Here is a 72,089-nt window from a genome sequence, read left to right as displayed (position 1 = left end):
CAGTCTCCTCCATATTTTGTTGAGATTCCTCAGTTATTCTTTGAAGTCTACCTGAAAGAACTCTTTCCCAACCAAGAATAAAATAAAAGAAATATATATATGTAAAGAAAAAATAAAATTAAAAAAACTAAAACAAAACAATGCACTATATCCTAGTTATGACGGTTGCCATGCCTTGGCAACGACACCAATTTCTTGACCGAACTTCTCTATTGCACAAAAATACTTAGCCTTTTTACGTAGCTACTCTGTGATTACTACTCAAAAAGTGCTATTTGATAGCTTGTAATTAACTCTTTTAAACACTTTTGAGTAGTAGTTATTGCCTTTTAACCCAATTAACATGTTAAGGACCCTTGCAATCAATTCTAATCAAATTGTGTTAAGTTTTGGTGTTTTGATAGCTTTTTTTATCACCAAAGCAATATGAGAATGAGGAGAGTTATTTGGAATCCATGGCAAAGCAATGGAAAGCTCAGAAACATGAAGAACCAAAGCTTTGAAGTCCTTTGCCATAAGCAAATCCGGAATGCAAGGAGGGGAAGCAAAGAGAAATCTGCTATGAAGCATTCTTGATGACAGTCATTTCAGCCACTTTTGGAGCACTTCCTGAAGTCCAATTTATGCATGCTATATGTCATTTCAAAGCTCAGGAAGTCAAAAATCCAATGCTTCAAACGGTGCATGATTCGAAGTTGAAATGAAGGAGTTACAGCCATTGGAAGCCAATCACTCCAAGCTGAAGGAAGAATTTTGCACGACTGCGAAATCACCCTTTTACTGCGAAATGATTTCGCAGCCATTTTGCACAGTGCTATGGAATTTCTCCTGAAGTTTCCCGATATTTGCGACCGACACTTTTGGATATTTTGCTTCAGATTTTTTATGTCTAAATCCCCATTTTCTCCTTGTAACCCACCAATTATAGGATTCCTTAGTTATTAAGTTTGGAAAATGGGTGAATAACCTCAGATATTTTGTTTTGTAATTTTCTTTATATATATCTCTCGGGGAGCCTGTTCTGGACGACAACCTTTTGTAATAGTAAGGAATATATTTTACAAAGCACTTGCTCTGCTTTTCATTTATATATTTTTGTTTTTTCATTATTTTTCTTTCTAGCTAATCAAACTCTGAGGATTTTTCCTCAGAGGATGAGAGGCTAGGCTCTTCGTCTCTTGGAGTGAAGAAAGCCGGGTAAGTTCCCTCATGCATAAATTGGAAGTTTTGTTGTTTCAATTATTAATGAAGAGAAAGTGTGACCCGTTAATGGTTTTTATCTTTTTAGTTAACTTAAAACGCCTTTAAATCACCTGGGTCAACACTTGGTAAGGCAAGTGATCTCCCTCCATGGAGATTCACTAGTTTACCCTTTGTGAGCCTCTGGGAGGTGACTTGAAGGTAGGATTTTCTAGAATTGCCAACACTTGGTAAGCTTTTGGACTCCAAGGAGACATCCATTAGTTATCTCTTGCAAGCTTTTGACGGGTAATCCAAGGTTAAAGATCACCTTGAATGGAAAGTGCTAGGTGAGAGGTATGAGCCATTGCAAGATGCATCAGTGAGAGGGATTTAGTGTTTGAACCCATTAAAGGGAAGCATTTGTACCACACCGGTTAGAGAATTAACTATATGTTAATTCTTTAATGCGAGGAAAAGAAACAAGTGATCGGAACTCTCCTTTTTGTATGATGAACCTGAGCCTAGTGATCTAAACTCCAAGAAACACTTTTCTTTGTAAGTAAAATCAGTTACTATTTTTGGTTAGTTTAAAACCAAACCTTTTTTTTATTCAAACATCTTTATGTTTTCTTTCAAAGCTAACCTTGAAATGAAAAGACACCAATTCAGCTTTGAATTAATATCATTTGCAAAGTGAAAACCCATCCCAGTGAACGATCCTAGAGCCACTATGCTATAGTAGCTTTGTCTTTGCTACCCTAGTTCATGGTGTAATAGGTTATAAATTTTGTTGATTACTCCCTCAATCAAGGAGCACCAGCTGGACACGAATCAACTGAGACACCAATTGGGCACGAATCAAATGGCGTCGTTGCCGGGGATGGTGCCACTTTACAGTGATATCACCTTTCTAGAGTACTTGTGATCTTCATCACAAGTTTGGTGACTTTTCTTTTCTCTTTACTAATTATTTTTATTTGTTTATTTTTCTTTGTTCATATTTTAGTATACCTTTTATTTAGTTTTTAGTTTACCTTATTTTTTTTTTCTTTGAATTGTTTTTCTTTTGTTTTCTTTTGTTTTCTCTGTTTTTAATTCACAAATTGCTAGTTGTGCATGCCATATTGAATACGAGATAGCAGAGGAAGCCATAAACTTCATGAGTTATGTGGCTGAAGTTTCAAGAGGTTCATTTGCCCACATGTAAGCTAGAGCATAAGATAGAGAGTGAAACAGAGAAAGAAAATAGGGAGGAAATCAAAGGAAAGAAAAAAGGGAAAAGCATAGAGAAAGATGACTATATAAATGAAGAACCACAGAGGATAGTCATCAAGGAAGAATTGATGAAGAAACACATGCCTCCACCTTTCCCCCAAGGGAAAATCATACAAAGAAAGCCCCAAGTGAGGGATGCAAACTTCATATGGGATCCGGGCAAGCTAAATCAGGATCAAATTTTTTGATGGACTTAGTCTTTTTAAAGACTAGCTAGTCCATATCTTTTTGTTTTGTTTTTTTTTTACTTGTTTTAATTTTGATTTCAATGTTTTAAATTTTGATTTAAATGCTTTAATTTTGATTTCAATGCTTTAAATCTAATTTGTTTTGATGTAATATAGGTTTTTGGATGATCAAAATTAGGAGGAATTGCAAAGAAATTGAAGGAAAGTTGTTTGGAGCAAGAAAAATGTAAAAACAGAGGAAAAACAGGGGTCTACGAGATTTCGCAGCCTAAAAGAAGCCTCTGCGAAATCGGCACTTTGCTGCAAAACCATTTCGCAGCCTCAGGCCCCTCTCTGCGAAAATTTTTGCAGCTGCAAAGCACTCTTTTGGCACACGAGTGCCATTTCGCAGCACAGTTCCCCTCGTTTCACAGCTGCGAAATGGTTGCGAAACCTCCACGCCTTGAAATCCTCCATTTCGCAGTCGAGACGCCATTTGGAAGGGTGTTTCGCAGCTACGAAACCACTTTTTGGCACACGAGTGCCATTTTGCAGCCCCGTACACTCATTTCGCAACTGCAAAATGAGCTGCGAAATCACCTTTGAGCTGCGAAATGGGCTGCAAAAATGGCATTTGGCTGCGAAATCACCTTTAGGCTGCGAAATGGTCTGCGAAAATGCCACTTTGCTGCGAAATGATCTCCAAGCTTCGAAATGGCTGCGAAATCACCTCTAAGCGTCGAAATGGCCTGCAAATTGCGAAATTGACTTGAAAAATGGAGGGAGGTTTGCAAAAACACCTTGCAAAGCCAATGGAAGTTGCTAAAATGCCAACAGAGCCCCACGACCATGCATATGAAGAGGAGAGCCCCGCGCACCCTGAGATCACACACATGAAGCCTTTCACTCCATTTCTGACCTCCTTAAACCATCAAATCCCATAGCTACTAACTGAGAGCTCTAGCCGAGGAGACTATGCTACCTAAGGAGACTACCAGAACAGAGGTCAAAGTCCTGATCCAACCCACTCAAGAGGCCACCACAGATGCATCAGCTCCACAGGACTCTACCATTACTTGATCATCTCTTTATTTTTTGTATTTACTTATTATATTAGTATACATAATTCCATGTTTTGATGTCTTATATTCTGGGATTGGATATATTACTGATGATACATCATATATAGACATCAATTCTTGTTTAAACTTGACATTTTTCTTTTTCCTCTACTCACTAACTCTTATGTTTTCTTTGAAACATGTGGTTTCTCCTATACGACTCAGACTCCATGTCACTCAGGAGGTACCACTTCCTCCCTATTTTTCAATCGCTTTTGTCACATTGAGGACAATGTTCAGCTTGGTTAGGGGGAGAGTTGAGGAAGTAAGTATTGTTAATAATGCTAAGTTATTTTGGTAATTTAGTTGTTTTTCACTTAATTTTTAAAAAATTTTAAAGTTTTTATTCTACTCTCCATGGTTATTAAGGAAAAATTTTCAAAATGAAATGGGAGAAATTGAATTTGTCTTTTTAATTGACTTAGATTTTGTATTATGCTTATTAAAGTTGATGAATTGTTGAAACTTCTATTGAATTCAACCTCAGTTCTTCCACTTTAAGCTATCCACACACTGTGCACAATAGGTTTCGATTATAAGATGAAAAACTATTTCCCTCTTGACTTAGGAAAATTTTAGACTTGGTACCTTTGACCTCATTTAATAGTGTTGGGACACCTTGTAAAAGGCCAATGAGTCTTTGAAAAAAAAAATGTTTGCTTGCCTTGAAACCCGAGCAAGGTCTGAGGGCTATATGGTGAAAATCTTTAAAACCTGGTGCCCTAAGCCTTAATTGGTTGGGAGTCACCGACCTCAATGCTCGTTACAAGGGTGGATAGGTGGAGTTTAACATACTGTAGGTGCTTGGGTATTAAAATTCATTCTCAAAAGTCTGGGGTAAAATCCGAGGAGTTAGTGGTTGAAAGATCCTTAAAACTTGATGCCCTAAACCTTAATTGGTTGGGAGTCATCGATGGACCCCCGTTACATGGACAATTTAGAAAAAAATACCTTTAAGCCTTGTACACAATGAAAAAAAATTTGTGAGAAAAGAGGTGCGTTCTTAGTCTATTGGAGGTTGATTAGTTTGCTAAGCTTTAAAAAAAAAAACTAGGTTGGGGGGAGAGATTAGTTCAACATACTATATTCGGAAACTAATAAATAACACTTAGATTTTTGTGGAAGAGTAAGGTTTGACCCTTTGGGAGTGGAAACTCTTTTAAAGCTTAAAATTTGCATAATGCCTTCTCTTTAAGAATTGTGATTAGACAAGTTACTTGATAACTCTTGTTGAAGTTTGAGTTTTATTTCTTTAATGTTCCATGTGAGAGTTAGATCATCATGCCACTTGAAAATTGTTTTTTGATCAGCATGATGTTGTAAATTATAGTATTGTTTATTTTTATTTTTTCTCTCCTTCATTGCTAAGGGACTAGCAATATGTCGGTTGGGGGGAGTGATTACTACTCAAAAAGTGCTATTTGATAGCTTGTAATTAACTCTTTTAAACACTTTTGAGTAGTAGTTATTGCCTTTTAACCCAATTAACATGTTAAGGACCCTTGCAATCAATTCTAATCAAATTGTGTTAAGTTTTGGTGTTTTGATAGCTTTTTTTATCACCAAAGTAATATGAGATTGAGGAGAGTTATTTGGAATCCATGGCAAAGCAATGGAAAGCTCAGAAACATGAAGAACCAAAGCTTTGAAGTCCTTTTCCATAAGCAAATCCGGAATGCAAGGAGGGGAAGCAAAGAGAAATCTGCTATGAAGCATTCTTGATGACAGTCATTTCAGCCACTTTTGGAGCACTTCCTGAAGTCCAATTTATGCATGCTATATGTCGTTTCAAAGCTCAAGAAGTCAAAAATCCAATGCTTCAAACGGTACATGATTTGAAGTTGAAATGAAGGAGTTACAGCCATTGGAAGCCCATCACTCCAAGCTAAAGGAAGAATTTTGCACGGCTGCGAAATCACCCTTTTGCTGCGAAATGATTTCGCAGCCATTTTGCACAGTGCTATGGAATTTCTCCTGAAGTTTCCCGATATTTGCGACCGACACTTTTGGATATTTTGCTTCAGATTTTTTATGTCTAAATCCCCATTTTCTCCTTGTAACTCACCAATTATAGGATTCATTAGTTATTAAGTTTGGAAAAGGGGTGAATAACCTCAGATATTTTGTTTTGTAATTTTCTTTATATATATCTCTCAGGGAGCCTGTTCTGGACGACAACCTTTTGTAATAGTAAGGAATATATTTTACAAAGCACTTGCTCTGCTTTTCATTTATATATTTTTATTTTTTCGTTATTTTTTTTTCTAGCCAATCAAACTCTGAGGATTTTTCCTCAGAGGATGAGAGGCTAGGCTCTTCGTCTCTTGGAGTGAAGAAAGCTGGGTAAGTTCCCTCATGCATAAATTGGAAGTTTTGTTGTTTCAATTATTAATGAAGAGAAAGTGTGACCCGTTAATGGTTTTTATCTTTTTAGTTAACTTAAAACGCCTTTAAATCACCTGGGCCAACACTTGGTAAGGCAAGTGATCTCCCTCCATGGAGATTCACTAGTTTACCCCTTGCGAGCCTCTGGGAGGTGACTTGAAGGTAGGATTTTCTAGAATTGCCAACACTTGGTAAGCTTTTGGACTCTAAGGAGACATCCATTGTTATCTCTTGCGAGCTTTTGACGGGTAATCCAAGCTTAAAGATCACCTTGAATGGCAAGTGCTAGGTGAGAGGTATGAGCCATTGCAAGATGCATCAGTGAGAGGGATTTAGTGTTTGAACCCATTAAAGGGAAGCATTTGTACCACACCGGTTAGAGAATTAACTATATGTTAATTCTCTAATGCGAGGAAAAGAAACAAGTGACCGAAACTCTCCTTTTTGTATGATGAACCTGAGCCTAGTGATCTAAACTCCAAGAAACACTTTTCTTTGTAAGTAAAATCAGTTACTATTTTTGGTTAGTTTAAGACCAAACCTTTTTTTTTTATTCAAACATCTTTATGTTTTCTTTCAAAGCTAACCTTGAAATGAAAAGACACCAATTCAGCTTTGAATTAATATCATTTGCAAAGTGAAAACCCATCCCAGTGAACGATCCTAGAGCCACTATGCTATAGTAGCTTTGTCTTTGCTACCCTAGTTCATGGTGTAATAGGTTATAAATTTTGTTGATTACTCCCTCAATCAAGGAGCACCAGCTGGACACGAATCAGTTGAGACACCAATTGGGCACGAATCACTCTGGTTAAAAAAAACTAGAGAAAGAGTCACTACGGCTTTTGTAGTATTTCGGGTATCGTCCTCAAGGATTGGCTTATGGAAATTGTCAATACTAGAATAAATGAATTGCTTTCATTTAAATCCTAAAGTGAAAAACAATATGTGAAAAATGAGAAACTAAGTAAAAGAAATTAAATTAATAATAAAATGAATGTTGAATTTAAATTTGATTGATTCAAGTTTTGGGTTTTCCACAATCCAACCTAGGGTATAGAAATTAGAGAAAACAAGGGTTTTTTTTAAGTAATATGATCTTAGGGTTTTGGGATCCTTGGCCGCTCACGATCAAGTTGAGTTCTATAACTCAAAATTGCATCCGAAACCTAATTTTTCTTTTTTAAAACAGAATCCTAAAACCATTAAATGAATGAGATTGATTACCAATTTAAGATTTGGTTTTTTAACCCTTCCTACTCCTTATAGCTTTGTTTAGGGACAAATAATAATAGGGAAGACGAGGATAACTAATGATCAAGAATTACTAAGAATCACTAGTATCGGATAATAACCTACTGTATCATTCCCTAAATGAACTCACAAGGATAGGATTAAAAAAAAAAAGATAAATTGTCACCCAACCAATAATTAATCTCATTGTTATAATAATTTACCCATTGTCCCTATAAGTTTCCTAGCCCTTAGGTTTGCATGCTTCAAGCCCCAAGTTGGCTCTTAGCCTCTCATGGGGGTGATGTCACATTCACAATCCATAATAGGGTAAAAATCCATAATTTGAATCAAAAGAAACTAAAAACAATATATTTAATAAATAAGAAAAAGAAAAAAAACCAAAGTTCTCATATTCTTCCACCTTCAATGTCAAAATCTTTGGAAAAAAATCCAAGATCCCAAAAACCTAGAATTGAGAGAGTTTATATAATACCATCAATTACCTAACATATGACACACTCTCATTGGCCACTTATTACAAAATAATTTCCTAAAAATGATTAAAAAAAATAATAAAATGGTGATTTCTAGTCGTGTGGGGTCACTTAGGGTGGATGAAGTGCCCTAGATGCAATTCCCGAGATAGAGGAGACGAAACATCAAAGTGGCAGTGGGTGAATTCGAAATTAGTGTCATTTCAAATTCATAAGTTGAATAGATTGAATTCCCAAGGTAGAGGAGGCGAAGAATCAAAGTGGCAATGGGTGAATTCAAAATTGATGTCATTTCGAAGTGGATTTCGAATTCATAAGTTGAATTTCTAAATCATTCGAAATGACCCTCCAACTTGGTGTAGTTGTATTCAAATAGCCATAACTTCTTCATTTCAGCTCCGATTTGCACATCATTTTAAGTATTGGAATCCTGACTTCCCGAACTTTGAAACAATATATAGTATGTATACAATTGACTCTGGAAAGTGCTCCAAATTTGTCCTCAAATTTAGTGTATATATTGTCATCAAATTTTTGAGTTATAAATTTCCATACAGCTGAATCTTGCTTCAAGCCTCATTTCCCATGTTTTCTTACCTTCTTTCTTACTCCATAATGTTCATTTCTCATATTCCAAACTCATGATATTATCGTCTTGCCTTTTCTTACGGTCCATGAGTCTTGACTCACTTATTTCATCATTTAGGCCTTTTTTGATCTTTTAAAATCTAAAGTGATTCAACTTGCACCATTTTCTTCCCTTGAACCTGAGATAAGTCTCCAAATTATAACTTAAACTCATGGCTAGGGCCTTAGCATCGATTTAGGTCAAGTTGGGTGATTTGAATGTCCTTTGGTGCACAAGTCATATCAAATATGTGCCATTAAAGCACATATTTTGGCTCCAATCAATGCGGTTAGGATTTTCTAAAGTAGACGAGGAGTAGCCCATTTGCCTATAGGTTGATATTTACAAGAGGTTGGTCAAGCTTCCTGGATCGATTAGAATTTTGCGTATATCAAAATCGCTAACTCCAAGTGTTAAAACTAGGGCATCATAATGTGGTAGGATGACTAGGTTAGAGTCAATTGGAGGAAATGTAATGGGCTTGTCTATTGGCTAGACACTTTCATTAGTGAACGTACACTAAACGACACGTACTTTCTCCCCTATAGAAGCTATGTGAACTAGCCTTCACCTCTACCTTTTGGAGTGGTATTTATCATCTACGGGCCCTCCATGTATATAGTTGATGACTACTCGTTCGGTTGCTTCTGTTTTACCTCATATGTTAGGGGCATAGACATATTGCTTAAGGAGTCCAAACTTAATGAGTTTTTCTACTAGGTAGTGTAGATTCTTGCACTACTTCGTGGTACATCCATGCTCCTTATGATAGGAGCATCGTTGCTTTTGGTCTCACTTGGTCGGGTCAGTCTTGCTCAGCTCTAGCCATCTGAACATAGGTAGGTCCTGAATTAGTAGAAGAAGCTACTTATAAGAGATAGTTAGCAGGTTAAGCCTTAAGGGCTACTGTTATCGTCCATCCCACTTTTGTCCCCCTTGTCTGGATTGATTGTTCGGGGGCTTTGAGTTTCGAACTTTATTATTTTTTGCTTGCTAGTTCGTGACCAGAACCTACTAAGACATTACTCGAGCATCATCTTCGAGCATAACATACTTATTTGCTTGCTCAAACAAGTCGTCCATCAAGGTGGACAACTTTTTGGTAAGGGATTCAAATAACAGAGTGCCTGGTCTTCTGCATTGTTTGAAAATCTGGAGAATGGCGTCCATGCTATGGGACTCAACCTGAAGTACCACCTAGTTGAACCGCTTCATGAAGTCCCTCAACGATTCATTCTCTTGTATCTTAATGTTTTGCAAGGTGCTTATATGTTATTTTTGATGTGTAGAACATAAGTAGTGGCCGAAAAATGCCTAAAAAATTAGAATATTAAAATTTTTCTTATTAATTTTTTCCTAAAAAATAAATCTTTGACTTGGAAATGGATCCATATTGAAATTAATTTGGCATTTTTAAACAAGCCATAAAAATAAAATAATCTAATCATGTGAAGGATTCTAAGTAAGTTCATGCATTTTCATGGGAAAAAGGGAAAAAACTTCTCACTAGCTTTGCATAAGTGGTGTTATCAAACCCTTTTCAAGTTCTTTATAGATGAAGAATTGCATTTCTTTATATATATATATATATATATATATATATATATATATATATATATATATATATATAATTTTCCCTTTTCTTAATAATATTGATAGGAAAAGTGGTGTTATCAAACCCTTTTCAAGTTCTTTACAGATGAAGAATTGCATTTCTTGATATATATATATGTATATCACTTACCCTCTTCTTATTATTATTGATTAATATCGTTTTGCAATGCTAGTGAGAAGTTTTTTCCTTTATATATATATGGTGGTACGGGAGTGCACCATAGATGCAGTGTTGTATAAAACCTCATTACCTCTTGCATGCATCTCGAGGCACCTCCTACATTCATCTCGAGATGGCTCTTACATGCATCCCGATATGGTGTGGCTTGCATTCCAAGGCAATGCTCTTTATGCATCCTAAGGCTGCTTAGGCACTCACCTTGAGAAGACATAAGAGGCACCATGTGTGTAATGTTGCATAAAATCTTATTACCTTCGACACATATTGAGGTGGCTCCTACACGTAAATAAGAATTAGAAATTAAATAAATAAATGAGAAATATATGTAGGAAAAGTGTACAGTAAAAGAGAGTATGCTTTTAGTTTTTTTCTTGTACCACATAAGAAAAAGAACAACACCTTAAGTGGGTACATGTACTAGCCTACTTTCCTTAGCCTAATGAGTTTGTGGAAAGGTATAGGGAAGCCTTGTAGTCCCAAGGGGTCCAAGCCCATTTGAGTAGGGTTTCGAGCAGTTCGAGTAAGAATCCCTTAATATGTGTCATGTTCGTAGATGCATCCTATGCTGGGAGGTCTCTTCCCCTTTACATAAGCGCGCGAGTTCGACTACTTTTTAAAAAATTCAAAATAATTTTTTTAAAAAAAATTATTTCTTTATCTTCCATTTGAATTAGTATTTTATTTTGGCGGAGTCTTCTAATGGGTTGTTTCTTTTGGGAGACTAAGTAGGTAGTCTCATGTTTTGTGCAATAATGGCTCCGTGGTTCCAATTCTATGGGAGAGACCTGTTAGGACTCTACCTATAAAAGCATATCACCCCTTCAACTCTAAACACAGTCATTCTTTGCTCTCTCACTCTCTTTTATACATCTAGAGCCTTTTTGTGTTCTCTATTGCATACTCCTGTATTTGTCACTATAGTAGCCCCGAGCCTACAGTCACCACTACAACAATCGCACCTACTGCATATCCTACTTAACATCCATCTCCACTATAAAAGCCACATTCTTCACTATGGTTGTTGCACTTCCTACATCTATCCAGAGGATTTGTTAAAAACTTAGGTTGTACCATTCTTATTTGTAGAGTGCACCCAAGGCAAAATCCACTAGTTGTTGAATCCTAGATGTAGACCACTAGTTCTTTAGTGCATCAAGCTCGTCTTCAAGGAGAGTGGATTGACTTTAATGATAGTGCATCGTATTGCCTTAGCTAACCATGCTAATAAGTTTTCATTATCTCTTTCTAATATTTGATTATGTGTTTTTGGGCTAGTTCAATTTCACTACTTTTTAGATACCCTTAGCACAACAATCTTAAAGTAGATTAATGGAAGCTTCCCTGGTTCACACACGTCCTGAAACCTATAAGATTGATCCCTATAATGGGACATTCTTCAAGAGATGGTAGGAAAGGGTCTTATTGGAAATAGATGTAGTGAACTTGGGACACATTTTGGGTGACCCAAAACTAAAAGATAATTCTGAATTTTTTCCTACCTAGGAAACTAGAAATAAACAAGTTAGGCATGCTATTCTTAGTACTTTTACAAATGAGTTATTTGATGTTTACTGTCAATATAAAGTACCAAAAGAAATGTGGGATGCAATGCATAAAAAATATATCTTAGAAGGTGCGAGAACTCAGAAATATGATATAAGGAATGTTAGAAATTTCCAAATGACCGAGGATAAAGATGTATCATCTCAAATCCATGTTTACAACTTGTTGATTAATGACTTAGCTATTAAAGACATTAAATTACCCAAACCTTTTGTGGTTGGTTACTTAGTAGAGACTCTTCCAGAGTCTTGGAAAGACTACAAATAACAGGAAACATAAAAGGAAACAAATGTCCCTAGAAAATACCATAATCCATATTAGGATTAAGGAACAAAACCACAATAAGGACAAAGTTAAGAAAACTAAGAACTTGTCTTCTAAGGCTAATGTGGTAGAAGAAAAACCTAAGCCCAAAAACAATAGGTTTAGAAAACTAACCTCTAAGACCAAGCCCAATGCAACAAACAAGGTCCATAACCCAATTATTAAAAATAGGGGTAATTGTTTCATCTATAATAAGTCTGAACACCATGCAACTCAATGCCATCTTAGGAAGAGAACTGAGAAGACCAATTCAAAGGCAAACCTAGTAGAGACAAAGGTGATTGCAATAGTAGTCTCATTTGAGGTGAGCATGGTCACCAATGTGAAAGACTGGGTGGTAGACTCTAGGGCTACCAGGCACGTTTGTGGCAACAGAAGTACATTTACTTCCTATAACATGGTAAAGGAAAGAAAGGAATAAGTGTTTATGAGCGATTCTAGATCTTCCCTAATGATTAGCAAAGGGAAAGTTCTCATCAAGCAAATCTTTGGAAAAGTGCTCACCCTCAGTGATGTCTTTTATGTGCCAAATATTGGCTAGAACTTGGTGTTAGTATCTCTACTTGGGGAAGCAGAGTGAGAATCTTGTTTAACCCTGATAAAATAGTTTTAACCGGAAATGATGTTTTTGTTAGCAAAGGTCATTACTATCAAGGCCTTTTTATGTTGAATGTTTTAGAAATTATCAATAATAATGATTCTTCTTCTACTTAGTTAGTTGACTCTTATGATATTTGGCATGGTAGACTTAGACATATGAATTTTTCTTATATGAAAAAAAATGCTTAAATTGAGTTTAATTCCTAAACTATCCTTAGAAAACCATGGAAAATGTGAATCTTGTGTAGAATCTAAAACCACAAAGAAAATTTGCAAATCATTAGAAAAAGAATCAGAACTACTAAGTTTAATACAAAGTGACTTAGGAGACCTAAAAAATACAATGACTAGAGGTGGTAAAAGATTCTACATAACTTTTATAAATGACTACTCAAGGTATGCAAGGGTATATCTTTTGAGAAACAAAAATGAAGCAAAAGATGTTTTCACCAAGTACAAAAATAAAGTGGAAAATCAACTAAGTAAGAAAATTAAAAGGCTTAGGACCGATAAAGGAGGAGAGTATGAGTCCAACCCCTTTAACTCATTTTTGTGAAGATGATGGGATCATTCACCAAACTACTCCTTCTTATTCCCCCGAGTCCAATGGAGTAACAAAAAAGAAAAATAAGACCTTAAAAGAAATGGTGAATGTAATGTTGGTAAGTTCAGGAGCACCTTTGAACTTGTGGGGGGAAGTTATCATCTCCACTTGTCATATACAAAATAGAATACCTTACAAGAGAATTCGTAAAACACCTTATGAGTTGTGGAAGGGTTATACATCTAATATAATATACCTAAAAATGTGTGGTTGTTTGGCTAAAGTTCTTTTTCTTGAACCTAAAGAATGAAAACTAGGTCCTAAAACCTTTGATGCAATGTTTATTGGCTATGCGAAGAATAGTGCAACATATAGATTTCTTGTTATTAAATTAGAAAACAGTCTTGTAAAAGTAAACACCATTATAGAAACAAAGAATGTGGATTTCTTTGAAACTATTTTTCCTATGAAACTAAGTGGTGAACAACAAGTTCAAAAAATAATTAGAGATGAGTCTATTGAACCTTATGAACCTGAACTAAGGAGTAAAAGAGATAGAAAAGACACAAACCTTGGAGATGGTTTCTATACCTGCTTAATAGATGAGGACCTTAGAACCTAAAAAGAAGTTGTAACTTCTTCTGATGCACCATTATGAAATGAGGCTATTAACAGTGAAATTGAATCAATCATGTATAATCATATATAGAAATTAGTAGATTTACCTCCTAGTGCGAAGACTATTGGTTGTAAGTGGATCTTTAAAAGAAAGTTAAAACAAGATGGGTCCATAGAAAAGTATAAAACTCATTTAGTTGCTAAAAGCTTTGAGCAAAGGAAGAATGTAAATTACTTTGATACCTTTGCCCTTGTGACTAGAATATCCTCAATTAGAGTACTGGTTCCTCTAGCTTTCATTCATAACCTAGTGATACACCAGATGGATGTCAAGATGGCATTCTTGAATGGGGGTTTGGAAGACGAAATTTATATGGAACAACTCAAGGGTTGTGTAGTTCCAAGGAAGGAGAAAAAGGTGTGTAGGCTGGTTAAATCACTATATGGGTTAAAACAAGCACCCAAACAATGGCACAACAAGTTTGATCATGTGCTAGTAACTAATGGATATTCCCTTAATGATGTCGATAAATGTATTCATAATAAGTATGAGGATAACACATGTGTAGTCATTTACCTTTATGTTGATGACATGTTGATTTTTTGAACTAACCTAGAGGTCGTGTGTGAGATCAAGAAATTCCTAGGATCTAAGTTTGACATGAAAGAAATAGGAGAAGTAGAGATTTCTTAGAAGTCTGTCAAGCAAACTTGCATTACTCGATCTACTATGGAGATCGAGTTTATTGCCTTAGAAAAGGCAAGTTCTAAGGCTAAGTGGCTCAGATATCTTTTTATGGACGAGACTAACATTATTTGTGTCTATGCATTGTGGTAGCCAAACTATGATTGCTAAGGCTAAAAGTAAAATATTTAATGGGAAAAACAAGCATATACTCCTGTTATATCCCTGGAATTTGTTAGGTCAGAGTTGAATTTGGTTGATCCTTTAACCAAACCACTAGCTAAGAAACTAATAGAAAAAACATCGAGGGGGATGAGACTTATGCCTATTACAGAAGTCAAGAGTGGTAGTAACCCAACCTGCTAGAATGGAAATTCCATGAAGTAGGTTCATATGGGTAATAACAAATCACTTGTTAGCTTGAGGGGCTCTATCAGTTATACTTGTATGAAAGTCTATCCCTATAGTGTAGATGAAGCGTATTTTGCATTGATTTAGGTAGAGTGTTTACTCTTAATGAATATCATATTCCTTATGGGTGGTATGTTTAATGTAGAACATACTTGATGGATTCATTTATATGAGAGTGGAAGTGGGCTTGCTCATAGAAATTTTTTTCACCATATTTTTGTGGTTCAATACTTATTTATCCGAAAACTAGTTCATAGCCTTTGGGCATCAGTATTAATGCACTAGTATTGATGCATTGGATTCTATTTTCCCTCCATACTTTCCTTTTTTCACTTATACACTCTATGAGGGATTGTAGGAAGAGTGTATAGTAAAAGAGAGCGCGCTTTTGGTGTTTTTGCTTATCCCACATAGGAAAAGGAGCAACACCTTAAGTAGGTATATGTACTAACCCACTTTCCTTAGCTTAATAGGCTTGTAGAGAGGTGTAGGGAAGCCTCACATGCTCAAGGGCCCCAAACCCATTTGAGTGGGGTTTCAGGTGGTTCGGGCCAAAATCCCTTAACACACGTCGCATTTGCACACTCATCCTGTGTGGAGGGTGGGGGGGTTCCCCTACCACATACATGCACGAGTTCAGCTACTTTTTACAAATTTTAAAATAAGTTTTTTTAAAAAAAATTATTTCTTTATTTTTCGTTTGAGTTAGTCTTTTATTTGACTAAGTCTTCTAGTGGGTTGTTTCTTCTGGGAAATGAAGTGACCAGTCTCAGGTTTTGTACAATAATTGCTTCGTGGTTCTGATTCTATGGGAGAAACCTATTGGGACTCCACGTATAGAAGATCGCCCTCTCAGCTCTCAACATAGTCATTCTCTGTTCTCTTATTCTCTATTCTACATCTAGAGCCTTTTTGTGTTCTCTACTGCTTACCCCTGCATTCGCCATTGCAACAGCCCCAAGCCTGCACTAACTACTGTAGCAGCTGCACCTGCTGCATATCCTATCCAACATCCATCTTCACTACAGCAGCCACATTCTTCGTTGTGGTTGTTGTATTTTCTGCACCTATCTGGAGGATTTGTTAAAAACCCGGGCTGTATAATTCTCATATGCAAAGTGCATCCAAGGTGAGATCCATTGTCTGTTGAATCTTGGAGGTAGACCATTAGCTCCCTAGTGCATCAAGCTTGTCTTCAAGGAGGGTGGATCTACTTTAAGTATAGTGCATCGTCATTATTAAGAAGAGGAAAAGTGGTGCTATCAAACCCTTTTCAAGTTCTTTATAGATGAAGAATTGCATTTCTTGATTTCTATCTAAGGGCTTCTATTCTTTATATATATATATATATATATATATATATATATATATATATATATATATATATATTAAAGAATCAACCCATGGGAAGTCGACATAATTTTAAAAATCAGGCCAGACCCCACAGTCCAACTAGTTGGATTGCTAATTAGATTCCTTTCTTGTTCAGAGTAAAGTTTAGTTCTATTCAAATGTGACTTGGTCATGAGTTAGTTGACCTTGTGGTTAGCACAATGAATTAATTGGTGCAGTCCATTTTTTTAAGAATTCAAAGCAATATCATTTTGACTATAAAAACTCGACAGACTTTTAAAAATTGTGCTAGACCCCTTAGTCCAACTAGTTGGACTTACAATCAAATTGCTTTCTTGTTCAGGATAAAGTTTAGTTCTATTCAAATGTTAACTTGGTCATGAGTTAATCGACTTGGTGGTTTCCCCAATAAATTAACTGGGGAATTCCACTTTTTTTAATACTTCAAAACAATATCATTTTGACTATAAAAGCTCCACATAATTTTAAAAATCAGAAAAGACCCCTAGTTCAGCCGGTTGGACCGCCAATCAAATTCCTTTCTTGTTTAGAGTATAGTTTATTTCTATTCAAATGCTGACTTGATCATGAGTTAGCTGACTGGGTGGTTGGTACAATGAATTAATCGGTCAGTTCCATTTTTTTAATACTTCAAAATAATATAGTTTGACTATAAAAACTCAACATACTTTTAAAAATTAGGCCAGACCCCCTAGTCCAATTGGTTGGACTTCCATTCCTTATTCAAAGTAAAGTTTAATTATATTCTAATGTTGACTTGGTCATGAGTTAGCAGACCTAGTGGTTGGCCCGACGAATTAACTAATTGATTTCATTTGTTTTAATACTTCAAAACTAAACCCCGTCATTTTGCACATACCTTGAGTTCAAAAATTGATATTAGGAAATTTTTTTATTGAAAATAATTAGTTTTATATTTAGTTATTTTAATTATTATTATGAAATTAAAAACATTTTTGTTTTCCAAGTATATATATATATATATATATATATATATATATATATATATATATATATACAGACAAGGTTTCCTGATAACTCCAATGTACTTGGTTGTGGTTTGATAGATAAGGTTTCTGATAACTCCAATGTATTTAGTTGTGGTTTGACAAGGTTTCCTTATAACTCCAATGTATTTAGTTTGGTTTTACGTTGATGATGACCCGCCGGCCAAATATGAAGAGAAAAAAAGAAAAGAATATTTTGGGTAGTTGATTGTGACACCAATGCATAGACAAATCAAGTGGCTAGAAAGTTGATTTCTAAGCAGCTTTGCTCCTTGGGTTGTAATTTTATCTTCAGAAACTTGGGGATGCCCCAAACCAAAGAAGTGTCTCTCTCTGCATCTGAACTTATGATGCTGAGAGAAGCAAAACTCCTGGGGGTAGGCCTCATAACACTCCACTTTAGTTTTCTTTCATTTTGCGCTGCTAGTGAAAACCAGCGCTGCAGGCCCTCTTCTTGCGGAGATATTCAAAACATCAGCATCCCTTTTCGATTAAAAGGAGATCCGCTCGGCTGTGGTCATCCTGATCCTGCATACGAATTGGTTTGTGAAAACAATCGTACCATCAGAGTAATAGTTGCTGGGCTAGAGAAGAGCAACTGTTTCTCCCTTCCTCTCTATTCCTTGACAATAGATGATCTATATGGATATGAATATCCTGTTGAACTGGAGACTGTAGTTTTGATGAACTGCGCAAGACCAATCTTTGATCCATACTACATTCCTATTGTTCCCTGCAACCGCACCAATGCTACTTTCTCTTCCTCACAACCATATGCTTATGCGCTAGCTGCAGACTACATGCAGGTGAGAGATCTTCCGTATTCGTGCACCATTGGCATGACAGTTGTTACTGGGAATTTCATGGCTGTGTCAGAGCCCAGCAATCTTTCAACAGATTTGCAAAAAAAAATCTGCTTATGGGGCTCCAGCTTTCATTTTTGAGCTCCCGCTGCCATGAATGCAAAGCGAAAGACAGCTGGTGCATGGAAAATTTCAGCAACAACACTATACAATGCCTAGATGATGGAAGAAACTGTGAGTGCTGAAAATTTTCAAATTAAATGGCTGATGAACACTAATATCAATTTTAAAACAAAAAAGAAAAAAAAAATCATTGGAAATCCAACTATACATTGCAATTATAAGTAAATAGGATAACCAAACGCAATCTTATGTTCGCAAGGGTCTTCAATTTCTATTACTAATTTCAGTTGCTTGGTTTAATCATGCAGGGCGGCTTACGAAGTTGAAAGCTGAACTGGTGTCAGTGTGGTCGTTTTTTTGTAAGGCCTTTGGAGTTCCTTTTATCGTCATTCATTTTTAGCTTTTCCCAACTATATGCCTTTCTCATTTTGAATTTTGTATCTTCTCTTATTCACAGTTGAAACACTTAGAAGTCCCTATACAACCCAAGGTAATCCTTAATAGTTCCAATTATTGAGAGTTCGTTTTATTTAAAAATCTTAAAATTGTTGCCATGATTTTAACAATTATATTCTCGGAAGACAAACTTTTTTCCTTTTTGTTTTAAATGAAGTGTTGTTTTTACACTTGGCTTTGTATGTAAATGTAGACTGTACAATTATTTTTCGTTTCTGGTAATAAGGCTTTCGATCTTCTACAGCTAAAAGTACTGCTGATTACTGGCTTTAATCATGCAGGACGTGAAGATGCTTTTGACCAATCTGGCTTTTCTGGGACGACCATTGCAATTGGTACGACTTTGATAGTTCCTTCCATCATCTTCCATGATTTACAAATTGAGCTTTTCATCATCATGCTTCATATTTTCTAATGTTGTATCTACTTTTTCTCTAATTATAACAATCCCTCTTTTATGGGCCTCATTTCTAATTTAGTCCATGTTCCCTCTTATTAGGTGTCTGGTTTCTTGAAAAGATCGGTAAGACTTCAAAGTTCCGATTCTTACTTTGGTGTGGGATGAACATGATCAGTTTTTTGTCTATCATCGGGAATAATTCTTGCTTTCAAGATTGCAGATTGCAAAATTCTTTTGCTTGAATAAAGGATTTCTCTTGGTTTGGTTGATCGAAATTGGACTTGAATTGAAATTTCAGTTATATGAAATTCAAAAATTTTAATTTTTCCATGGAATTATCTTTTTAAATTTGAAAGCATTTCATTTAATCCAAGTCCATGGAATATAATGAATTCAAAATACAGAAAGTTGAAATTTTGTGCAAGCAAGTGCATCTGATTTCCTCTCCCATTGAAACAAATGTATTTGTTTGATTTGATTTGATAACTAAATGTCTATGATTATAAACTCTAAAATATTCATTTTTTTCATGTTGATCTATTAGTCATAGCAATCATTGGAGGACGCTTTCTACTTGGGATATCTTGTCTTTTTGGCTATTTAATCTACAAGTTTCAACGGAGACATTTATCATTCAAATGATGATATTGAAGAGTTTCTTCAAAATCACAAGAATCTCCAGCCCATAAGGTACTCATATTCACATTTAAAGAAAATAACCAACAATTTTAGGAATAAGTGAGGCCAAGGAGGCTTTGGCTCTGTGTACAAAGGAATACTTCAGAGTGGCCGCATTGTAGCAGTAAAAGTATTGGTCATGTCAAAAGCCAATGGACAAGATTTTATCAATGAAATCGCCACGATTGGAAGGATTCACCATGTTGATATAGTACAACTTGTTGGATTTTGCGTAGAAGGATCAAAATGGGCCCTTATATATGACCTTATGCCAAATGGGTCACTTGATAAGTTTATCTTCCTTAAAGGAGAAAAACACATTCCTTTAAGTTGGGACAGATTATACAAAATTGCACTTGGAGTAGGGCATGGGATTGAATACTTACATCAAGAGTGTGACATGCAAATTTTGCATTTTGATATCAAGCCACACAATATTCTTTTGGATGAAGACTTTACACCAAAAGTTTCGGATTTTGGCCTTGCAAAATTGTATTCAACAAATGAAAGTGTTGTATCTCTCACTGCAGCTCGAGGAACATAGGATACATTGCTCCAGAGTTGTTTTATAAAAACGTTGGACATGTGTTGTATAAGGCTGATGTTTATAGTTTTGGAATGTTGTTGATGGAAATGGTGGGAAAACAAAGGCATTTTAGTAGACATCATGAGGAAGATCTAAGTGAATTATTCTTCCCGTCATGGATTTATGACCGAATTGAACAAGGAGAAGATATGGAAATGGGAGATGTCATAGAGGATGAAAAGAAATATATATGGAAGATGGTCATAGTTGCATTGTGGTGTGTGCAAATGAAGCCCATGGACCACCCTTCTATGAGCAAAGCACTCGACATGTTGGAAGGTGATGTTGAACTATTGCAACTACCTCCTAAACCTACCTTATATTCTCATGAAATATCAGCTTTGGATCGGGAGAACAAACCAATGGGGGTTCCAATTTCCTCACATAATGCAAGTATTACAATTAGCTTAGATGGGAGATTACTCAACAATGTATCTACTTGCAAATGCTCTCTCTCTCTCTCTCTCTATATATATATATATATATATATGCAAATTAATGTTCCATCTAAACAACATGTAAGGCAATTCCCTTTGTTTTTAAATTCTTAGGTAAATATAGTTATAAAGCTAGAAGAGGTTTGAGTAATTTATTTTGTAATGCATCGATTAGCGGCAATCCTCACAATTCAAAATTCATAGGCCAATTTTCAGCATTTCTTCTTAGTTGACATGTAGGATGATTGATAGGAATGCATTTTATATATGATGAAAATCACAATGCTAAATTGATGTAACTTCTGCCTCTAAATGGGGTTGTTTATTTAATTTTTATTTTTGAATCAAATGAATATGAAATACCCTGACAAAGGGTTGTCTCGTTATATGATCCAACACCTAGTTTAAAAAGAGTTTCAGCTCCTTTCACCATGTGAGATGCAGGGGAGGCAGAAACTACTTTTTATAAGGGAATATTATAGGTAAATCTGGTACTAGGGTAGTAAAAATATTATGTGTTGGAAGGCTGCCATATTGCTCTTAGCCAATGAGAATGGTAGTGCTAGAATAGCAATGGAAGCAAAGAGAGGATAGGATTTATGTTTGTGTATTGCAAAAGCTTAGGTTAAGAAAAGAGAAAAAAAATGTCACTTTTCCTTTCCGACATAATTGTCTTAGAAAAAATATTATGTTAATAACAAATACTTTTAAAAGTGTGCAAGACTAATCAAGTAAAAATAAAAATATATGGTTTTAGTTTGAAATTCATGCAAGGCTTGACAAAAAGTAACATACTCAAATGTTATCAGTTTCGATACGTAGACTAAATGATACAATGCAAGCAAAAGTTCCTTGATTCATGGAGATATAGAATAACATATAAGTTATCATGCTTGCATATCCACCATTCAAGTCTCCAATTGTCATTTATTTCTTTACAAATTGTGATAATTTTTCATATGAAGTATCTTCGATATCAAGACAATCCATAAGTTCCCCTTAAAGCCACTTATTAATTCTCTTGTCCATTTATTATATTTTTGTTTTAAAAAAAATCTCTTTCACAAACAATATTATCAAAATAGTAACAACAACCTTATATTGATGAATGAGTACAACATGGTCCATATCTAGGTTGCACACTCATAATAATAAAAATGATAAATTAGTTTTCACTCTATTATTTATGAAATGACTGCCAACTCTTATTGAAGAGATCTTTTACACCTTCTAATATTTGTTCTTGTTGAATATATGGAAGCAAAAGGGTTGGGTGGCATGGTTAAATTGTCTCTTGCTTCCAACATTTGACTCAACTTTTATAGAAGAGCGATCTATTGGATACCATTGAATCCACCAAAGTCCCATAAATTGTTAGCTTCTTTGCAATTTTAATGTCTTCCTCTTCCTCAATTTGAATACACACCTCTTCTCCCATATCTAACTGATTATAAACCCATTTTGGGAAGTAAACTTGGCTATTCTTCTCCGTTGTGACATCAATATTCTTTCTTCCTCCTACCATTTCCAATAGCAACATTCCAAATCTATAAATATCTGACTTATAGGACACATTTCCAAAGTTCCTTGATAATACTTTTGGTGCAATATAGCCCATGGTCCATCTTGCTATTATCATTGAAATTACACTTTGTTCCTTGGAACATAATTTGGCTAGACCAAAATCAGAGATTTTTGGATTGAAGTTTTGATCAAGCAAAATATTATGAGGTTTGATATCAAAATGGAGAATTATTTTATCACAACCTTGGTGAAGATACTCAATTCCTTTGGCTATGCCTAAAGCAATATTTTGAAGCTTCTCCCACCTAAGTTAACAACCCTTGACAAATTTTGAAAATATATACTTTTCCAAAGACTCATTTGGTAAGAACTCATAAATTAAAGCTTGTTTAACTCCATCAAAACAAAATCCAACCAAGCGAACCACATTGACATGATGGATCCTACCCATTGTTCCCACTTCATTAATGAACTCTTCTCCATTTTCTTTTGAATTGTTTAGGATCTTTACTGCAACAAGAACATCACTAAAAACCTTTCCTTTATACACAGTTTCATAACCTCCTTAACCCAATTTTTCCTTGAAATGATTTGTAATCTTCTTAACATCAGCATAGGAGCATCTTGAGGACTTGAGAGCTTTATAGTCTTCTAAAAACTGTTCTGTCTTTTTTGTATTGCCTCTTTCTAATTTGTCTGAGCTATACACATGATAGAGTGTGATGACTATAAGCGTCAGAAGATAGAAACTGAGGATTACCGTTGCATGTGATAAAAATAAATAAATAAATAAATAAATAAATAAAAGAAAAGGTTTTTCTAAATAGATGCTAAAAGAGTCAAATACTAATCTTTTCACTCTTCCTAATCCTTAATCAAAAGGAAGTATGGGTGAGTAGAAAGTCTCTTGTAACCAGTTTGTTTTTTGATACACCTGTAAGGAGAATAATATATGAGGTACTCCTTATTATCTTTCTCTTTTGGTGTTGTTTGGTTTGGAGGAAAATTATTTTCTAATATATACTAAAATAATTTTTTTTATAAAAAATATAATTTATAATTTTATTATAATATTATTATTCATGTTTTGCTAAAAGCCATATATTTATTTTTTTTAATTTATTAGTAATTATAAAACTATTTTCATTTTTAATAAGATTTGAATACATTTAAATTATATTATATAAATTGAATTTACAATATTCTTACAAAATCAAAACAAAAAAAAAATTTAAAACAACTTATCCAAATAAGTTTTTTGTTTTTCATTTTTTTAAATTGTTTTTAAAAACAACTTGTCAAACATCCTTCGCCCTGTTTGGGAAGTATTTTAAAAAATTGTTATGAAAAAACAGTTTTTGATATTTTTAGAAATAAAATTATGTTTGAGAATTGAATTTTGAAAAATAGTTTTGTGGACCCTGTATTTTGGCTCATGCGTTTCCCATTCGATGGCGAGCTCCATTTTTATCTTAAAAAAAAATTGATTTTATTGTTTAAGAAAAATGACTTGGAGTCGCCACTTATTTTTGTTTTATTTTAAAAGGGTAAACAAAATAAGAAAGAAAACCCTAAGTGTGACTTCTTATTTTGGAAAATGTGATCTACGAAAAACCGGATCGGGCTTGGGGGTCAGGTTACTTATCGGGAAGGTACGGTAAAGACCGTAGCACCCCTCTAAGTCCCTAAAGTCGGGTCTCTACTAATGAAATGAAGCCGACGTGGCAATTGGTGAGTAAATCAATGAATATCCTGAATGATCATGCACATATAAGAATCGGGACATGCATAAACAATGATTAGAGGGAAGATGGGTACATACCTGGGCAACGAGCCACCATGCACTATCAATAGAGAGGGTTAGTGCACAATTTAGGAATAATCTCATGCATGTCAGAGAGTAGGATAAATCAATCATGTATGATAATCAAATCAAACAGTCAATCAATCAATCATAAAGTCACCCATGTTGGGCCCCCACCAAAGCCCGTTTATTTTGCATGAATTAATGTCACATATTCTATTATTTCGGAATTATGAAAAATCCATTCATGCTTATTAAAATCAAGAGGAGTAGAAGATTGTTTGAAAACCAAAATGGAATTAAAACTATTTGAGAGAAAATCGGATTTTTGAAATTTATTTGAAAAATTGGAGTCTCGAAGGTTACTTAAAAATGAGAATTTTAGAAATTAAATTTGAACGAGATTGGAAATTTGAAAATGATTTGAGAGTTCGGGATTTTAAATGAGTGGATAAGTTGATGAGTGAATAAGTAAATGAATGGAATAATGATGATGGTGAAATAATAAAGATCAGATAAATAATTACGACAGATGGAATTTTTAGAGATTGGAGATTAAATTTATAGATTGAAAATTTAAGAAATTATTTAGAGATGAGATCTTTGGTATATGAATAACTAAATAAGTAAATGGATGAGGTAACATTAACAACGAAAATAATCATTAAACAACGGTATGTGAATGGTGGAGTTTTTGAGTTTGGAAATTAAATTTGGAAGTCTGATTCTGAAGAATTAAATTTTAATGATTGGAATAAATAAATAAATATGGAATAATAATGTTAATTAAAGAAAATAATATTTAAACGAATAAAAATGAGTAGTGGGATTTTTTAGATTGAAAATTAAATTAGGACGTTGGATTTTTGAAGAATTGGACTTTAAATAAATAAATAAATATAGGATAATAATTTTATTTAAGGAAAATAACATTTAGACAAATAATGAAATTTTTAGGATTGAAAATTAAATTACGACATTGAATTTTTGAAGGATTAGACTTTAAATAAATAAATAAGCATGGGATAATAATTCTAACTAACGAAAATAACATTTAGACAAATAGTGAAATTTTTAGGATTGAAAATTAAATTACGACATTAGCTTTTCGAAGGATTAGACTTTAAATAAATAAATAAATGTGGGATAATAATTCTAATTAACGAAAATAACATTTAGACGAATAGCGGAATTTTTAGGATTGAAAATTAAATCAGAACATTAGATTTTTGAAGGATTAGACTTTAAATAAATAAATAAATGTGGGATAATAATTCTAATTAACGAAAATAACATTTAGACGAATAGTGGAATTTTTAGGATTGAAAATTAATTTAGGACATTAGCTTTTCGAAGGATTAGACTTTAAATAAATAAATAAATAAATGTGGGATAATAATTCTAATTAACGAAAATAAAATTTAAACTAATTATTGAAAAATTAAATTAAGACATGGGATTTTTGAAGGATTATACTTTAAATAAATAGATAAATATGAGATGATAATTCTAATTGATGAAAATAAGATTTAAACGAATTATAGAATTTTTAGGATTGAAAAATTAAATTAAGACATGGGATTTTTGAAGGATTGGATGATTACTACTCAAAAAGTGCTATTTGATAGCTTGTAATTAACTCTTTTAAACACTTTTGAGTAGTAGTTATTACCTTTTAACCCAATTAACATATTAAGGACCCTCGCAATCAATTCTAATCAAATTGTGTTAAGTTTTGGTGTTTTGATAACTTTTTGATCACCAAAGCAATCCAAGATTGAGGAGAGTTCTTTGGAATCCATGGCAAAGCAATGGAAAGCTCAGAAACATGAAGAACCGAAGCTTTGAAGTCCTTTGCCATAAGCAAATCCGAAATGCAAGGAGTGTGGGATCCTTCAGTCTTCCTTGCAAAAGATGTCCGGACAGGGAGTCTGGACACACCATCGGAGGGCGGTGGAACGTGGGCTGTAGCAAGGCTTGCTCACTATAATCAATGATCCGGATAAGCATATCCGGATAGGATATGCTATAGTCCGAGGTATGATGTTCACGAGTGTCGTGTGCTTCTCTCTTGAGGAATCCGGATGGAGTTGCTCCGGATAGCGATGCACGCTCTGTGTCATCAGGGGGAGGGGTCCCTACACCTTGCACACGCAGATGGTCCCCCTTGCGACGCGCGGCATAGCTCATTCCACCCGGAGAGGAATTATATCCGGCCGACATTCCACCTTCTCCGGATATTTCACATCTGGCACCTGACGTCGGATGGGAGAGGAGGGCATTTCAACTTCCCCGGTCAGACATGTCCGGATTCTCTGATAGCGCTTACCCGGAGCCATTTTGCACAGTGCCGCGGTGTTCTCCTGAAGTTTCCCGATATTTCCGACCGACATTTTGAGATATTTTGATTTAGATATTTGATGTCTAAATCCCCAAACTTTCCTTGTAACCCACTTATCATAGGATTCCTTAGTCTTTAAGTAAGAACAAAGGGGTGAATAACCTCTTATATATAGTTTGTAATTTCCTTTACACAAGGATATAGAATATATCATGTAATCGGACGGGAGGAAGATATGTAATCGACAAACAGAGCACTTGCTCTGTTTCTTCTTCATATTTTTGTTTTCTCGTTAGTTTTCTTTCTAGCCAATCAAACTCTGAGGATTTTTCCTCAGAGGATGAGAGGCTAGGCTCTTTGTCTCTTGGAGTGAAGAAAGCCGGGTAAGTTTCCTCATGCATAAATTGGAAGTTTTGTTGTTTTAGTTTTTAATGAAGAGAAAGTATGATCCGTTAATGGTTTTTATTTTTTTAGTTAACTTAAAACACCTTCAATTCACTTGAGCCAACACTTGGTAAGGCAAGTGATCTCCGTCCATGGAGATGCACTAGTTTACCTCTTGCAAGCTTTTGGGAAGTGACTTGAAGGAAGGATTTTCTAGAATTGCCAACACTTGGTAAGCTTTTGGACTCCAAGGAGACATCCATTAGTTATCTCTTGCGAGCTTGTGAAGGGTAATCCAAGGTTAAAGATCACCTTGAATGGAAAATGCTAGGTGAGAGGCACGAGCCATTGCAAGGTGCATCAGTGAGAGGGATTTAGTGTTTGAACCCATTAATGGGAAGCATATGTACCACACCGGTTAGAGAATTAACTATATGTTAATTCTCTAATGCGAGGAAAAGAAACAAGTGACCGGAACTCTCCTTTTTGTATGAGGAACCTGAGCCTAGTGATCTAATCTCCAAGAAACACTTTTCTTTGTAGTTAAAATCAGTTACTATTTTTGGTTTGTTTAAAACCAAACCTTTTTCATTCAAACATCTTTATGTTTTCTTTTAAAGCTAACCTTGAAATGAAAAGGCACCAATTCATCTTTGAATTAATATCAATTGTGAAGTGAAAACCTATCCCAGTGAACGACCCTAGAGCCACTATGCTATGCTAGCTAAGGCTATTCTAGTACATGGTGTAATAGGTTATAAATTTTGTTGGTTACTCCCTTCTGAGGACCACAATCAAGGGACACCAGCTGGACACGAATCAAATGGCACCACTGTCAGGGACCATTGAGAGGACATGAATCAGCTGAGACACCAATTGGGAACGAATCATTGGACTTTAAATAAATAGATAAATATGAGATAATAATTCTAATTGATGAAAATAAGATTTAAACGAATTGTAGAATTTTTAGGATTGAAAAATTAAATTAAGACATGGGATTTTTGAAGGATTAGACTTTAAATAACGGGATGATAATTCTAATTGATGAAAATAAGATTTAAATGAATTGTAGAATTTTTAGGATTGAAAAATTAAATTAAGACATGGGATTTTTGAAGGATTAGACTTTAAATAAATAGATAAATATGGGATAATAATTCTAATTGATGAAAATAAGATTTAAACGAATCGTGGAATTTTTAGGATTGAAAAATTAAATTAAGACATGGGATTTTTGAAAAATTACTTAAGGACCTAAGTTTTGAAAATAGGATTTAAAGTTTAGAATGTAGTAAATTAATTCGAGACCAACATAAGTTAATTTATACAAAAAAATTCATATATGGTGATTAGACATAACTAAAGAAGGGAAGGTGAAATATAAATTATTTTTGTGTTTCAAAAATGATATTCAATCCTAATAATTTATCCTTAAGTTATGCTTAAGTTGAATTAAAAAAATGTAGGTAAGAATATAATAAGATGGAAATAAAAATTAAATTATAAATTAATAAATTATGAAGATTAGAGGTTTAGAGGCTTTTTTTTTTATAGAATTGAGGCAGCCAAATGGGCTAACTCAACACTGACTTGGGCTATGAGGATGGCTTGCATGGGGAGCATGAGGCCCTCCATCAACATGCTTGGGCCTGGGCTCCTACTCAAGCCCATATCTATCACCATGGGCAAGCCCAAGACTTCATCTCCTTCACAGCTTGCCTCTCCACCTGAGTATCATCCTTAGAGGAAGCTTCCACTACTGGCGACACGATGGAGAGAGGAGCCGTGGCAGCAGTCCGGCGACATCTAGAAGATGTTGCCGCCATGGCGGCTGGTGCAAGTACCCGCATGGCCGGAGCAGGTGACGATGGCGATGAGCTCCAGGTGGAGTGGTGGATTTGGGAGATGGAACCGGGGAAGACGCTTGCATAGTCGGACTCAAAGCCGGAGTGGCACTTGGAGGCGTCACGGGAAAGGCGATGAGCGGCAAAGAAGATGGTGATTCTGATGGGGATTGGGCGGGACTAGCCGTAGGTGGTGACACTGGAGACTTGCCCCAGAGACGCTGGCTCTAGAGACTTTGCTGGAAACGCCGACTCTAGAGCCTTAGCCAGTGGAATTGATGCCTAATATGGTGACATCGGCAATTTTCGAGACAGTGCCGGAACATTGGCTCTATGTACGACGTCGGCACCTGACACACACAACACTGATAGAGCAACGGGGACTAAAACGACGTCGCAGCGAGGAGGTTGGGTGATTAACGAATGTGATTCAAATGATTGGAGTCCAATGCTTCTAGAGACGCTGCCGAAGTGGATGCCAAAGTTGCAGATGGAGATGCGGATGGTGTAGTATGGGAGAGAAGCAAGCATGACAGGCGTGAAGGATGCATGTGAGGGTGTTTAGGAAGTGAGAAAACGGGAGAGAAATGAGAAAGGAAATGAAGGATAAGAGTGGATGGGCAGTTCCTGTGTGCATGAGTAGGAAGTTGGTGGCATGAGAGGTATGAAGAAAGAAATTGCTAAGGAACAGGGCAAGGATGAGAGGTATGAGGATTTAATAGCTATAACCTCACTTCATGAATTATCAACAGATTAAAAAACCAGTAAAACAAATGGAAAATAAACTAATATATGACCATCAATCACCACCCTGAGCCCAAACATGAATCTGACCATTTGCAACAAAAGAATAAGAAAATATGATAGGGAGCCAAAACAGAGCAATACTCATAAACAATCGGATCCAACCATGCCAATTTAAAAAAAAAAAAATTGTTGATGGACAAAGTGAACCAACGAATTATGCTCACCAGCCAACGGAAAATGAAATAGAATACTTAGAAATAAGAGAATATGATAAGATCATAGTAATCTTACCTGGAAGTCTCAGCAGAAAGATCAATCCTTCTCCCTACTTCCTACTCGTTCCCCACCTTCTTCCTCTTTTTTCTCCTATTTTCTTCTTTCGGATACCTCCTTGCTTAGCAAGCCACCACCTGCCCTGCTGTTCACCCATCAGCAAGCATAGCCAGCCATCACCCCCCTGCTGCTACACGTCCAATGTAGCCAGGATCCATGCCTAGAGAGGGGGTCCCCCCACACTTAAAAAAAATGCGATGAAAATGAAAAAAGAAACATCAACTCTCCCCAGGCTCTCACCCCAACAGGGGTCTACAAGTTTTGTTTTTCAAAAAAAAAAAAACATGTTTGATTGAGTTAATAAAAAATGTATTTTAGAACAAGGAAAACAAAAAATATGTTTGGAAGTTGTTTTTTTTTTTTTTTAAAGAGTATTTTCTTTAATTAACTTGATATTGTAATTATATAAATATTTTTTAGATTCATTTAAATTAAAAAAAAAACTATTCTATATATTATGAGATTTATTTGCATGAGTTATATTTTTTTTAAACAAAGGATTACTTTAGTAGTATATTATACAACATGGAAGTCTACAAATTTGTCCACCACTACTTCTTCACCTCATCCTTGGACTAATTGTTTGTAATCATTCCCTTTGCATACACCTTTGGTTTATACTCACTTTAAAAGTAGTCATTACATGAAAACCCCCATGTCAAAGCACACACTACAATGAGAAGAATGTTTCATTGTGGTCTACATCCAATGAAAAGGTATCAGCCATTGATGTAATCTAGTAGCTAAAACAAAAATGTAAAAACAATAACGATTCAAGTGTACATTTCAGGTCATTACAAGAGACTTTTTGGGTAGCTACAACTACAAGCAAAGAATAAAGCGCAAACTAGCAAGAGATAGACTCAACAAGCGAATACAACACCTTCTCTCCTTGTCAGCCCACCTTTGAACAATTGAGCCTAACCTAACCCAATGGTGTAGTTAATACTTGGGTCAGGCCTACTTCCCTTGGAAGTTGTACAAATGGTCTAGGAAGAATTTGTAGTGAAGCACTCCAATGCCATAAGCACCTGCAAATCAAAGAAAGGGAACAGACAAAAACCATTTTTTGTTACACTACAAGAACTAGACCAAGAGCAGGACTCGTAAAATCACAGTAATACAAGACCGAAGGTCCAAAACCAATGGTCCATTTGCAAGAAATGAGAAATCAAATCAATGAAACACAAATCACAATCATTTTAAATAGAGCAGAGGTCATTCAAAACCTATGGAACTCTAGAAGATGTGTTAATAAACCGGGAAATATTCAAAGAAATCATAAAAGTGATCTATCTTAGCTTAATGTTAATATAAAAGATTTATAATTGCAAGAACATATGATTCTCCATTTGGTTGCTGCTATGAGAAATTGAAATATTGAATCCAACATCCAACAAATGAAAAAGACAAACAATTTCTTTATCTTTTGGAAACTACAAAGCAAGATAAGGGCTTCTAAGTGTTTGCCCTTTTTCATAGTCTTAGTTTTTTATCAACCAAAATGGAGAAAAAAAAAATATACAGTTGAGAATCACTGGGAAAAAATGGAGAAAATTAATGAGTCTCATATTGAATAGTGAAAAAAATAATGATAAATGCAAGTGAACATCAAGATAAAGGAACAAGAAAAATCACTTCAAGACCAAATTTGGAACCCATATCGAATTCAGAAAAAATACAAGAAACCCATATCAAAATCAACAATAAAGAGGAAGAAAAACACCAAGGCAAAACAATATAAATTAAATACAAGATGAAAGCTATGAAAATTACAGCCCATCTAAATGGACTTTCACATCTTTTTATTTTATGTCTGTTGGCTGTTTTCACTTAGAGAGTCACACAACTTGCAATAGGCAAAGATTAAATCCAAAAGGATTTTGAAGAAAACAATTAAGAATTTGAAAACTTCAATTACTAGCTAGTTCATATAATAATTGCAATAATATTAGTAGGTATGCTTATGTGAGAAGAAACAAAAATAATCCATAGTCTATTGCCAAAATGTTTGTAAAATATATAAGAATGGTGTTGGTGGATTTTTTATTTTGAAAAAATGTACCTTCTCTAAGATAATACATGAAGCCAAAATATAAATTTAATATTAAGTATCTTGTGTTTGCCCAAGAATGAGGCCTTCCAAACAACTGACTTAGCAATCAATTCCTAAGCACTCTGAGCAACCAAAGGTCCAAAACACCTGCAGCATGGGCTGACTTTTGTTTTTAAATAATTATTGGGGTCTCACATCTCTGGAAGAGAATGGATTGAGAGCTATTATATTGGATCTAAAAATGATTATTACTACTAAATATACAAAATATGCATTTTTAAAATGTAGAAATTCCATTCTGCATACTTGTTAATTTTGAAATGCATCCAGAAGTGATTATTACCAGTACTGCAATTTTAAGTTCAATCATTAATTGCATTTACCAGTTCTTGTATATAATGTGAGTATACAGAAATTAAAGGGTAGGGTCGAAAACTGATCTGTGATCCAATATCATAACAGAGGTAATGAGAACCACAAGAACCCATCACAACCTTTCAGTATTTTCTAGAATGAACATCAGAAACTTTTTCCCTCTTTCGGGTTTTTTCTCCTTTTCTGGTACTTTGTTTTTAGACCCAGAACTACCAAGAACTTGCGAATCACTGCCCTTATGGAGAAAAAAAAAATCCCTAAATCTTATAAACCCCAAGAAAAAAAATCCAGATTTTCTCAAAAACCAAACAGAGTAACCAAGAAGAAGCATGCTTGAAAACTAAAAGCCCTACAGAAATTTCATGATAAATTAGACAAGAGCGAAGCTAGGGTGGCGAATCGCACCTGGGATTTGCGTCCATGAGAGGGATTTGATAGAAAAAATGAGCGAATCGCACCTTGGTATTGTGCTGGTAGAGAGACTCGTAGTAGACGTGTTGGAGGTTGCAGACGTGTCGGAGGAAATATCACAGGGACAGCACGGAGAACACCAAATTGAAAACACGGAGAGATGCCGTTTTTTCTTTGTTCTCTGAACAGTAGGAAAAACAAGGGAAACAACTTTTTGAAAAGGGAGATTCGAAAACACGGAGAAAGATGGGAATCAAGAGAACAATTAAATTAAATAATTAAGATCATTAACATATTCAAATTAAAAATAAATTAGGATTAAACTAATTGCAATTAAAAATACGAATTTTACCTCACAAGACCAATTAAATTAAAGAATTAAGATCAATGACGTATTCAAATTAAAAATAAACTAGGATTAAACTAATTGGAATTAAAAATATAAACTTTATTTAAACTTTTGTGTAGATTAAAATAAACTCTGCATAGAACTAATGAATTGCAATCATAAAAGAGAGATATTTAATCTAAGAAAAATAAAAGATTGTTCAAAATCGAGATTTAAAAGAATTTATCACAAACAATTAATTAAATCAATCAACTAAAACCCAAACTAAAAAAAAAGAAATACTGTATAAAAATCGAAAACGAACCTGTCTTGTATCGGAAAAAATCCTCTCTTGATGTGTCCTCTCCACCCTTGTATGTGAATTTTTGCTCCAAAAAAGAAAAAGTCTTCTCCTCCAAGCCAAAAAGTCCCCCGTGTGTTCTCCTTTTTTTCTCTCTTATATGGCGGCACCTTCCTTCTATATGGCAGAACCTTCCTTCTATTGAAAATTCTATTTCCTTTTTTTTAATATGGTGGCTCATTGGAGATTTCTACCGTCCCGTGTCCAGTTTGGTAAGTGTCCCGATCCTCCTCATACCTCCCACTCATATAATAATAATAAACCCCACTTCCTGAACACTTCCCTTTGTGAAATTCAACCTCATACACATCCCATTGGTATACACTTGCACCCAAGAACCCGAATTTGTTCTCTTCTCCGATTTGGGCTTTGATCCAATAGACCAAAGCACGGGTTGAGAAGGTTTCGACGTAGAAGAAGCCGACGAACAAAGCTTAATTGGGAGCGAGCGCGCAAGAAAAACGCGAATTGAGGGCAGCCTAGGCAGCGCGAGATTGAGGGAAATCACTACAGCCGCCGAGAAAGCGAGCGCCGATAAGAAATCGAGGGCTCCAAGTGAAGAAGTAAAGGGGTGACAGAGAAAGTAAAATAAAAACCCGTAAGTGGATTCGCAAGGAACCCGCATTGCGAAAATGGTGTAAGAGCTTGAGAGCCAATGCCTTTGCGAATGCGACCAAAGAAGTACAAACAAACAACTAAGAAGCAGATGGGAGCGGCGAATCCAATTGTGTCTGATGCTGGTGGCGATGGCGGTGGTAGTGATTAAGAGAGGACAGCGTTGGGGAATGGGAAAGAGCAGAGGGCATTTGAGTCATTATAGGCCTCTTGTGGGGATGCGAAAGAATGGTTTTGGGCGTGGATGGATGCTCATGAAATTGGGTTTGGTGATGACTTTGATGTTGATGGGTTTGCTTCGATGGGTATCGAGAAGAAGAGATTCGGGCGTGAGCTTGTGGCTGATTTGGGGGGAGATGAGTTTTGCTCTGTTGTGTCGAATGGGTCTGAAACTGAATTGGAGGAGGAGGAAATCGTGGTGGGGTTGGGTTGTAATCGGGAGAGACGCCACTGCTTTCTTCTCCGATCCGTGCCTGAGATTTCTTCAGATGCATTTACATACAAACCTTCTTTTCTATCTTTTCAATTTCTCTCACTTTCTCACACTTTTTCTCACTTCCTCTTTCTATGTTTGGTTCCCTGGAACAGTTGTTATATAGAAAACATATATAAACTTGATATATACGAGTCTGGGTGTTTGGATGAAGCAGTTATTGGCCGCAGGTGATGATGGTGTGCATAGGTGCCTGGTTTTGTTGCAGAGACAAAGGGGGCAGATGGGGTTGGGAGGATGAGATGATGTGAGAGGCCCTGGCTTTCTTCCCATATGGGGCTACCATTGTCGTGCAAGTGGTCTGCTCTAAAATCAAGGCTTTAGGATTTAATATCTTCTGGTACTTCAAACCGGACAGCTCTATCTTTAACAGTAGCAAGCTCTCTCAATAATTTCCTCATGCAAAACAGAGTAAAATTAAATAAAAAATAAAAAATAATAAAATAGAAGAAAAGAGAATAAACTAATGGGAATAATGAGATTGGTAATAAAATAAAATACGATTTAAAAGAAAAGAAAGAGAACAAGTAGAGACTAGATTCTATATCCCTCATTAAATAAAAGGGTTATATGCACATTTTGGAGTCTAAACAATTCAAGCAATTTCCTATTAGATAAGTGAATAAATAAAATAAAAATAAAAAATAGAAAATAGTAATAATAATAATAATGACAATAATGATAATAAACAAATAAAGAGTAAAAAATGAAAACAAAAATAAATATAATTATCGAATACATGCAATAATAATAATAATAATAATAATAATAATAATAATAATAATAAGAGTTATATATATATATATATATATATATATATATATATATATATATAAATTAAGCCCGCTGAAGTGTTTATACGGGCCTAAGTGGGTGCCTAATGAACTAAGTGTTTTAAAGTGATCAGGATATTGTCTAGGTGACCTAAACATGTCTAAGAACTATCCTAAAAAGGAATAGAAAACTTAAGTCTAAATCAAAACTGCCAAGGGTCATAATAAAGGGGTTAGGCAATCCCTTAACCAGAGTCTCCAAGGTGGCTCAAGAAAGGTAAGTAGCGTGAGTAGATATGGGCCACCAAAGAGCTAACTGTAAAGTATCGAACAAGTATGTAATAAGATATGTGCTAGGAGGACAAAATTGAGGGTCTACATTTTGATTCTAGAGGCTTTAAATGAATAATAAAAATTTCTTAAAAGGGTTTTTTTTTAGAAAAAGAGTTTTGTTTTAAAATAAAAGAAATTAATTTTTAAAATAACAAAAATAGAAAACAAAATATCAATCAAAACAAAAGGAAACAAAGATTACGAAATAAAGGATTTAGAAAATCTTGTCAATTAAAGTGGTAAGAGTAAAGGCCAACCCTCATGGGTTTTCCAGTGGCCCTAAAAAAAATTTGACCAACAATCACTAAGGCAACAAATTTATAACTTCCTAATCAAATAAACTAACAAAATTATCAGCCAAAAACTAACATTTAGATTTTAAGAAACACATGAATAACTAGAATTAAACTAATTGGAATTAAAAATGTAAACTTTTCCTCACAAGATCAATTAAACTAAAGAATTAAGATCGATAACACATTCAAATTAAAAAAAAAACTAGAATTTAAATTAATCGGAATTAAAAATATGAATTTTACCTACAAGACCAATTAAACTAATAGATTTAAGATCAATAACTCATTCAAATTAAAAATAAACTAGAATTTAAACTAATCAGAATTAAAAATATAAACTTTACCTTACAAGACCAATTAAACTGATAGATTTAAGATCAATAACTCATTCAAATTAAAAATAAACTAGAAATTAAACTAATCGGAATTAAAAATATAAACTTTACCTTACAAGTCCAATTAAACTAATAGATTTAAGATCAATAACTCATTCAAATTAAAAATAAACTAGAATTTAAACTAATTGGAATTAAAAATATAAACTTTACCTTACAAGTCCAATTAAACTAATAGATTTAAAATCAATAACTCATTCAAATTAAAAATAAACTAAAATTAAACTAAAAATATAAACTTTACCTTACAAGTCCAATTAAACTAATAGATTTAAGATCAATAACTCATTCAAATTAAAAATAAACTAGAATTTAAACTAATCGGAATTAAAAATATAAACTTTACCTTACAAGTCTAATTAAACTAATAGATTTAAGATCAATAACTCATTCAAATTAAAAATAAACTAGAATTTAAATTAATCGGAATTAAAGATATAAACTTTACCTTACAAGTCCAATTAAACTAAAAGATTTAAGATCAATAACTCATTCAAATTAAAAATAAACTAGAATTTAAACTAATCGGAATTAAAAATATAAACTTTACCTTACAAGACCAATTAAACTAATGGATTTAAGATCAATAACTCATTCAAATTAAAAATAAACTAGAAATTAAACTAATCGGAATTAAAAATATAAACTTTACCTTACAAGTCCAATTAAACTAATGGATTTAAGATCAATAACTCATTCAAATTAAAAATAAACTAGAATTTAAACTAATCGGAATTAAAAATATAAACTTTACCTTACAAGTCCAATTAAACTAATAGATTTAAGATCAATAACTCATTCAAATTAAAAATAAACTAAACATATAAACTTTACCTTACAAGTCCAATTAAACTAATAGATTTAAGATCAATAACTCATTCAAATTAAAAATAAACTAAAATTAAACTAAAAATATAAACTTTATTTAAACTTTCATGTAGATTAAAATAAACTAGCATAGAACTAATGAATTGCAATCATAAAAGAGAGACATTTAATCTAAGAAAAATAAAAGATTGTTCAAAATCGAGATTTAAAAGAATTTATCACAAACAATTAATTAAACCAATTAAATAAAACCTAAACTAAAAAGAAACATTGTATCAAAAATCCAAAAACTAACCTATATTGTATCGGAAAAATACTCCCTTGATGTGTCGAAATGGCAACCCAATTAGTCCTTCAAGTCCTCTATCGCTCCCTCCAAAAAAACTCTTGCGTGTGTTGATCCCCCTCAAAGAAAAAGTTTGCCTCTAAAGAAAAAAGTCCCCACCGTCATGCTTCTATTCCTTTTTGTTCCATTTATATGGCAACCTATCCTTTTCATGAAATATTTGATTTCCTTTTGGGCTATGTACGTGGATATATGGAAAGTGATGTTTTAATTGCAAAGTGGTATTTTAACTTTTATGGAAAGTGCTTTTCTATTTTATATACATCATAATTCAAAAATAAAAAAATAAAAAAAAATATCAACAAACCTTTTTAAAGGTAATAATAATAATAATAACTTATCAAATTGGTATATATATATATATATATATATATATATATATATTAAAAAACTTAACTTACCAAAAAAAAATATTAAAAGCACTTTAAGAAAATAACCAAATAAAATAAAATAAAATACAAAATAACTTACTAAAAAAATTTATTAACGTATATATTATTAAAAACATTTAATAGTAATAATAATAGTAATCATAAAAAGAGATAAGATAATTGATCACATGCAATCTTGTAAAAACAAATAAATAGATAACAATAAACAAATAGCTAAACAAATATAATAAATAAATAAATAAATAAATAAATAAATAGATAAATGAATAAGAAATCAAGCTCATGCAAGTGTTAAGAAATACAAATCATGTGAACTATGCAAGTCATACAGGAGTTATCTAAAAGGTAACATAGGTGGGCCAAGATGCCTAAGTGGACCTAGCAAACCAAAGTGGGCCTAGATGTGCCTAAATGAGCTTAGGTGAGTCTAAGTAGGTTAAAGTGGACCTAAGTGAGCTTAGGTGAATCTAAGTGGGTCAAGGTGGACCTAAATGGGTCAAGGTGGACCCAAGTGGGTCAAGGTGGACCCAAGTGGGTCAAGGTGGACCTAAGTGGGCTAGGTGTACCTAAGTGGGCCTAGGGTGAGACTAGGTGGGCCTAACTAAGTCTAACTTGAAGTGCACTTAAGTAAAGCCTAATCTAAACTTGAAGGGCAGCCAAGGTCATAATGTGGAACCAGGTAAACCCCTCAACTAAAGTCTCCGAGGTGGCTCAAGAAAGGTAAGTAGCGTGAGTAGCTATGGGCTACCAAGAGATTATTGTAAAGTATTGGTAATGGACTTTAAAACATGTGCTAAATGGACAAAATTGAGGGTCTACATGTTGCTATAGAAAATTCTAGTCTATAGTAATTACAAAGAATATATACAATGATCAAGCCTTGATTTGAGGAATTCTTATTGCATTAGAATTTTCTTTGGAATCTCCCTTATTGGGTGCATTGGAATAATATCTTCTAGAAATGTTGTTGTTGCTATTACTAGAATTATCTCTATCATGCCCTTGCAAGGGTGACCATCCCGGGAGGACACCAATCTTGGACCGTAATAAGAGTAATCGTTGGTGTGATAGGGGCTTGGTTAGGGCATCAACAAGTTGATCTTGGGAAGAGACATGAGATACACTAAGATTGCCATTACTGACTTGGTCATGGACAAAATGAAAATCAATCTCAACATGTTTCATACGAGAATGGAAAACAGGATTGACACATAAGTAGGTGGTCCCCACATTATCATAGTATATAGTGGGTTGTTGTGGAAAAGAGACAGTGAGTTCCATGAGTAAAGAACGAATCCATGAAAGTTTAGTAGCAATAAAAGCAACTGCTTGGTACTCTACTTAATGGATGAACGAGAAACAAAGCATTACTTCTTAGAAGCCCATGAAATTGGATTGTTGTAAAAGAAGACAATATAGGCAATGGTTGACGTCCTATCATCTTTATTCACAGCCCAGTTAGCATAAAAGAAGGCATGGAGATGAAGTGGGGAGTTCTTGTGTGAAAAGAGACCATGTGAGATGGTACATTTCAAGTAACAAAGAAGATGTTTGATAGCAACCCAGTGGGCAGTGGTGGGTTGATGCATGAACTATGAGAGTTTGTTGATTGTGAAAGAAATATTAGGACGTGTAATAAACAAGTACTATAAGCTACCAACAACCTATCGATATTCAGTAGCATCAGAAAGGTTTGCACTATCATGGAGAGATAAAACGGAGTTGGTGGAAAGAGAAATGTGAACTTCCTTAGCACCAGATATTTTGGTACAAGAAAGAACATCCTAAATGTACTTACTTTGAGTAAGTAACAACCCATGTGTAGTGGTAAGAACTTCAACACCTAAGAAGTAATGAAGTGCCCAAAGATCTTTAATGGGAAACCTTGTAGATAACCGTTGGACAAAACTTATAAGAAAAAAGTAGTAATTATCAATGAGAATAAGATTATCCACATAAACAAGCAAATAAGCAATGATGCCATCATAAGCATAAATAAATAAGAAGGTGTTTGATCGAGCATTAAAGAAACCAGTAGAGAGGAAAAAAAATTTCAACTCATTATACCTTGCACGGGGAGCTTGTTTGAGTCCATACAAAGCCTTTTATAATTTGCAGACATGATCAGGGAAATTTGGATGAACAAAGTCAGGTGGTTGATTCATGTAAACATCTTTTGAAAGAGAACCATGAAGAAATGCATTATTCACATCAAGTTGCTAAATAGACCAATTTTGTGAAAGTGTAAGGCAAAGAACAAGGCGAACAATGGTAGGCTTGATAAGTGAACTAAAAGTGTCGATGTAGTCAAGGCCAGGTCGTTGGTGAAAGCCTTCGACCATAAGACGGGCATTTTATTTAGAAATTGAGCTATCAAGATTTTTCTTAACTCGAAAAACCCACTTGCAACCAATGAGGTTATGTTGAGACACAAGTAGGTTCAATAAGAGAATGGGGTACAGAAAGGGTAGAAATAAAAAGGGTTTTAGGTTTGAAAATATTATTTTAAGAACATGTAACCATGGGGTGAGTACGAGTAGGAGGATAATAACATATCTGTTGTGGTACACTCTGATGAATGAGAGGTGGGCGAGGTTTAGTGGAAAAGGGCTTTTCATGAACAAGAGCATCACTAGGGAAGGAGTAGAATCTGACAATGATAAAGATGACAAGAGAGAGATGGGCAAGAGGGAATGTGGGAGCCTATAGGCAATGGAGAGAATGACCCAAGGGATTTGTGAATAAGGGAAGAAGAAGAATCAATGAGGAGAGGTTGAGAAGGTTGAGAGAGATTATGAATCACAATGGAAAATAAAGGTGTGGGGTTGACTGGTTGGTACCCATTCCGAACATTGTCCAGTGTTAATCTGGACAAGTTTTGGTCAAACAAAGAATAAGGAAAGATATTTTCAAGAAAATCAACATGTCGAGATATGTAAAAATGTTTTGTGGAAGGATCAAAGCAACAATAGGCACTTTGATTCTTTGAGTAACCAAGAAAAACACATGGTTTCGACCTTGGGTCAAGTTTATGTTTAATGTATAGCTTCAACCAAGGATAACAAAGGGACTCAAAAACCCTCAACTTTGACTAATTCGGGGAGCAACCAAACAATTTTGCAAAAGGAGTGTGAAAAGATAATGTGAAAGTGGGCATGTGGTTGATAAGGTATGCAATAGTCATGAAGGCATAAGACCAAAATTGAAAAGGGAGAGAGGCTTGTGTCAGGAGTGTGAGACCAATTTCTCTAATGTGGTGATGACGACATTCAGAGAGTCCATTATGTTCAGGTGTATATGGAGGCATGATAAAATGACTTATACCATGAGATTCATTTTTTTTTTTTTTTTTAAGAGTAATAAACTCACCTCCACCATAGGAAATGATTGGTTTTTGAAAATATTTTTCAACTACCAATTTAAACTTTTTGAACACAGTGGGAACATCCAATTTGAATTTAGTTGGAAACAACCATAAATATTTTGTGAAATGGTCAATGAACAAAACATAATAACGAAAACCATCAAATGATTGAATAGGAGATGACCCAAAACATCTGAACATATTAATTCAAGAGGTACGTGACTTGTCAAAGTAGAAACATAAAAAGGAATTTTATGCAACTTATTACATTTGCAAGCATTACAAGCAACTTCACCACGTAAGGAAGAAGACAAAGGTAACTTATCAGATGAGACAATTTATTGGAGAATTTTGATGAAGGGATGGCCAAGACGATTGTGTCATTACTTTAAAGAGGTTTCAAGATGGCAAACGCAAGGATAGTTGTCGATGAAGTCACACGTGATGGTCATTCATAGACTCCATCTCGATTACGCCCTATCACTAGTGGTGCCCCGTTTGAAGATCTTTCACTACAAAAGAAAAAGGTAGAAACTCAACTAAGACATGGTTAGATTGACAAAATTTAGAAACAGATACTAAATTCTTTTTCATTGATGGAACACAAAGGACATTAGAAAGGGTAAAAGGTTGAGAGAAATTAGAATAGGGAGAAAAAAGTGTGGTAAAACCAGTGTGAGTTATGTGCAAACTAGTACCATTATCGATCACTATGTCGTCAGTACCATCATATTCTGAGTGAAGAGACATATTTTGCAAGTCAGAAGTGACATGATGAGACGCACCAGAATCCATCAACCATCCTACATTAGAGCCATTTGATTATGCTACAAAGCGAGCTCTTAGTTGGAAAGAAAAGAAAGACGGTTGATAGTTGAGTGGAGGTTGTGAAAACTGTTGAAAAAATTATTGCAATTGTGGCTACAATGACGATGGAAAGACACAAAACCTCAGGCAATGCTTAGCTGTATGACCCTATTCATCACATAGATGACAATACCCTTTATAAGGCTTTGGGTTAGAGTTTCTATTTGGATTCTGACTTTATTTAGTATAGCTATTACCACCACTATTGTAAAATCTACCTTACTTATAGGGGTTGTAGTTGCTTCAATTATTGGGATTCTATTTGGTTGCTATATATGCAGTGATGTTGTTTTGTTTTGTTTCAAGCCTTCGCTTTTGAGATAACCTGCATGAGCAAGTAGTTTGTCATGAAGTTCCTTGAAGGTAATAGAGGTCTCACATGCTCTCACAACAACAACAATCTCCTTGAATTCACTATTGAGACCATCAAGAATGTGTATAATGAGGAAGGTTTCACCAATTGGGGCATCAACAAGTGCTAGAGCATCATCATAATCTTTTGATTGTTGCATGTACCGAGTAATAGTGAGAGTGTCATGTGAAAGATGAGTAAGATTTTCCTTTAGATGATGGATCCAAGTATGGGATGGTTTGGCATATGTAGTGGCAAGTTTCTTCTAGGCTGCTTGGGATGATTCAGACAGTGTAATGAACAGTGTAATGAAAGGAGAAATATATTCAGAAACAAAACCCAAAATTGCATTAAAAATGAGCTAGTCTTGACGAATCCAAAATAGGTAAGCAGGGTTAGGAATTTCAGTATTATTCTCAGTTATGGTTTTTGATGGACAAGGGGTTGATCCATCAATATAAACTTTGAGATTAAGACCAACAACCAACGAGTTGAATTGTGCTCTCCAAGTAGTATAGTTGTTGGATGTAAGTTTCAAGGGGGTTTGAAAAGCAACATCAATGGTGATGATTTGATTTTCAGAATCAAAGAGAAGAGAGGCTATTGAATTGATAGAAAAGAAACTGATGAACCAGTCATGGTTTTTGGTGTGTTACGGGAAGGCTTTGATACTAGAAGAAGAAGAAAGGCAGAGGGCTGCAAGGATAAACGAGAAAGCACACATTGAAAATTCTTATTGATACTATGTTTAAATATACATGAGTGTTGACTTGATGTATATAGCAATACTAAAAAATGTTCCTATCGAAAATTCTAGTCTACAGTAATTACAAAGAATATATACAATGATCAAGCCTTGATTTGAGGAATTCTTATTTTGCCATAATTTTCTTTGGAATCTCTTTTATTGGGTGCATCAGAATAATATCTTTTGGAAATGTTGTTGTTGCTATTACCATAATTATCTTTATCAATAATGATAAGGCTGGTATTCTAGTTGGAAGGGGAACTTGCGAGGCCTTGGAGGTCGATTGGCCCCATCGGGGCATATCTTCCGTTTAGCATAGAACCTAACTTAAAGTTTGCTATATCATGATCCTTTTAGTTTATTGTTGGTACTTGAGTATTGCTTTATTCTTTTATTTACTTTAGTGGTAGAAAGTTGCAGGCTACATTTTATTGTCTAATGATGACTTTGACCATTGTTGATTGAGTGGAATTTTGGGGTTGGGCCCCAATAGTTCACTTTCTTAGCACTTTTTGTCATAACAGAGTGTTGAACCCTTGTTTTATTTTTTGTTACCTTCTGACACAGCATAAAGGCTTGCACTTTGCAAGGCTTTGAAAAATTGCTCCATCAAATTTTCTTTGCATTTTTGTAAATGCTAGTACTTTCTTGGATTTTCAGTTTTTCTTCACTATTACTTGTATTTTCTCTTCAGAAAGACAACTATTTTGCTTTCATTTTCCATTTTAATCACTATTTATCTTATGGTCTAATTCTAGTTGAATTACGATAATTTGTTCATCATTTTTAACTTTCCTTCAATTTGTATTTGCATTTGTGTTATTGATCTTCAATACAAACTGGCTAGGATTTTGCCTTGGTTTATGAAACTACGAAGAAAGGGACATAAGAATAGGATTTTGAATTTTCTAATATTTTTATTTATTATTTTGATTTTGGATGGGAACCTCTCCTGTATACCACTCTTCTCAAGGAAGTGTTAAGCTCCATTACAAAATTTCATTCTAAAGTTGATTAGTCATTGTCATCAACTATAAAGATAATTAAATTCAAAGCAAAACTTAATGAAATGGATCGACAATTGTTTGCATCATGGGTTTTTTCTATAGTAGCAAAACACCTTTTCTTTATAATTTATCAAATAAATTATAGACAATATTTAATTTATTATTATTATTATTAAAAACATAAAATGGTTTTTTTTTTTTTTTTTTTTTTTCACCCTTGTGATTAAGACTCTTGCATAGCTATGGACCTTATTGAAATGGAAAGGAGAAAAAAACTTACCCTGATTCAATATGTCATAGTGAATATACTTAGTATGTTTACTGAACTTTGTACTACTACAAGGAAGTGTTATTAGAAATGGACACTAATGGAAAGACCTGCAAATAAAGTGTTTTTGTGAGTTGAAAATCTTAATTGATTAATTTATGGGAGTGATATAGCATGTATGAAGCAACTTAGGATGGATAGATATATTTTCATCCTGTTATGTTCTATCCTTCTACTATTGGTAAATTAAAGGATTGAAGATATGTTGATGTAGAAGAAATGGTTGCCTTATTTTTACATATTCTTGCACATCATGTAAAGAATCGAGTAATAAAATTTTGATCCTTAAGGTTTAGATCAAGAATCTATTAGTAGGCATTTCAATGCAGTATTGAATGTGGTTATTCCCCTACAAGGAGTATTACTAAAAATTCAAGAACCGGTCTCTAAGAGCTCCACATATGAGAGATAGAAATGGTTTAAGGAATATAAAATATAAATTTAGTTTATGTAGATGTAATTAATTCATAATATAGCAATACTAATTCTTTTATTTGTATAGAATTGTCTAAGAGTTTTAGATGGAACATACATTCAAGTGAATGTACCTGATAGAGACAAGCCCAAATATCGAACAAGGAAGAATGAAATTGCAACAAATGTCATAGGAGCTTGTTCTTAGGATATGTAGTTTATTTATAGATTACTAGGTTGGATGGGATCAACCTTTGATTCCCAAGTGCTTCGAGATGCAGTTACTAGGGGAAATGGACTAACAGTGCCACATGGTAACTATGTGTTTCTTATAAATTATTAATTTTTTTAATATATGATTTATTTTTTAAAATATATTTTGGAATATTCATTTTAGGTTATTACTATCTTATTGATGATAGCTATACAAATGGAGAGAGATTTCTTGCCCCATATAGAGAGAGGAACACATGCCAACAACCCATGAGGAGTTTTTCAACATAAAACATTTTGTCGCAAGAAATGTTATTGAGAGATGTTTTGGTGTGCTCAAACTACGTTGGGCTATACTTAAGAGCGCTTGTTTCTATCCAGTGAAGATACAATGTAAACTCATTCTTGCTTGTTGTCTTCTTCATAATCTCATAAAAAGAGAGATGTCTATGGACCCATTGGAACAAGAGTTCGATGTGCAAGACCACCAAGTTGTAGGTGAACCAATAGCTATAATTGAACCATCGGATTAATGGAGTGCTTAGAGAAGAAATTTAGCAATTCAAATGTTTAGTCAATTCAAATGTTATTGATTTTGATTCTATTTCCTTTCTTTTGGTGGTTTTTCTTTTTCCTTGCAAGATATCTCAAACCAGGATTAGCCACAATTAAGAAGAAGAAAGGTAAAGGGTTGTAGGGATAAATGAGAAAGCACACATTGAAAATTCTTATTGATACTATGTTGATGACATGCTGATTTTTGGAACTAACCTAGAGGCCGTTTGTGAGATTAAGAAATTCCTAGGATCTAAGTTTGACATGAAAGACATAGGAGAAGTAGAAGTGATTCTAGGAATCAAGATCACTATAATGCCTAATGGGCTTAAACTCTCTGAAGAGCACTATGTTGAAAAGATCTTAAGGAAGTTTGAACCCTTTGGTTGTAAACTAGTGTCAACTCCGCATGATCCCAACTCATAGTTGAAGAAAAATAGAGAACATAGTGTTGCCCAAACTAAGTATGCTCGTATTATAGGGAGCCTAATGTACTTAATGAACTATATTGGACATTGTTGATGTAGTAGGTAGGTTGAGTCAGTACACCCAAAGTCCTAATCAGGACCATTGGATTGCTATTAGTAGGTACTTAAGTATTTGAGAGGCATCATTAACTATGGTTTGTACTATAGTGGATTTCCAAGTGTCCTTGAAGGATTTAGTGATACAAATTGGATATTTGATTCAGATGGGATGAAATCCACTAGTGGGTATATTTTTACCCTTAGAGGAGGTGTAATTTCTTGGAAGTCTACCAAGCAAACTTGCATTACTCGATTTACTATGGAGACTGAGTTTATTGCCTTAGAAAAGGCAAGTTCTAAGGCTGAGTGCCTTACAAACCTCTTAGCAGATTTTTTTTTATGGACGAGACTAACATTATCTGTGTCATGCATTGTGATAGCCAAACTTCGATTGCTAAGGCTAAGAGTAAAATATTTAATGGGAAAAACAAGCATATATGCCTGTTATATCCCTAGAATTTGTTTGGTTAGAGTTGAATTTGGTCAATCCTTTAACCAAACCACTAGCTAAGAAACTAGTAGAAAAAACATCGAGGGGGATGAGACTTATGCCTATTATAGAAGTCAAGAGTGGTAGTAACCTAACCTGTTAGAATGGAAATTCCATGAAGTAGGTTCATATGGGTAAGAACAAATCACTTGTTAGCTTGAGGGGCTCTATCAGTTATAGTACTTGTATGAAAGTCTATCCCTATAGTGTAGATGGAGCGTATTTTGCATTGATTTAGGTTGAGTGTTTACTCTTAACGAATATCATATTCCTTATGGGTGGTATGTTTAATGCAGAACATACTTCATGGATTCATTTATATGAGAGTGGAGGTGGGCCTGCTCCTTAATTGTGAGAACTTAGGCAGATTTTCTAGAGCTCTCATGAATATCCAAGTAAGGCGCATGACCTATTTGCGCCAACCCATTTGTATAACTCGTAGTTGAGAAACCAATGTTGATAAAAGGTCCCTTAAATTACATCAAGAAACATTGGTTCATAGAAATTTTTTTCACCATATTTTTGTGGTTCAATACTTATTTATCTAAAAACTAGTTCATAGCCTTTGGGCATTAGTATTAATGCACTTGTGTTGATGCATTGGATTCTATTTCCCTCCATACTTTCCTTTTTTACTTATACACTCTGTGAGGGATTGTTGGAAGAGTGTATAGTAAAAGAGAGTGCGCTTTTGGTGTTTTTGCTTATCCCACATGGGAAAAAGAGCAACACCTTAAGTAGGTATATGTACTAACCAACTTTCCTTTGCTTAATAGGCTTGTAGAGAGGTGTAGGCTTCACGAGTTTGGCTACTTTTTACGAAATTCAAAATAATTTTTTTTAAAGAAAAAATTATTTCTTTATTTCTCATTTAAGTTAGTCTTTTATTTGTCTGAGTCTTCTAGTGGGTTGTTTCTTCCGGGAAACGAAGTGGCCAGTCTCAGGTTTTGTACGATAATGGCTCCGTGGTTCTGATTCTATGGGAGAAACCTATTGGGACCTCACATATAAAAGAAGATCACCCTCTCAGCTCTCAACATAGTCATTTCTCTGTTCTCTTATTCTCTATTCTACATCTAGAGCCTTTTTGTGTTCTCTACTGATTACCCCTGCATTCGTCATTGCAACAGCCCCAAGCCTGCACTAACTACTGTAGCTGCTGCACCTGCTGCATATCCTATCCAGCATCCATCTTCACTATCATTGTGGTTGTTGTATTTTCTGCACCTATCTGGAGGATTTGTTAAAAACCCAGGCTGTATAATTCTCATATGCAAAGTGCACCCAAGGTGAGATCCATTGTCTGTTGAATCTTGGAAGTAGACCATTAGCTCCCTAGTGCATCAAGCTTGTCTTCAAGGAGGGTGGATCTACTTTAAGGATAGTGCATCGTCATTATTAAGAAGAGGAAAAGTGGTGCTATCAAACCCTTTTCAAGTTCTTTATAGATGAAGAATTGCATTTCTTGATTTCTATCTAAGGGCCTCTATTCTTTTTATATACAATATATATATTAAAGAATCAAACCATGGGAAGTCGACATAATTTTAAAAATCAGGCCAGACCCAATAGTCCAACTAGCTGGATTGCTAATTAGATTCCTTTCTTGTTCAGAATAAAGTTTAGTCCTATTCAAATGTGACTTGGTCATGAGTTAGCTGACTTGTGGTTAGCACAATGAATTAATTGGTGGAGTCCATTTTTTTTAAGAATTCAAAGCAATATCATTGTGACTATAAAAACTCGACATATTTTTAAAAATTGTGCTAGACCCCTTAGTCCAACTAGTTGGACTTACAATCAAATTGCTTTCTTGTTCAGGATAAAGTTTAGTTCTATTCAAATGTTAACTTGGTCATGAGTTAGTGGACTTGGTGGTTTCCCGAATGAATTAACTGGTCAATTCCATTTTTTTTAATACTTCAAAACAATATCATTTTGACTAAAAAGCTCCACATAATTTTAAAAATCAGACAACACCCCCTAGTTCAACCGGTTGACCCGCCAATCAAATTCCTTTCTTGTTTAGAGTATAGTTTAGTTCTATCCAAATGCTGACTGATCATGAGTTAGCTGACTTGGTGGTTGGTCCAATGAATTAATCGGCCAGTTCCATTTTTTTAATACTTCAAAATAATATAGTTTGACTATAAAAACTCAACATACTTTTAAAAATTAGGCCCGACCCCCAAATCCAATTGGTTGGACTTCCAATCCTTATTCAAAGTAAAGTTTAATTATATTCTAATGTTGACTTGGTCATGAGTTAGCCGACCTAGTGGTTGGCCCGACGGATTAACTAATTGATTTCATTTGTTTTAATACTTCAAAACAAAATCATTTTGACTATAAACCACGTCATTTTGCACATACCTTGAGTTCAAAAATTGATATTAGGAAATTTTTTTATTGAAAATAATTAGTTTTATATTTAGTTATTTTAATTATTATTATGAAATTAAAAACATTTTTGTTTTCCAAGTATATATATATATTATATATACAGACAAGGTTTCCTAATAACTCCAATGTACTTGGTTTTGGTTTGATAGACAAGGTTTCCTGATAACTCCAATGTACTTAGTTGTGGTTTGATAGACAAGGTTTTCTGATAACTTCAATGTACTTAGTTGTGGTTTGATAGACAAGGTTTCCTTATAACTCCAATGTGCTTAGTTTGGTTTTACGTTGATGATGAGCCGCCGGCCAAATATGAAGGGAAAAAAAAAAGGGAAGATTTTGGGTAGTTGATTGTGACACCAATGCATAGACAAATCAAGTGGCTAGAAAGTTGATTTCTAAGCAGCTTTGCTCCTTGGGTTGTAATTTTATCTTCAGAAACTTGGGGATGCCCCAAACCAAAGAAGCGTCTCTCTCTGCATCTGAACTTATGATGCTGAGAGAAGCAAAACTTGTGGGGGTAGGCCTCATAACACTCCTCCACTTTAGTTTTCTTTCATTTTGCGCTGCTAGTGAAAACCAGCCCTGCAGGCCCTCTTCTTGCGGAGATATTCAAAACATCAGCTACCCATTTCGATTAAAAGGTGACCCGCTTGGCTGTGGTCATCCTGATCCTGCATACGAATTGGCTTGTGAAAACAGCCGTACAATCTTATATGGGAAATACCATGTTGCGGAGATCAACTACGATAACTATACCATCAGAGTTGTAGTTGTTGGGCTAGAGAAGAGCAACTGTTTCTCCCTTCCTCTCTATTCCTTGACAATAGATGATCTATATGTATATGAGTATAAATATCTTCATGAACCGGATACTGTACTTTTGATGAACTGTGCAAGACCAATCTTTGATCAATACTACATTCCTATTGTTCCCTGCAACCGCACCGATGCTACTTTCTCTTCCTCACAACCATATGCTTATGCGCTCGCTGGAGGCTACAAGCAGGTGAAAGATCTTCCATATTCGTGCACCATTGGCTCGACTGTTGTTACTCGCAGTTTCATGGCTGTTTCAGAGCCCTGCAATCTTTCAAGCTCAGATTTGCAAGAAAAGCTGCTTATGGGGCTCCAGCTTTCATTTTTGACCTCCCGCTGCCTTGAATGCACAGCGAATCACAGCTGGTGCAAACCAAATTTCAGCAACAACACTATACGATGCCTGGATGATGATAGAAGAAACTGTAAGTGCTGAAAATTTTCAAATCAAATGGCTGATGAACACTTATATCAATTTTAAAACAAAAAAGAAAAAATAAAATCATTGGAAATCCAACTATACATTGCAATAACAAGTAAATAGGATAACCAAATGCAATCTTATGTTCGCAAGGGTCTTCAATTTCTATTACTAATTTTAGTTGCTTGGTTAAATCATGCAGGGCTTCAGAAGTTGAAAGATGTACTGGTGTCAGTGGGGTTGTTTTTTCGTAAGGCCTTTGGAGTTTCTTTTATCGTCTTTCATTTTTAGCTTTTGCCAACTATATCTTTCTTCTTATGCCTTTCTCATTTTGAATTTTGTATCTTCTCTTGTTAACAGTCAATACGCTTATACCTCCAACCCAAGGTAATCCTTAATAGTTCCAATTATTTAGAGTTCATTTTATTTAAAAATCTTGGAATTGTTTCCTTGAAATTGTTTCCATCATTTTCCATGATTTACAAATTGAACCTTTCATCATCATGCTTCATATTTTCTAATGTTGTATTTACTTTTTCTCTAATAATAACAATCCCTCTTTTACGTGTCTCATTTCTAATTTAGTCTATGTTCTCTCTTATTAGGTGCCTGGTTTCGTGGAAAGACTGGTAAGACTTCAAAGTTCCGATTCTTACTTTGGTGTGGGATGAACATGATCAGTTTTTTGTCTATCATCGGGAATAATTCTTGCTTTCAAGATTGCAGATTGCAAAATTCTTTTGCTTGAATAAAGGATTTCTCTTGGTTCGGTTGATCGAAATTGGATTTGAATTGAAATTTCAGTACAATGAAATTCAAAATTTTACTTTTTCCATGGAATTATCTTTTTGAATTTGAAAGCATTTCATTTAATCCAAGTCCATGGAATATAATGAATTCAAAATACTGAAAATTGAAATTTTTGCAAGCAAGTGCATCCGATTTCCTCTCCCATTGAAACAAATGTATTTGTTTGATTTGATAACTAAATGCCTATGATTATAAATTCTAAAACATTCATTTTTTCATGTTGATCTATTAGTCATAGCAATCATTGGAGGACGCTTTCTACTTGGGATATCTTGTCTTTTGGGCTATTTAATCTACAAGTTTCGACAGAGACATTTATCATTAGATGATGATATTGAAGAGTTTCTTCAAAATCACAAGAATCTCCAACCCATCAGGTACTCATATTCACATTTAAAGAAAATAACCAACAATTTCAAGAATAAGTTAGGCCAAGGAGGCTTTGGCTCTGTGTACAAAGGAATACTTCAGAGTGGCCGCATTGTAGCAGTAAAAGTATTGGTCATGTCAAAAGCCAATGGACAAGATTTTATCAATGAAATCGCCACAATTGGAAGGATTTACCATGTCAATATAGTACAACTGGTTGGATTTTGTGTAGAAGGATCAAAATGGGCCCTTATATATGACTTTATGCCAAATGGGTCACTTGATAAGTTTATCTTCCTTAAAGGAGAAAAACACATTCCTTTAAGTTGGGACAGATTGTACAAAATTGCACTTGGAGTAGGGCGTGGGATTGATTACTTACATCAAGGGTGTGACATGCAAATTCTGCATTTTGATATCAAGCCACACAATATTCTTTTGGATGAAGACTTTACACCAAAAGTTTCGGATTTTGGCCTTGCAAAACTATATTCAACAAATGAAAGTGTTGTATCTCTCACTGCAGCTCGAGGAACATTAGGATACATTGCTCCAGAGTTGTTTTATAAAAACATTGGACATGTGTCGTATAAGGCTGATGTTTATAGTTTTGGAATGTTGTTGATGGAAATGGTGGGAAAACAAAGACATTTTAGTAGACATCAAGAGCAAGATCTAAGTGAATTATTCTTCCCGTCATGGATTTATGATCAAATTGAACAAGGAGAAGATATGGAAATGGGAGATGTCACAGAGGATGAAAAGAAATATATATGGAAGATGGTCATAGTTGCATTGTGGTGTGTGCAAATGAAGCCCATGGACCGTCCTTCTATGAGCAAAGCACTTGACATGTTGGATGGTGATGTTGAACTATTGCAACTACCTCCTAAACCTACCTTATATTCTCATGAAATATCAGCTTTGGATCGGGAGAACAAACCAATGGGGGATCAAATTTCCTCTCATAATGCAAGTATTACAATTAGCTTAGATGGGAGATAGCTCAACAATGTATCTACTTGAAAATGCTCTCTCTCTCTCTCTCTCTCTCTCTCTCTATATATATATATATATATATATATATGCAAATTAATGTGCCATCTAAACAACATGTAAGCCAATTCCCTTTGTTTTTAAATTCTTGAGTATACATAGCTATAAAGCTTGCAGTGGTTTGAGTAATTTATTTTGTAATGCATTGATTAGCAGCAACCCTCACAATTCAAAATTCATAGGCCAATTTTCAGCATTTCTTCTTAGTTGACATCTAGGATGATTGATAGGAATGCATTTTTATATGATGAAAATTCCAATGCTAAATTGATGTAACTTCTGCCTCTAAATGGGGTTGTTTATTTAATTTTTATTTTTGAATGAAATGAATATGAATATGAAATACCCTGACAAAGGGTTGTCTTATTATAAGATCCAACACCTAGTTTAAAAAGAGTTTCAGCTCCTTTAACCATGTGAGATGCAGGAAAGGCAGAAACTACTTTTTATAGGGGAATATTATGGGTAAATCTGGTACTGGGGCAGTAAAAATATTACGTGTTGGAAGGCTGCCATATTGCTCTTAGTCAATGAGAATGGTGGTGCTGGAATAGCAACATAAGCAAAGAGAGAATAGGATTTATGTTTGTGTATTGCAAAAGCTTAGGTTAAGAACAGAGAAAAAAATGTCACTTTTCCTTTCCAACATAATTGTCTTAGAAAAAATATTATGTTAATAACAAATACTTTTAAAAGTGTGCAAGACTAATCAAGTAAAAATAAAAAATATATGGTTTTAGTTTGAAATTCATGCAAGGCTTGACAAAAAGTAACATACTCGAATGTTATTAGTTTCAATACGTAGACCAAATGATATAATGCAAGCAAAAGTTCCTTGATTCATGGAGATATAGAACAACATATAAGTTATCATGCTTGCATATCCACCATTTAAGTCTCCAATTTTCATTTATTTCTTTACAAATCGTGATAATTTTTCCCATGAAGTATATTTGATATCAAGCCAATCCATAAGTTCCCCTTAAAGCCACTTATTAATTCTCTTGTCCATTTATTATATTTTTGTTTAAAAAAAAAAATCTCTCTCACAAACAATATTATCTAAATAGCAACAATAACCTTACATTGATGAATGAGTAAAACATGGTCAATATCTAGGTTGCATGCTCATAATAATAAAAAGGATAAATTAGTTTTCACTCTATTAATTCTGAGATGACAGTCAACTCTTGTTGAAGAGATCTTTTTTGCCTTCTGACGTTTGTTCTTGTTGAATCTATGGAAGCAAAAGAGTTGGGTGGCATGGTTAAATTGTTTCTTGCTTCCAACATTTGACTCACAACTTTTATAGAAGACCGATCTATTGGATTCCATTGAATGCACCAAAGTCCCATAATTATTAGCTTCTTTGCAATTTTAATGTCTTCCTCTTCCTCAATTCGAATACACACCTCTTCCCCCGTATCTAACTGATTATAAACTCATTTTGGGAAGTATACTTGGCTTGTATTCTCCATTGTGACCTCAATATTCTTCCTTCCTCCTCCCATTTCTAGTAGCAACATTCCAAATCTATAAATATCTGACTTATAGAACACATTTCCAAAGTTCCTTGATAATACTTCTGATGCAATATAGCCCATGGTCCCTCTTGTTGTTATCAGTGAAACTGCACTTTGTTCCTTGGAACACAATTTGGCTAGACCAAAATTAGAGATTTTTGGATTGAAATTTTGATCAAGCAAAATAATATGAGGTTTGATATCAAAATGGAGAATTATTTTATCACAACCTTGGTGAAGATACTCAATTCCTTTGGCTATGCCTAAAGCAATATTTTGAAGCTTCTCCCAGCTAAGTGAACAGTCCTTGATAGATTATGAAAATATATGCTTCTCCAAATACTCATTTGGTAAAAACTCATAAATTAAAGCTTGTTTAACTCCATCAGTACAAAATCGAACCAGGTGAACTATATTGGCATGATGGATCCTACCCATTGTTCCCACTTCATTAATGAACTCTTCTCCATTTTCTTTTGAATTGTTTAGGATTTTGACTGCAACAAGAACGTCACTAAGAAACTTTCCTTTATACATAGTTCCATAACTGCCTTGACCCAATTTTTCCTTGAAATGATTTGTAATCTTCTTAATATCAGCAAAGGAGTATCTTGAGGGCTTGAGAGCTTTATAGTCTTCTAGAAACTGTTCAATCCTTTTTGTATTCTCTCTTTCTAATTCGTCTGAGCTATACGCATGATAAAGTGCGATGACTACAAGCACCACAAGACAGAAACTGAGGATTACCGCTGCATGTGATCAGAAAAAAAAAAAAAACAAGAGAAAATGAAGAAAAGGTTTTTCTAAATAGATGCTGAAAGAGTCAAATACTAATCTTTTCTCTCTTCCTAATCCTAAGTTAAGAAAATAATAATAAAAATAAGAGTTCAACCATGGGAATTCTTGCTTCACGTTTTCCTCAGTAATGATCCAGCTTTTCAGACATAATGCAAAAAGTCAAAGAAAAGAAAAATATATATACATATTTTATTTATAATCATATTTTCCTTCCCTCTTCTGTTATTATTTTCCCTTCTGCTTTGATATTTTCAAGATCCAATTCCTATATAATTTATCTGCAAGAAACGAAACCGCTAACGTAAGTAGTATGATCAGGAAATAGCAGAGAGGAAGCAGATTGATTATAGAGGAATGAATTCATATAGTACCTTTTCTGGCTTATCAATACATTCAGTTTCAGGTTCTTTGCCAACATTGCTCTTCAGTCTGCGTTTCTTACCTTCTCTTTCGCAGTTTCCACATATCAATTCTGACCATGTTAAGGAAAAATAATTTTCCCCATTAACTATATCATCTGGGAGCGTAGCGTTGTAAATCTTGTGGCAAGAGGATAGATCCAAGCTTTCAAAATAATAGTAAGAACCAACAGCATAGACTGGGTTGCTGAGGAGAATGGTGCAAGGGATGGACAAAAAGTAATTTGAGTAGTCTGTTTTATCTGAGGAACAATTGGAACAAGGTGCAGTCACTTAGGTGGTTGGAAGGTGTAAGTTTGAACCGGAAGGGAGAAGCAGACAAAGTAGGGTTTTGAAGCTGTCTTTGGAGGCAAAAATCTGGGTTATTTTCTAATGCCTTCCATAATAATATATGAGGTACTACTTATTATCTTTTTCTTTTGGTGTTGTTTGGTTTGGAGGAAAATTATTTTCTAATATATACTAAAATAATTTTTTTTATAAAAAATATAATTTATAATATTTTATTCATGTTTTGCTAAAAGCCATAAATTTATTTTTTAAATTTATTGGAAATTATAAAATTATTTTCATTTTAAGATTTGAATTACATTTAAATTATATTATATAAATTGAATTTACAATATTCTTACAAAATCAAAACAAAAATAAAAAATAAAATTAAAAACAACTTACCCAAACAAGTTTTTTGTTTTTCATTTTTTTAAATTGTTTTTAAAAATTTGTCAAACATCGGCCTTGTTTGGGAAGTATTTTTAAAAACCATTCTAGAAAAATAGTTTTTTTTAAGAATAGTTTTTGATGTTTTTAGAAACAAAAATTACGTTTTAGAATTAAATTCTTAAAAACAGTTTTTGTTCTAATATATATATATATATATGTTTGATTGAGTTAATAAAAGGAGTATTTTAAAACAAGAAAAACAAAAAACACATTTGGAAGTTTTTTTTTTTTTTTTTTTAAAAGAGTATTTTCTTTAATTAATTTGATATTGCAATTATATAAATAATTTTTAGATTCAGACTTCATTTAATAATAATAAAAAAAAACTATTTTATATATTATGAAATTTATTTGCGTGAGTTATAATATTTTTTAAACAAAGGATTACTTTACCAGTATATCATACAGTATGGAAGTCTACAAATTTGTCCACCACTACTTCTTGATCTCATCCTTCGACTAATTGTTCTTCATTGTTCTTCATTGCTTGTAGTCATTCCCTTTGCATATGCCTTTGGTTTATACTCACTTTAAAAGTAGTCATTACATGAGAACCCCCACGTCAAAGCACACACTACGATGAGAAGAATGCTTCATTGTAGTCTAATTAATGAAAGAGGCAATAAAGGGACTCATAAATATGTTCATCGACATCATTTATTTCATCCAATGAAAAGGCATCAACAACCATTGATGTAATCTAGTAGCTAAAACAAAAATGTAAAAACAATAAGGATTCAAGTATTGGTACATTTCAGATCACTACAAGAGACTTTTTGGGTTGCTACAAGCAAAGAATAAAGCACAAACTAGCAGGAGATAGACTCAACAAGCAAATACAACACCTTCTCTCCTTGTCAGCCCACCTTCAAACAATTGAGTCGAACCTAACCCAACAGTGTAGTTAATATTTGGGTCAGGCCTACTTCCCTTGGAAGTTGTACAAATGGTCTAGGAAGAATTTGTAGTGAAGCACTCCAATGCTATAAGCACCTGCAAATCAAAGAAAGGGAACAGACAAAAACCATTTTGTGTTACACTACAAGAACTAGACCAAGAACAGGACTTGTAAAATCACAGTAATACAAAACCGAATGTCCAAAACCAGTGGACCATTTGCAAGAAATGAGAAATCAAATTAATGAAACACAAATCACAATCATTTTAAATAGAGCAGAGGTCATTCAAAACCTACGGAACTCTACAAGATGTGTTAATAAACCGGGAAATATTCAAACAAATCATAAAAGTGATCTATCTTAGCCTAATGTTAATATAAAAGATTTATAATTGCAAGAACATATGATTCTCCATTTGGTTGCTGCAATGAGAAATTGAAATATTGAATCCAACATCCAACAAATGAAAAAGACAAACAATTTCTTTATCTTTTGGAAACTACAAAGCAAGATAAGGGCTTCAAAGTGTTTACCCTTTTTCATAGTCTTAGTTTTTTATCAACCAAAATGGAGAAAAAAAAAATATACAGTTGAGAATCACTGGGAAAAAATGGAGAAAATTAACAAGTCTCATATTGAATAGTGAAAAAAATAATGATAAATGCAAGTGAACATCAAGATAAAGGAACAAGAGATATCACTTCAAGACCAAATTTGGAACCCATATCGAATTCAGAAAAAATACAAGAAACCCATATCAAAATCAGCAATAAAGAGGAAGAAAAACACCAAAATAAAACAATATAAATTAAATACAAGATGAAAGTTATGAAAATTCCAGCCCATCTAAATGGACTTTCACATCTTTCTATTTTATGTCTGTTGGCTGTTTTCACTTAGAGAGTCACACAACTTGCAATAGGCAAAGATTAAATCCAAATGGATTTTGAAGAAAACAATTAAAAATTTGAAAACTTCAATTACTAGCTAGTTCATATAATAATTGCAATAATATTAGTAGGTATGCTTATGTGAGAAGAAACAGATGTTCATTGATGATGGAAGGTTCTTTCTCACATTTGCTAAAAAAGTTGTTTGAAAACAAAACAAATAATCCATAGTCTATTGCCAAAATGTCTGTAAAATATATAAGAATGGTGTTGATAGATTTTTTATTTTGAAAAATGTATCTTCTCTAATATAATACATAAAGCCAAAATATAAATTTAATATCAAGTGTCTTGTGTTTGCCCAAGAATGAGACCTTCCAAACAATTGACTTAGCAATCAATTCCTAAGCACTCTGAGCAACCAAAGGTCCAAAATGCCTGCAACATGGGTTGACTTTTGTTTTTTTAATAATTATTGGGGTCTCACATCTCTGGAAGAGAATGGATTGAGTGTTAACTGAATACACGTTCACACGTCCAGCACTTCATGATGTGGTCCAACACTTTGACCACGTCCTCCATAATCCCTCTTCCGCTACGGTTAAGGAGCATGTTCCAGCAACTGCTCATGCATGGTGGCAAGAGCAATGTGGTATGATGGAAGCCACGGTTATAAAGATATGAAAAATGGTCCCGAACTCATCTACTACTATTATTATCTTCAGAAACAACATCTAAAAAAAGGGAGATTAGAGTTTGGAAATCAAGTTTTTGTAACCGACTACAATGGCTGGAGGTAAGTAGACTATTCTTAGTCTTTTTCAGTTTTGATTCATGTTGCAAATTCATTGGAATCATATATATATATATAGCATGTAATCAACTTACATTTGGTATCAGAGCATGTTAAATCTTACCTCTGTTTTGTATTAATTCTGAATGAAAATTCTTGTTATTATGATCTCTCTAAATTATTTATACAATGGCTGCTTGAGGCGATCCAAAGGGGTTGGCGTAATTCTTTTAGAAAATGCCATTACAGGCGTTCAACAGGCAGCCATTCAGGTGCCATTTTCGGGTGCTTCAGCGGCGCTGTTAAGGCGCCATTGGAGACACCATCAGGAGTGCATTTTTGGGGCTGCAACCAGCGCCATTTCAGGCGCCATACCAGCCCCGTTCAGACACCACTTACAGCACATTGGGAGTGCATTTTTGGGGCTGCAACCAGTGCCATTTCAGGTGCCATACCAGCCCCGTTCAGACACCACTTGCAGCACCATTGGAAGTGCATTTTTGGGGCTGCAACCAGCACCATTTCAGGCGCCATACCAGCCCCGTTCAGGCACCACTTGCAGCACCATTGAAAGTCCATTTTTTGGGGTTGTAGCCAGTCCATTTCAGGCGCCATACCAGCCCCATTCAGGCACCACATGCAGCACCATTGAAAGTCCATTTTTTGGGGCTGCAACCAGTCCATTTCAGGCGCCATACCAGCGCCATTTCAGGTGTCTTTTTGCGCTGGCAAGAGGCGCCCTTTGGGAGTGCCGTTCAGGCGCTATTCGCAGCGGCTGGAAGTTACCAGTGATGACTTACTTGCTGGTGATGTTGGTAGCCGGAAGGCACCCGTGAGGCTCTTTATGCCTCTGATGCAGGCGGCTCCATGGCTAGCTGGTGATGAAGTAATCCACAAGGGTGGCGGTAAATTAGAACCTAGAGAGAGAATGGGTTCTATTAAGTATTGGGCCATGTATTAAATGGGAAATTTGGGCCTTGGTATAAGAGGTTATTGGGCCCATTAAGCTCAATGCATACAATAGCCCATTTTACAAAATTATGGGCTTTAAGTTTTGGTTCATTGAATGATGGTTAAAATTGGGCCAATTTAGACCCTTTTTTGGCCCGATTTGAATTTTAATTTTAATTTTATTGGGCATGGAATTGATTTATTTGTATTTAGGCACTCATTCATAATCTGAAACCTTTAAAATTAATTTTTTTTAAATTATCATGTAAATTTTATACATGCAAAATAAATAATTATATACTGTTTTATATGTTTGTAGTCTAAATTAAAGTTGTAGCTTTTAATGCATGCAATTGTTGCATAAAATTTAGTTGGATATATTAAAATTATATCATATAAGTTTTAATGTCTAGTGAAATCATATGATTTTTAAATAATTAAGGAATAGCCACAGCATCCTTAATTATATAAAAATTATATATTAAGTAAATAAGGATCACATTATCGACATTAATTGTAATTAATTATATAAATATGATGATTTTACCCCACAGGGTTTTCATTATGTTTATATAATTAATTAGGATAAAATATTAAAATCAATTTTTCCTAATTTACCCACAAGAGTTAGGAAGAATTAATTTAATAGGTTTATCATAAAGATTATAGACAGAAAATATCAAACTATATTCATAATAAATTTCATAATTCAATAAAATAGTTTGATAAAGTCTATCATAAAGATAATTAATCTGATTGAATTAAAGATTTAGCCTACAGGCAATTTTTAATAAAATTAGATTCAATTTTAAGCATGTTCTACATTGGTAAAGCATGAATTTATATTAAAGCCTCAAATTTTTAATAAGCTTGTAATCCTTTAGTGTAATTTTACCTAGCATATCTGATATTCGTTGTGAGGTTCCTGAACTTAGAGGAGATAACTTTAAGATATGGAAGGAGAGAATTCTTCTTCAATTAGGGTGCATGGACATAGACTATGCCATAAGGAAAGATGAACCACATAAGATCATTGATACCAGCACACCTAAAGAAATACTATTGTACGAACGCTGGGAGAAATCTAATCGGCTCAGCGTGATGTACATAAAGACAAAAATTAGTGCTAGTATACATGGTTTGATCGAGCAACATGAGAATGTCCGCGAATTGCTCAAGGCTATTGACGAGCAATTCGTTACTTTAGACAAAGCCTTGGCAAGCACCCTGATTATGAAGTTCACATCCCTGAAGCTCACTGGTATAAGAGGTGTACGCGAACACATCATGGAGATGAGGGACATAGTGGCTCAATCGAAAAAGCTTGAGGTAGAAATGTCTGAATCCTTCTTGGTGCACTTTATCCTTAACACTCTTCCGCTTTAGTATGGACCTTTTAAAATCTCTTACAACACACATAAGGATAAGTGGTCTATCAATGAATTGATGACCATGTGTGTTCAAGAGGAAGGAAGGTTATTGATGGAACAGGGAGAAAGTGCCATGCTGGTGATGCAAAGGAAAGGAAAGAAAGGAAAATCTCAAGCCAGTCAGAAAGGGAAGCTACATAATCCTCCCAAATCTGACATTAAGAAAGACGAAAAGTGTTTTTTCTGTAAAAAGAAAGGACATGTGAAGAAGAAATGTCTGAAATTTCAGAAATGGCTTGAGAAGAAAGGTAACCCTACCTCATTTGTTTGTTATGAATCTAATATGGTTAATGTAAATACCAACACATGGTGGATTGATTTTGGATCTACAATCCACATTTCAAATTCCTTGCAAGGTATGCAAAACCTAAGGAAGCCAGTGACAAGTGAGCAATTCATCTTATCCGGAAACAAGATGGGCTCGCATGTGGAAGCAATAGGGACATGTTATTTAACTTTAAATGGTGGTTTTGCTTTAGAATTGCAAAAGACATTTTATGTACAAAGTTTCTCATGAAACTTGATTTTAGTTTCTAGACTTGTACCGTTTGGATATTCCTTTCATTTTTCAAAAACATCTTTCAGTTTGATTTATAAATCTGATTGTGTTGGGAATGGTATTTTGTCTGATGGTCTTTATTGCATATTCTTACAAAATGATACCACTCATAATTCATTACATGTCCAAACTGGCATTAAAAGATGTGTTGTTAATGAGGATTCCTCTACATTATGGCACCGGAGATTAGGTCATATCTCCATAGATAGAATCAAAAGATTGGTGAATGATGGGGTACTTAGTACTCTAGATTTTATCGACTTTGAGACTTGTGTGGACTACATTAAGGGAAAGCAGACCAACAAGTCAAAGAGAGGTGCTACTAGGAGTTCTACCATACTAGAGATCATACATACTGATATATGTAGTCTTGACATAGACTCTCATGGTCAGAAATACTTCATTTTTTTCATAGATGATCTCTCATGATACATGTATCTCTACACACTTCATAATAAAAATGAAGCTTTAGAAGCCTTTAAAGTTTTCAAGGCAGAAGTAGAGAAACAATATGGTAAACAAATTGAGATCGTGAGATCAGATAGAGGTGGAGAATATTATGGTAGATACTTGGAAGATGGACAATCACCTGGGCCATTTGCAAAGTTTCTTCAAGAACATGAGATTGTTGCCCAATACACCATGCCTGGTTCTCCAAACCAAAATGGTGTAGCAGAAAGAAGAAACCGAACTTTATTGGACATGGTGAGGAGTATGCTTAGCAGCTCAAAACTTCCTAAATTCTTGTGAACTGAAGCACTTAAGACAACAGTGTATATATTAAACCGAGTTTCAACCAAGGCTGTCCCAAATACGCCATTTGAGTTATTGAAATGTTGGAAACCAAGTTTGCAACATATGCACGTTTGGGGATGCTCGTCTGAAGTGAGAATTTATAATCCATAGGAGAAGAAACTAGACCCAAGGACTATTAGTGGGTATTTCATTGGATATGCTAAAAAGTCTAAGGGGTACAGATTTTACTATCCATCTCACAGGACTAGGATTGTGGAATTGAGAAATGCTAAATTTCTTGAATATGACTTGGTCAGTGGGAGCGATCAATTCAAAAACATAGTTTCTGATATTGATCATACAAAGTCTCAACCTTCCACTTCAAGTGATAGATTGTTTATTGTTCATAACACCCCTTAAGTACAATCGGGTGTAGAACGAACAATCGCTGAAGTTCAACCAGTCATTGAAGTTCCACAAGCTATTGACAATATTCTAGTAGATCAAGTTGATCAGGAGTTTCCTGACACTTCTGAACAACAAGTTGAACCTCATACTTCCTTAGAAGATATTGGTGCAACCTTAAGAAGGTCTACTCGAACTAAGAGGTCAGCAATTCCTAATGATTATGTAGTGTATCTATAGGAATGTGACTACAATATAGGAGCCGAAAATGATCCCAAATCTTTTTCACAAGCCATGAGTTGTAAAGAATCAGAATTGTGGTATAATGCCATGAAGGATGAGATGAGTTCCATGAAGTGCAACGATGTTTGAGACCTTGTTGAGTTGCCTAATGCTGCAAAAACCATTGGTTGTAAATGGGTTTTTAAGACAAAAAAAGACCCATTAGGCAACATTGAGAGATACAAGGCCAAACTTGTTGAAAAAGGGTTCACTCAGAAAGAAGGAATCGATTACACGAAAACCTTTTCTCCTGTATCTAAGAAAGATTCCTTACGCGTTATATTGGCATTAGTAGCCCACTTTGATTTGGAATTGCAACAAATGGATGTGAAAACAACATTTCTTAATGGAGAGCTAGAGGAGGAGGTTTACATGAAACAACCTAAAGGATTCCCCTCTAGTGATGGTGAGCAATTGGTTTGTAAGCTTAAGAAATCCATATACAGTTTAAAACAAGCATCCTACCAATGGTATTTAAAATTCCATAACATAATTTCTTCATTTGGTTTTGAAGAAAATGTTATGGATCAATGCATATACCTTAAGGTCAGTGGGAGTAAAGTTTGTTTTCTTGTTTTATACGTGGATGACATCTTACTTGCAACCAATGATAAGGATTTACTTCATGAGGTAAAACAATTCCTCTCTAAAAATTTCGACATGAAGGATATGGGTGAGGCATCTTATGTCATTGGCATTAAGATCCATAGAGACAGATTTCAAGGTATCTTAGGTTTGTCTCAAGAGATCTATATCAATAAAGTTTTAGAGAGATTTCGGATGAAGAATTGTTCACCTAGTGTTTCTCCTATAGTGAAGGGTGATAGGTTCAATCTTGACCAATGCCCAAAAAACGATATTGAGAGGGAACAAATGAAGAACATTCCATATGCTTCTGCAGTTGGAAGTCTGATGTATGCTCAGGTCTGCACAAGGCCTGACATTGAATTTGCTGTTGGAATGTTAGGACGATATCAGAGTAACCTAGGTAAGGACCATTGGAAAGCTGCAAAGAAAGTGATAAGATATCTTCAAGGAACCAAAGATCGCAAGCTTATGTACAAACGGACAAGCAGTTTAGAGGTTGTTGGCTACTCAGATTCAGACTTTGCTGGTTGTGTTGATTCACGTAAATCAACATCTGGATACATTTTTATATTGGCCGATGGAGCTATATCTTGGAGGAGCGTTAAGCAGACCATGATTGCTACTTCTACTATGGAAGCTGAGTTCATATCTTGTTTTAAGGCTACTTCACATGGTGTATGGCTTAAGAGTTCCATTTTCGGGCTTAGAGTTATGGATTCAATATCTAGGCCATTGAGTATATATTGCGACAATTCAGCTACAGTCTTTATGGCGAAGAACAATAAAAGTGAAAGTCGAAGCAAACACATCGACATTAAGTATCTAGCCATAAGAGAACATGTTAAAAGAAAATAAAGTGGTTATTGAGCACATTAGCACTGAATTGATGATCGCTGATTCTTTGACTAAGGGCATGCCACCATTGAAATTCAAGGATCATGTAGTGAACATGGGACTTAGTTCCCTTATGTAGTTTCTATTGTACAAACTCTTATTATGATGTTTTCTCATATTGATGTGCACTTTTATTTAATTTTGAGAAAATTCAACTTCATTGGACCAAGAATGAACATAGGGTTTATTCATTAAGTAATATTGCCACATAAAGTATAATGTTAAGAAATGAGTACATTGTAATACATGGAAGGTAACACTCGTTAAATAGAGGACTTATCGCCATGATTCATGTATTTGTTACTTAATGGGATAATTGATGGACTGAAATAGGACATTAGGTTAAATGTGTGGACCAAGTAGGAGAATGTTAGCTGAATACACGTTCACACGTCTAGCACTTCATGATGTGGTCCAACACTTTGACCATGTCCTCCACAATCCCTCTTCCGCTATGGTTAAGGAGCACGTTCCAGCAACTGCTCATGCATGGTGGCAAGAGCAATGTGGTATGATGGAAGCCACGGTTATAAAGATATGAAAAATGGTCCCGAACTCGTCTGCTACTATTATTATCTTCAGAAACACCATCTAAAAAAAGGGAGATTAGAGTTTGGAAATCAAGTTTTTGAAACCGACTATAATGGCTGGAGGTAAGTAGACTATTCTTAGTCTTTTTCAGTTTTGATTCATGTTGCAAATTCATTGGAATCATATATATATATATATAGCATGTAATCAACTTACATTGAGAGCTTAGGTTAGGAGGAAGGTGAGCTATAATATTGGATCTAAAAATGTAGAAACTCCATTCTACATACTTGTTAATTTTGAAATGCATCCAGAAGTGATTATTACCAGTACTGCAATTTTAAGTTCAATCATTAATTGCATTTACCAGTTCTTATATATAATGTAAGTATACAGAAATTAAAGGGTAGGGTCGAAAGCTGATCTGTGATCCAATCATAATAGAGGTAATAAGAACCACAAGAACCCATTACAACCTTTCAGTATTTTCCAGAATGAACATCAGAAACTTTTTCCCTCTTTCTGGTTTTTTCTCAATTTCTGGTACTTTGTTTTTAGACCTAGAACTACCAAGAACTTGCGAATCACTGCCCTTATGGAGAAAAAAAAAATCCCTAAATCTTATAAACCCCAAGAAAAAAATCCAGATTTTCTCAAAAACCAAACAGAGTAACCAAGAAGAAGCATGCTTGAAAATTAAAAGCCCTACAGAAATTTCATGATAAATTAGACAAGTGCAAAGCTAGGGTGGCGAATCGCACCTAGGATTTGCGTCCATGAGAGGGATTTGATAGAAAAAAATGAGCAAATCGCACCTTGGTATCATGCTGGTAGAGAGACTCGTAGTAGACGTGTTGGAGGTTGCAGACGTGTCGGAGGAAATATCACAGGGACAACACGGAGAACACCAAATTGAAAACACGGAGAGATGCCGTTTTTTCTTTGTTCTCTGAAAAACAAGGGAAACAACTTTTTGTTGTTTTTTGAAAATGGAGATTTGAAAACACAGAGAACAACGAGAATCAAGACAACAACCACTTGCCAAACTTGCTTTTTGTGTTTTTTGTTTTGAAGAATAGAAAACAGTTCTCAAGACCCCAACCTAACAGACCCCTTATTTTTATAAAATATTAAAAAAAATTATTTTATTTTTTAATTTTAAAGTAATTTTTGAAAACAAGTTTTAGAAAATATAGTGAAATCGATTGTTAGTCATGGACATTTCAACAATAGTCTGGTCATTGTGGGATTGTTTTTTTATCATCAACAATACCGCACTTATTATTGCCAAAATAAATTCATTGGGTTGTAAGTTGTAATCCATAATAGATTTTCGTAGGGACAGAAAAATATTAAAATAATGGCTGCCCTTGAACTTTTTTTTTTTTTGTAAGAGCTAATTCATGAGGTTGGGTAGTTAAACAAAAAAATTTAAATGAGAGGATAATAATTGATAATTGGATAGATAACTCCGATAATTAATGACGTGTTTACTCCATTTCTTGTAATAAAATCAATAAGTTTGATTCCTACTTCAACCATTACACTTACTTGGTAGATGGTGAAATGGGGTGCATATTTATTATAGACTTAAATATTTAGAAATAAATATCTATAATAATTTAAATATTATAATATGATCTTTTAAATATTTAAATATTTTTTAAGTCATTCAGCTTATCTTAGAATTTGATATATTTAAGTATTTTTAAACCCGTTAAAATTATAAACATAAAAATAAATGAGTTATTAAAAAAATAATCTTGAAATATTATTTAGAAAAAAAAGAAGTCATACTAATATAATCATTAAACTAAGTTATATAAAAACACAATAAAAATAGATTTTTATTATAAGGCTATCACGATAAATGCATACATTTTTTTTTTCTTACTATGAAGAAATAGTTAAAATCAATTATTTTTATTGTTATTCAATTTCTAGACAATTATTTAAATACTTCAATCACTTGTGAATACTTCAATCACATTGTTAATTTTGATTCTATTTCCTTTCATTTTGTGGTTTTTCTTTTTCCTTGCAAGATATCTCAAACCAGGATTAGCCATAATTAAGAAGAAGAAAGGTGAAGGGTTGCAGGGATAAACGAGAAAGCACACATTGAAAATTCTTATTGATACTATGTTTAAATATACATGAGTGTTGACTTAATGTATATGGCAATAATAAAAATGTTGCTATAGAAAATTCCAGTCTATAGTAATTACAAAGAATATATACAATGATCAAGCCTTTGGCCACAAGACGGGCATTTTATTTAGAAACTGAGCTATCAAGATTTTTCTTAACTCGAAAAACCCACTTGCAACCAATGATATTATGTTGAGAATTAGAAGGAACAAGTTGCTAAGTTTGATTCTAGATAAGAGCATCGAACTCCTCAGACATTGCTTGTCTCCACTCAGGAATATTCAGTGCATATGAGACACAAGTAGGTTCGATAAGAGAATGAGGTGAAGAAAGGCTAGAAATAAAAAGGGTTTTAGGTTTGAAAATATTATTTTGAGAACATGTAACCATGGGATGAGTACGAGTAGGAGGATAATAACATACCTATTGTGGAACACTCTAATGAATGAGAGGTCGGCAAGGTTTAGTGGAAAAAGGCTCTTCACGAACAAGAGCATCACTAGGGGAAGGAGTAGAATCTGACAATGATAAAGATGACAAAGAGAGAGATGGGCAAGAGGGAACTTGGGAACCTATAGGCAGTAGAGAGAATGACCTAGGGGATTTGTGAATAAGGGAAGAAGAGGAATCAATGGGGAGAGGTTAAGAAGATAAGGGTTGAGAGAGATTAAGAAGCACAATGGAAAATAAAGGTGTGGGGTTGACTGGTTGGTACCAATTCTGAACATTGTCCGGTGTTAATCTGGACAAGTTTTGGTCAAGTAAAGAATAAGAAAAGATATTTTCAAGAAAATCAACATGCCGAGATATGTAAAAACGGTTCATGGAAGGATTAAAGCAACAATAGGCACTTTGATTCTTTGAGTAACCAAGAAAAACACATGGTTTCGACCTTGAGTTAAGTTTATGTTTAATATATGGCTTCAACCAAGGATAACAAAGGCACCTAAAAACCCTCAACTTTGACTAATTCGGGGAGCAACCAAACAATTTTACAAAAGGATTATGAAAAGATAATGTGAAAGTGGGCATGCGGTTGATAAGGTATGCAACAGTCATGAAGACATAAGACCAAAATTGAAAAAGGAGAGAGGCTTGTGTCAGGAGTGTGAGACCAGTTTCTCTAATGTGGTGATGACAACATTCAGAGAATCCATTATGTTCAGGTGTATACGAAGGCATGATAAAATGACTTATACCATGAGATTCACTTTTTTTAAGAGTAATAAACTCACCTCCACCATCAGAATAAAAGGAAATGATTAGTTTTTGAAAATATTTTTCAACTACTAATTTAAACTTTTTGACCACAGTGGGAACATCTAATTTGAATTTAATTGGAAACAACCATAAATATTTTGTGAAATGGTCAATGAACACAACATAATAACAAAAACCATCAAATGATTGAATAGGAGATGACCCCCAAACATCTGAATATATTAATTCAATAGGTGCATGACTTGTCAAAGTAGAAACATAAAAAAGAATTTTATGCAACTTATTACATTTGCAAGCATTACAAGCAATGATTCGTTCCCAATTGGTGTCTCAGCTGATTCATGTCCGACTGGTGCTCTTTGATTGAGAGAGTAATCAACAAAATTTATAACCTATATCACCATGCATTAGGATAGCCTTAGCTAGCATAGCATAGTGGCTCTAGGGTCGTTCACTAGGAAGGGTTTTCAACTCACAACTGATACCAGTTCAGAGTTAAATTGGTGCTTTTTCATTTCAAGGTTAGCTTAAGAAAACATAAAGATGTTTGAGTGAAAAAGGTTTGGTTTTAAACTAACCAAAAATAAAGTAAGGAAAATTACTTATGAAGAAAAACATTCCTTGGAGGTTTGGGTTCACAGGGGAGATTCCTCATGCAAAAACAGAGCTCTGGTCATTTGGTTCATTTCCTCGCATTAGAGAATTAACATATAGTCAATTCTCTAACCGGAGCTGTACAGATGCATCCCTTTAATGGATTTCAGCTCTAATTCCCTCTCACTGATGCAACTTGCAATGGCTCGTGCCTCTCACCTAGCATTTGCCATTCAAGATGATCTTTAACTTTGGACTTCCCTTCTCAAGCTCGCAAGAGATAACTAATGGATGTCTCCTTGGAGTCCAAAAGCTTACCAAGTGTTGGCAATTCTAGAAAATCCTACCTTCAAGTCACTTCCCAAAAGCTCGCAAGAGATAAACAAGTGCATCTTAATGGATGGAGATCACTTGCCTTACCAAGTGATGGCTAAGTGACTTAAAGGTGTTTTAAGTTAACTAAAAACATAGAAATCATTAAAGGATCACACTTTCTCTTCATTAATGGCTGAAACCACAAAGTTATAAATTCTTGCACTTGGAACCTTTCCCTGCAACCTTAGCTCCAAGGAACTAAAAGCCTAGCCACTCATTCTCTGAGGAAACTTCCTCAGAGCTTGTTTGGCTAGTAAGAAAAAGAATGAGAAAACAAAAATATATATATGAAAAGCAGAGCAAGTGCTCTGTAGATATATTACTTATATAAAAGGTTGTCTCTAAGAACAAGCTTCCCAGAATGTGACATGCTCATGCGTAAAGGAAATTATAAACTATATATATGGGTTTATTTACCTCTTGTTCTTACTTATAGACTAAGGAATCCTATGATAGGTGGGTTACAAGGAGACTTTGGGGATTTAGACATCAAATATCCAAAGCAAAATATCCCAAAATATCTGAAAATGTCGGTCGAAAATATCGGGAAGCTTCAGGAGAACACTGCAGCTGTGCATAACTGTTGCACAGATGGCTACGAAATGGATCCGGCGGATCGCTAGTGTCTGACGAGCCAAGCTGTCCAAAGAATCTGAATTGGCGGCTGCGGATGCTCTCCAGGTAAGCGCTATAAGTTGATCCAGACATGCCCAACCGGGGAAGTTGAAACGTCCCTCTCCCATCCGGCGTCAGGTGCTAGATGTGAAATATCCGGATAAGGGTGGAATGACGGCGGACAGGATTTCGGATGTGAGACATCCGGAAAAGGTGAAACTTTGGCCGGACAGAATGGCGGCTGTGAAACATCCGGAGAAGGTAAGCGCGCATCACTATCCGAAGCAACTCCATCCGGTGGTGTGTCTGGACACCCTGGCCGGACATCTTTTACTCCTTGCATTCCGGATTTGCTTATGGCAAAGGACTTCAAAGCTTCGGTTCTTCATGTTTCTGAGCTTTCCTTTGCCATGGATTCCAAATAACTCTCCTCAATCTCTAAATGCTTTGGTGATCAAAAAGCTATCAAAACACCAAAACTTAACACAATTTGATTAGAATTGATTGCAAGGGTCCTTAATATGTTAATTGGGTTAAAAGGTGATAACTACTACTCAAAAGTATTTAAAAGAGTTAATTACAAGCTATGAAATAACACTTTTTGAGTAGTAATCAAGCAACTTCACCACATAAGGAATAAGACAAAGGTAACTTATTAGATGAGACAATTTGTTGGAGAATTTTGATGAAGGGATGGCCAAGATGATTGTGTCATTACTTTAAAGAGGGTTTGAGCTGGCAAATGTAAGGATAGTTGTCGATGAAGTCACACATGATGGTCATTCATAGACTCTATCTCGATTATGCCCTATCACTAGTGGTGTCTCCGTTCGAAGATCTTTCACCATAAAAGAAAAATGTAGAAACTCAACTAAGATATGGTTAGATTGACAAAATTTAGAAATAGATACTAAATTCTTTTTGATTGATGGAACACAAAGGAAATTAGAAAGGGTAAAATGTTGAGAGAAATTAGAATAGATAAAAAAAGTGTGGTAAAACCAGTGTGAGTTATGTGCAAACTAGTACCATTATCGATCATTGTGTCATCACTACCATCATATTCTGAGTGAAAAGACATATTTTGCAAGTCAAAAGTGACATGAGACTCACCAGAATCCATCAACCATCCTGTATTAAAGCCATTTGATTGTGCTACAAAGTGAGCGTTGAGATATTAGGAATATTTATATATTAGGAAAGTTGAGAGATTAGGAATGTTGAGGTATCAGGAATGTTGAGATATTAAGAAAGTTGAGATATTATGATATTAGTTGTTCTTTCCTTGTATCATTTTTTCCCATTCTTAGAATGGTGATTACCCTCTATATATACTTTGTACATGAACGAATGAAAGGAAGAATGAAAAAACTACCATTTATCAATTTGAAGATGGTATCAGAGCCATGGAACTGAAATCCTAGATATTTTGTCACTATGGTAGTCCGACAGCGATCAACCCAGAATTGGCAGGACCAATCCAAGACCAACCATCCTAAGAGAAGCCCTAATATTAATAAGTCAACCTTCAAATGCACTCACTGAAATTGTGGGATATGCAGACTGGTGGGATCATAATCGTGATCAACGGAAGAAGGATTCTGAGAAAGCCTCTCATTGGTAGCCGCTACAGATTATGGTGGTAAGTTTTTAAATACTTCTACACCTGTTATTAATAGTGCATGGATAATTGATTCTGGTGCTATAGATCATATGACTTTTGATTCTAAACAGATTTCACCCCTTAGACCTTCCTCACAAAAAATTGTTTCCATAGCCAATGGTAACACAACCCCAATCATTTGGGAAGGATCCTTAACTCTTATTGATACTTTGAATTTGGATTATGTTTTAGTTGTTTCATCTTTAGATTATAATCTTTTGTAAGTTTCTCAAATCACTGCAGCCTTATCTTGTATTGTCATTTTTTGGCATGAATTTTGTGTTATTAAGGACATCCAAACAAGACAGACAATTGGTTGTGGTATTAAGCGGGAAAAACTCTATTACTTGGACTTGCAGTCAAAAGATTCAAATAAGTTGCAACAAGCCTTGATGGCAGATGGATCTGAGGGGGAAAAGAAAAATTCTAAAATTTG

The 72,089-nt window shown here is 34.5% G+C and overlaps 1 protein-coding gene and 1 long non-coding RNA gene across 2 annotated transcripts; one reads left to right on the top strand and one right to left on the bottom strand.

Annotated features, from left to right (window-relative positions):
• The first annotated feature begins 34,262 nt into the window (after positions 1-34,262).
• Positions 34,263-52,563, top strand: LOC117933204 (LEAF RUST 10 DISEASE-RESISTANCE LOCUS RECEPTOR-LIKE PROTEIN KINASE-like 2.1). Its single transcript, XM_034854598.1, has 5 exons — positions 34,263-34,441; positions 34,607-34,681; positions 49,578-50,383; positions 50,582-50,629; positions 51,422-52,563. The coding sequence occupies exons 1-5, from the start codon at positions 34,263-34,265 to the stop codon at positions 52,561-52,563; spliced, it is 2,250 nt and encodes a 749-aa protein (XP_034710489.1).
• A 4,143-nt stretch (positions 52,564-56,706) lies between these two features.
• Positions 56,707-65,976, bottom strand: LOC117932950. The gene is made up of 2 exons (XR_004654263.1): positions 65,850-65,976; positions 56,707-57,070 (listed from the first exon to the last, which is right to left on the bottom strand). It is a non-coding gene; the product is annotated as an uncharacterized LOC117932950 (long non-coding RNA).
• Between the last annotated feature and the right edge of the window lie 6,113 nt (positions 65,977-72,089).

Source organism: Vitis riparia, chromosome 16 (assembly GCF_004353265.1).
Source record: "Vitis riparia cultivar Riparia Gloire de Montpellier isolate 1030 chromosome 16, EGFV_Vit.rip_1.0, whole genome shotgun sequence".
In the NCBI taxonomy this organism is placed as follows: Eukaryota; Viridiplantae; Streptophyta; class Magnoliopsida; order Vitales; family Vitaceae; genus Vitis; species Vitis riparia.
This window is presented reverse-complemented; position numbering and strand designations above follow the sequence as displayed.

Excerpts from the sequence above, each read along its gene's own strand:
- LOC117933204 (XM_034854598.1), top strand. The coding sequence starts at position 34,263 with ATGGATGCTCATGAAATTGGGTTTGGTGATGACTTTGATGTTGATGGG. Across the intron at positions 50,384-50,581 it reads GGATGATGATAGAAGAAACT|GGCTTCAGAAGTTGAAAGAT; the intron begins GTAAGTGCTGAA and ends TAAATCATGCAG. Across the intron at positions 50,630-51,421 it reads GTCAGTGGGGTTGTTTTTTC|TCATAGCAATCATTGGAGGA; the intron begins GTAAGGCCTTTG and ends TTGATCTATTAG.